The sequence below is a fragment of the Silene latifolia genome, chromosome X (assembly GCF_048544455.1).
Source record: "Silene latifolia isolate original U9 population chromosome X, ASM4854445v1, whole genome shotgun sequence".
Taxonomy (NCBI): Eukaryota; Viridiplantae; Streptophyta; class Magnoliopsida; order Caryophyllales; family Caryophyllaceae; genus Silene; species Silene latifolia.
The window spans coordinates 286,139,430-286,211,518 of NC_133537.1; the positions used below are offsets into that span (position 1 = coordinate 286,139,430).

At 40.3% G+C, this 72,089-nt stretch overlaps 2 protein-coding genes across 2 annotated transcripts; one reads left to right on the plus strand and one right to left on the minus strand.

The window, feature by feature from the left end:
• The first annotated feature begins 23,104 nt into the window (after window positions 1-23,104).
• LOC141620242 (protein FAR1-RELATED SEQUENCE 5-like) lies at window positions 23,105-27,013 on the plus strand. Its single transcript, XM_074437165.1, has 8 exons — window positions 23,105-23,143; window positions 24,255-24,311; window positions 24,477-24,525; window positions 25,016-25,366; window positions 25,417-25,988; window positions 26,086-26,262; window positions 26,353-26,536; window positions 26,703-27,013. Exons 1-8 carry the CDS (start codon window positions 23,105-23,107, stop codon window positions 27,011-27,013), a joined length of 1,740 nt encoding a protein of 579 aa, XP_074293266.1.
• Window positions 27,014-28,587: 1,574 nt separating this feature from the next.
• Window positions 28,588-29,692, minus strand: LOC141620244 (uncharacterized). The gene is made up of 2 exons (XM_074437166.1): window positions 29,567-29,692; window positions 28,588-29,460 (listed from the first exon to the last, which is right to left on the minus strand). The coding sequence occupies exons 1-2, from the start codon at window positions 29,690-29,692 to the stop codon at window positions 28,927-28,929; spliced, it is 660 nt and encodes a 219-aa protein (XP_074293267.1). The 3' UTR covers window positions 28,588-28,926.
• Window positions 29,693-72,089: the final 42,397 nt, after the last annotated feature.

Genomic DNA, 72,089 nt, shown 5'->3' on the forward strand with positions numbered 1-72,089 from the left:
TTCGTCCCGAACTCCGTTTCTGCCTTGACCTAGTTTAATTAGTTTACGTATTAACTAACTATTATCCGTGATATCGCGCTAATTCCTGTTCGTTAATTTATTTGATTCTTTCTTTTTTATTCTTTTTTTCTCAAATCATCCGTTTTAAAGGTATATTCGACATAAATCGCCCATTCCATTGTAATTATTGTAATTTTCATTATTGTAATTTATAATTATTGTATTTCTTTTATTGTTTGTATGTTTTCACATGCAATTGAATATAAATTCCTACTTCGACCCAATTGTTTGCTAAACTACGTGTCAACCGACTTAGTATTAATTCTCACATGCTAGGATTAAAACTTGGATGTTGCATTGCATGCATATAGCCGACGATATATCAAGTACGAATAACTTCCCTAATCATTAGTAGAGGCCGCTATCGAGGCGGGCGGGATTAGGTGTTCGATCAAAAGAGCTTCCTAATACGTACCCTCACCCCTTACTCCAGATATCTGTGAAAACCCGTGTTCATTGGCATCCACGAGAGTCATTCTAGACATAAAATGCTAAGGGTAACGATTGCTTAGTGTTCATGTCACTACTTTGTGTCTTGACATGACACGAGGTATTCGAACGGTTCCAATTTCCTATAAAAATTGGTGGCGACTCCATACAAAAATGCAAACGCTTGTTCACCAAGCGCCCCCGTGGCCCATTGTCCACAGTTTGGCGACTCCGCTGGGGATAATACACTTACGTGTAGCCAAGGGTGAAACTTGAACAAGGTTAGGGAATAGTTTGTATAAGACAATTGTCGGTTTTCATAACTCGGTCTTCCTAGACCGTTTTATTCGGACTTCCTAGGTCCAACCCAACCCATTCGACCAATCGTCCCGTCTAAACGGTCCTAATTCTTATTTGGGCCTTAGGATGGATAGCGATTGACGTCATCCATACCATGATGCTTACTCTTGTTTGTATCAAGGGCCTTCACTACTTGAGGAAATGGACTAGGAATCGGCCTTACTCTTGTTTGGTACGAGCCTCTCCACAGACTTCGGGTTTGATGGTTCGGTATGGCAACCCACCCTTTAAACCAAAACCCTTTTAAATGCACTCAGCATCCCGTTATAATGCTTGTATAAATGTGTATACCTTACGTGATCACCACTTCTAAACAAAACCATGACGATTTTTCAAAAATCAAGACCCATTTTTTAAAAAACAAAAATTTCGAAATAGGCTCTTAATTAGCGCAAAATCCGGTCAAAACTCTGTCCGTTTGTCATGTCAAAATTCGGGCCACAAACCCATTTCAAAACCTCACTTCGAGTCCACTCCTACAACTACACTATAGTTGACTAGGACACACATTTTCAAAAAACCTTGTCTTTCTTCAAAGCTCACTCAACACAAGTGGCACACACCCACTTCACGAGTCAAAACATTTCTTCTTTTAGCAAGTGTGTTAGAATGGTCGATCGTGTTTTGATTCGCCGCCGATCTCTTATCCAGTTTCCAAGATGCCCGGATCAAGTGATGAAACAAATCTCCACCAACTTCAAGATGGTAATGATCGAATCCTAGCCGCGCTAGCCCAAATGCAAGCTACCCAAGAACAAACCTATGATCGCCTTGAGCTCATCGAAGGCCGTATCTATGCCGTAGAGGGAAGGTTGCCTCCTCTTGAAAGTGAAGTACTACGTGACAACGAATCCAAGGATGAAAATCCTCTCACGGGGATGACTGTAGCTGAGAAAAGACTCCAATACCTAGAGGAGCAATTGATGTACCTTAAGGGGGATGACATTTATAGGGAGAACAATCGCAAGTATGAGGCCGTCAATTCAAAATTGCCAACTAACTTTAATATGACGGATATCCCTAAATTCAAGGGACACGAGAACCCTTTGAACCACATCCGTGACTTCAAGGATTACATGTCTATCAAAGGCATCAAACCCGAGATGTTCTTAAGGTCCTTCCTTCATCTCTTGATACCATCCCGAGGCAATGGTTCTACTCTTTAGATCACAAGAAGGTCGCTACTTGGGAAGATGCCGCAATCGAGTTCTCTAAACAATATGCGGATAATGCCGAGATCCAAGTCAACATGCGTACTCTAGAGGTTCTTACCCAAAATGACAAAGAAGGATTCACCGACTTCCTAAGTAGGTGAAGGAAAACTAGCACTCAACTAGTTGAACGCCCGGATGAGGCTACTCTTGTGGAGAAGTTTGTGGATAATCTCAAACCCATCTATGCCAATCATTTGAGATACCAAAACATCAAAACTTTCAAGGACTTGACCGTACTAGGGACAAGGATTGAAGATGACATCCGTAAAGGACTCTTGTCCAAAACAGTAGGCCGAGGATATCAAGGGTCCACAAGTCGTTCATACGGCTCCACTAGCAAGACCGATGAAGTTAACCTTCTCGAGCCATCCAAGAAAACTACCCCACCAAGGAAATTCACAAACCTTGGGGACATTTAATCCAACGCTCTAAAAAGGTTAATGAAGCAAGGTAAAATCCAACCCATTGGACCTACTCCCGAACCCGAAAGGAAGTCCAAGTTCTGGGACGAGAATTCGTACTGTGAATACCATAGGGGCAAGGGGCACGACACAGAAAAATGCTACAAGTTGAAAAACGTGCTTCAAGACATGATTGAAGATGGTCGACTACCAATACCACCGGGAGGTAAACCCAACAACACTCAGAATCCTCTTGGAGTTCTAGTGATCACAAGTGATGAATCTACCTTAGATTGCTCACACCTCATTTCTCCAATCGAAAATGAAATTCATGCAATCGAGAATGAAGGGTTCTACTCTACTATCTCCCCTACCATTTCCGACTTCATCACATGGGCAAGGAGTGTAGATAGGCAAGTTTGGGAATTAGAAAACGTGGTAACAACTTTACGCAATCCCAACGCAACACCCGAAGAACATGTGCCACTAATCTTCCCTCAAAACGCTACTATGCAAGAAATAATCACCGTGGTTGATAAACTAGTCGATCAAATCATACGACTAGAAGATGATATCATGAGAATGAGGGAATTAGCTGCAATCAATGGAGTTTGGGCCGACGATGATGAGGACGAGTATCTCATTGAAAACTCCCTAGTCAAAGAAATAGTCCAAAATGGTGAAGACCAAGATGTGGACCACCTAACTCGTTCGGGTCGTCCATATCAAAGCACTACTCAAATTGGTCCAACCAATGTCATCATACCAAACGACAACGAAGATGACTCCACTGATCATTTGCTCAAGCAATTACAGAAGACAAAGGCTGATTTTTCAGTCTGGCAATTAATAGCAAGCTCATTCCCACATCGCCAAGCTTTACTGCAAGCTTTGGCCAAGCTAAATGTAGCGCATAACTCCACTCCCGAAGATGTAGTCAACTTGGTCTTCCAAGAATCACCAAAGCTAAGTAATCCTATTACTTTCTCGGACGAAGATTTGCCACCTTTCGGCGCTAGTCACAACCTTGCTCTATACATCACTGTCATTTGTCTAAAGAAGAATGTGCCAATGACCTTGGTGGATGATGGCTCCGCGGTCAACGTCATACCCCTCAAAACGGCATACAAGCTAGGCATGAAAGAGTCAGATTGGACCCCTACCAATCAAGGTGTACGCGCGTATGACGGTACACGACGAAAAGTAGTAGGACTTGCTAACTTAACCATAGCCACAGGGCTAATTGAACGAAAGGTTAACTTCCAAATAGTGGACATTGAAGCTTCATTCAACATACTTCTGGGAAGGCGTTGGATTCACGCTTCCAAAGCGGTAACATACACCCTTCATCAAAAGATCAAGATCCCACTAAATGGCAAAGTAGTGACGATCACTTCGTCACCCATCAAGGCAATAATCGAAAAACAATCGAACAATCAAGTCCTTGCAGATCCTGTATACGAACTTGGGGGCTTCCAAAGTGTAAGTGTCATAGAAAGTGAGTTGGCACCCTTATACTATAATCCCTACTCTAACTTGGTGGTCAACCACATACTCAAATCCCAGGGATACTTCCCTGGAATGCCTTTGAATCCTATTCGGAAGAATACCTTCGCACCATACAAGGAAGGCAACTCAACGAGGATACCACTTGGATTAGGGTACAAACCCACGAAAGAGGAGGTTCTCGAAATGCTTGACCAAGTCCAAAACCGCAAGCACGTAGGAATCCAAATGCGACCCTATCTCCCTACTTTAAATGGGTACTTTGTTCAAGAGGGGAGTCTAGAGCTCTTTCACGGATTTCCCGAACCTTGGCATTATCTCGAGAGGAAGCTAGCCGGAATCGAGATCTTTCACGATTGCTACTTTATCCCTCCAGAAACGGTTCCTACCGTCAAAACCCGTCAAGCACCTTGCTTAGACGAATAAGCCGTTAGCCTATTGTTTGGAGAAGATCGATTCGTTAGGGCTGCGCAGGATGAGATCATTACCATGATACTACAAGACGATCACTTCAACCCCACCGCGTTAATCACAGAAACCGACGCAAGACAGCAGAAAGGATGGAGAAAATCAATCAAGTGGACCAACAATCAAGGAAGACTCTTCAAGCTCACCACTGGAGAAGGAGAGATGTTCAAAGGAGAACCAGAAGACGATGAGTTCGAGTCGGAGTCTAGAGATGTCATTAGAGAGTCTACTCCTGTCGTTATCCCCACTCCCTTTATTTCTCCTAGCTTAGTCTCGAGTAGTCACAGTAGTTCAATCACTGTCCCTTTGCCGCCACTGACCATGGATCAGTTGGTTTCTCTGTTTCAACTTTACTCAAATTTTAATATGAATAAATCAGGTTCTGCTTACTCTTCGTGTTATCTTGAGTGCAATTCTGTTTACGATGATACTGAGGATGACCAAGACCCAGACTCGATCGAAATACCTCCCTACGTAGCCAAAGAAATACTACAGGAAGGGGAAAGGGGACCAGTAATAGAGGACACCGAACCCATCAATGTAGGAACCGAACTAGAACCCCAAGAACTTAGGATAGGGACTACCTTGAGCTCCACCGAAAGGGCCGATTTCATAGACCTCCTAAATGAATTCAAAGACGTTTTCGCTTGGTCCTACAAAGACATGCCAGGGATCGACAGGGATATCGCTGAACATAGGATTCCGATTAAGCCAGGTTTCAAACCTGTGAAACAGAAGCTTCGACGAATGAGAACGGAATGGGCTCTAAAGATTAAGGAAGAAGTTGACAAGCAATTCAAAGCCGGGTTCATCAAAGTTTCCGAGTATTCTGACTGGGTAGCTAACATAGTACCCGTACCCAAAAAGGATGGGAGAATCCGTGTTTGTGTTGACTTTAGGGACTTAAACAAAGCAAGTCCAAAAGATGACTTCCCTCTACCTCACATCGACATATTGGTGGACAATACTGCAGACCACGCATTGCTATCCTTCATGGATGGGTATGAGGGTTGTAATCAAATCAAGATGGCCATGGAAGATATGCATAAGACCGCATTCGTCACCCAATGGGGAACCTATTGCTATACGGTAATGCCATTCGGATTGATCAACGCCGGAGCTACATATCAACGCACCACAACTACACTCCTACATGACATGATGCACAAAGAAGTTGAGGTATACGTAGATGACATGATTGTCAAATCCAAGGAAAGAGAAGGACATATTGCGAACCTTCGCAAGTTCTTCGCAAGGCTACGAAAATACAACATGAGGCTCAATCCTCAGAAATGCGCATTCGGGGTAACATCTGGCAAACTCCTGGGATACGTCGTTAGCCAACGAGGTATAGAAATAGATCCTTCCAAGATCAAAGCTCAGATCGAAATGCCACAACCTCAAACAGAAAAAGAAGTCGAGGATTCCGGGAAAGGTGCAGATATAAGTCGATTCATATCGAAACTTACGATGATTTGTGAGCCTATCTTCAAGAAACTCAAGAAAACAGACCACACCATGTGGGATGATGATTGTCAGAAGGCATTCGATCGAATCAAGGAGATATTGGCTAAACCACCAGTGCTCATGCCACCACAACGAGATCAACCTCTTGGTTTATATCTCACAGTAACCGAAACGGCCATGGGTGCCATGCTGGCTCAAACTGTAGGAAGTGAAGAAAGAGCTATCTACTATCTTAGTAAGAAGTTCTTGAGTACGAGTGCAAATACTCACAACTCGAAAAGACATGCCTCGCTCTTGTGTGGGCAACGAAGAAGCTACGCCATTACATGCTTAGCTACTCCGTCAAAATATACTCCAAAATGGATCCAGTCAAATACCTCTTCGAGAAACCCGTCCTCAACGGACGTCTAGCAAGATGGACCCTGATGCTCTCAGAATTCGACCTCAAATACGTGCCACTGAAAGTTATAAAAGGTCGCGCCGTCGCCGAATTTTTCGCAGAAAATCCTATCAATGACGCACAAACAATAGATACTTGGTCATTTCCAGACGAGGATATACTCCAAACTGATGTAGACTCCTGGGACCTATACTTTGATGGAGCATCGAACTTAAGAGGATTCGGAATAGGAGTGTTGCTCATTTCTCCTGAAGGCGAGCATACACCAATTGCTGTCAAACTCGACTTCGAGGTGACAAACAATGCTGCAGAGTATGAAGCTTGTCTCATTGGACTACAAGCGGCAGTAAGCCTAGGCATTAAAAACCTCCGAGTACATGGGGATTCATCACTGATCATCAACCAAGTTACATGATCTTAGAAAATCCGAAGCGAAAGCCTCGCACCTTACCAGGCTAGAATAGACCAAGTCGCTCAATTCTTTGATCACGTAACCTACCTACACCTACCTCGGGAAGAAAATCAATTTGCAGACGCCCTTGCGAAACTTGCATCTTTGATCAATATGCCAGATCACATGATGGAAATGCCTTTGTGCATCGAACGACGGTCAGAGCCGGCTTATGTCCACCAAATCACCGATGAAGAGGAAATCGCACAGGAACCCTGGTTCCAAGCAATCCTGAATTTTAAGCTTAGTGGTACATATCCACCAGATATGGACAAGAGGGGACAACGTGCTATACGCCTACTAGCTTCCCAATACATTCTCATGCAAGGAGAATTATATAAAAGAACACCTCTTGGTGTAATCCTACGTTGCCTTGATCATTCACAGGCACAAAAGGTGATGGAAGAAGTCCATGACGGAGAATGCGGTCCTCACATGAGTGGGCCTATGATGGCAAAGAAAATCACACGTTTGGGATATTATTGGACCACAATGGAGTCCTATTGCATCAAATACGTAAGACATTGCCACAATTGCCAAATCTTCGGGAATGTGCAACATGTCCCTCCTTCATTGCTCTATACAATGACATCCCCTTGGCCATTTTCTGCATGGGGAATTGACATAATCGGGGAGATAACCCCAGCCGGAACAGGAGGTCACTGTTTTATTCTAGTAGCGATTGACTATTTCACCAAATGGGTAGAAGCGGCTTCCTACACTGGTCTTACAGCTAAAAATGTGGCAAAGTTCATACAAAACAACATCATCTGTCGGTATGGTTGCCCACATGAGATCATTAGCAATAACGGATCACATTTCCAAGCTGAGACCGAGCAATTGCTAGCCAAATACAAGATTAAGCATCACCACTCTTCGCCCTATAGACCACAGACTAACGGCGCGGTAGAGGGCGGCAAACAAGAATGTTGTCACGATTCTCAAGAAAATGATTGACAACTATAGAGATTGGCCAAGCAAGATACCCTTTGCTTTATGGGGGTATCGTACATCTGTTAGGACGCCCACTGGGGCTACTCCTTTCTATTTGACCTACGGCATGGAAGCTGTACAACCAGTCGAGCTAGAAATACCATCCTTGCGTATTTTACTAGAAAGTCAAATCCCGGAAGCCGATTGGAAGAGGGATAGATATGAAGAACTCATCCTCCTGGATGAACGTAGGCTACACGCCTTGCATAATGTCCAAACATATCAAGCACGTATCAAACGAGCTTTCAACAAAAGGGTTAGGCCAAGAAACATCAAAGAAGGAGACTTAGTACTTAAATCGGTTAGAGCTCTTTTACCCGTTGACCCACGAGGAAAATTCAAACCTAATTGGGCCGGACCATTTCTAGTCAAATCCATACTTCCAGGGGGTGCGGTTAGAATCACAGACCTAGATGGGAATGAGTTCTCAAACCCAACAAACCTTGACCAACTAAAGCGGTACTATGCCTAGAATAGGAGTGAAAACGCGCCTCGCGTGACCCTACGTGTCGCTCTTGTGGCACTAAATAAACGGCCCCTGGCCGAGCTGAAATAAGCTAATGTCACTGTGCTCTCGCATTTTGACAAGTTCGTCATCCTCATATCATCAAATAAACTAAATTCGCACCTTCAGAGTAAGCAAAAGCTCATGCTTCTTTTCTAAAGTTCATTACAAGCTCTTGCTTCGAACAATTATTCTTTTACATTTACTCGAACTACGCGCAAGGGTTTGATTTCGCCTTTTAAGTGAATAGGTAGGCAATCCTTCACAGGATTCAACCCGTTATATCTAAAATGTAAATAGAAGGACATTTGCATTGCATTTAAAATTCGACAAGAATAATAAATAGAAAATCACGACGGTTTCATAACCATTTAACCTTTTTTATTTCATTCATTTTCTAATAATAATAGTACACTACATAATAAAAATAGAATAGGCTAGGATTCTAAAAACCCCACCTTTTTATTACAACAATAATAATAATAATCAAATAATAATAAAGACTCGGGCTATTCCTCCATCTTCCCCTTGCCCTTGTCATTCTTGTCATATTTCTTGTCACGACCTCGAGCCGGACGCTCTTGCGCCACTTCAGACCTAATCACCAACGGTCTTTCTCGAGGCGTAGCTTTTCCATTCTTGCCAATCACCATCTCTGCGACAGGAGTAGTCTTTGGTTTCTTCGAAGGATGAACAACTTGAAACCCGGCTTCTTCTTCTCCCTCTGTCAGTTGCTTCTCTTTCTCTTTCTCTCCCTCGCGCACCTTGTAGTCGATGGGCTCGCGCTTCCTCAATTTCTCGCGCTCTTCCGGAGTAGTAGCCTTTCTCCATCTCAGATAAGAATCCGACACCCATAAAGCATTGGCGGAGAAATTCAAGAACCACATGTTTCTTTGGGCCCATTTAATAGCCCACTCCCTTCGGCTTTCTGTAGTAAGTGCCATAGCAGTCTGCGGGACGGTATCAAGCCTCGGGATAGTCTGTTTCAGCCCAACTTGTCTCATCAGCCTTTCCGGGAAGATGCACACCATAAACTCCAATCCAGGAATGCACACGGACCTAGTGGGATCCAAAGAAGACACTCCAGTGACGGACTTGAGGTGCGACCACGGTACGACCCACCTGATCAACGGGCCATCATCACTCTTCAGCTTGTTCTTCCAGTAATCACAAACCCGCGTGAAGTCCACCATATACAACCTTGTCCTCATCGCAATCGAGCGGGCATGATAGGAAAGTGCATGAACTGGGGGCTCGATCAATCGGAGCCGTTCCATAAGCCAAACCTACCAAAAGCAGGTATTAGACACCAAAAAAAAAAGGTGTTTTTTACCTGCAAAATGACGGGACTCCCCAAGAACGGCAGATCACGGTTGGATTTCCTATTATCCAAACCCAAAATAATCTCTCCCAAGCATAAGCACGCTGGGCTCCTGCGCAGCTCCATCTGCTCAACAAGGCCCAGAAGACGGGGATCACCTCTCAAGTCTTCATCAACATGCCCTTGGAAGACATACACATGCAACAAGCAAAAGCCAAATGCCCTCCGCCTAGCAACATGAGAAACGGTGGGGTCGGCCCGGTTGATGAATTGATCTATGAAGTCCAACATTCTCACGCCTTTTGAGGTAACTAGACGGTCCACCTCAAGCCTAGTCAATCCAAGCAAATCCCTAAATTTGCTCTTGTACCCTTGCGAAGTAGAAGGAATGGCGGGCAAGTGTTCGGGGTCCCACCCACCAATAACAGCAATTTCTTCAGGAAAGGGGCAAATATCACCTCCAGGGAACGCAAAAACATGGTAGTTCGGGTCCCAATAGTCAAGGCAAGCATCCAAGAACGGTTTAACAACCTTGATGAGTTTCAAACTCAACAACGATCCAAAGTTATAAGAGCCCATATCATGCTTCTCCATATTTGAAAATTCGTTGGTCCATTCCTTCAAGCGGATCTCCAAAGTATTCATGATGAGAAAATTTATTTTTTGAAGAATTTTGTGTAATTAGACGAAGAAGAGACGGAAGATTTGTGTGAATAAAAGCTCCATCGACGGTTCTATTTATACTAATTGCTGTTTCCAAAAATCCGTCGAAAGCAGACCACCTTGGGAACAAAGCAAAGCACTGCGCCTCTTCAAAGGGACGCGACTCATGCTGCGCCTCTTCGACTTCACTTCTGTGATTTTCCGCGTTGGATCTTTCCTAATTCCATAACGAATAATTTCCTATTCTTACAGGTTATTATTTTGGTAAATACGGGAAGATTACCATGTTTCAGGTTTCCTAATTTCGCGGGCACGCATTTCAAGGCGACATCGACATTTCTGCCATTATATCACACTTGTATATTTTCATTTTACGAAATAAATTTCATTTTCATTTTAGGAAATAATTTTCATTTTAATTCATTTTTTTAACGAATTTCAACATGTATATATTGATTTCTATTCCTTAATTTCATTTCTACATTTCTAAACTTATAGATCTCTATTTTTTCCTTTTTTTAGGGGGTAACCCTCCCTACCGTCCGGTCATTTCCGGCAAAATTTTTGCATTTTTTGCATTTTTCGCGTTCTTTTGAGTCTCTCATTTCGCGCTAATTAAGGCCATATGTATATATAAATGTATGCTTTGCGTGTTTTCTATGTAAATTTCGGCAGCATGACGGCATAAACCGTCATCTACCAAACTTGTTCGAAACTAACCTGCAGATACAAGCAACACAACCCAGCAGCAAAGGCACTCAGGCCATCATATATATACCAAACGGAGGAAATGTACAAACTGGGGGCTCGAGCCCCAAGCAAAGTCCAAAAAATGTTCAAAATCAATGTCCAAATGTACAAATGTGCAAAATACGACAAAAAGCCACACAAAACTGCTGCTGGGCGCCCTCCAACTCTGCAACTCTCGCCACAAGAACGGCGATCTCGGCGTCCCGAACCTCGAGCTCCCTCAACAAGCGAGCTGTCTCCTCCCGACACTGGGTCAACTCTCGCTCCAGCCCGCGGTCACCCTGTAAACAATAAATTGGCTCATGTCAATTGTTTCAAGCAAAACTAGAAAAAATCAAAAATCAAAAAGGAAATAGGCGTAAGGTTCATACCTGACGACCTCGACCGCCGACAAGTGCCTCGACGGCAGTAGCTCGCAGCCGGTTGGCCACCCTCCACAATGCCACAAACCGAGACGACGCAACCTGCATTTTCAAAAAGAAATTCTCAACAATTGAACAAACTTAATCAAATGTGTTCTTACACAAAGGATATACAAGTCAGAGGCTCACCCTCCGAATCGATCTCGCGATCGTCCTGGCGGCAAAGATCCGTCACGACTACGTCAAAGTCACGCAGCTCGGAGATCGTCGTCCTCCCGGTCGCGTCAGTGTACTCAAGGGTCTCGGGGTACTCTGGGGGCTCGATGCCCGCCGCCTCGACCTCCTGCAAAGACAAATGGTTCTCATTAATCGATGATCTTTCATCATAAATCTTATAATCAAATCAAGAGGAAAGAATAAAAGATGCTCACCACTACCGGCCAGTACGCCAACTTCCCGTAAAGGAACGCCGAGTAGTCCTCGCTAGGAAGAAGAAGGGCGTCGCCACTGGCACCAGCCAAGTCCGCCTCCCTCTCAGCCTTAGAAGGCTCTATAAACATCGTCCTGGGAGGATCGACGGGAACCGTCAATACGTCCCGCGAGCACTAACGAGCCAAGCGCTCGCCCAAGTACCACACAGGACCCATCGACGTCCTCAGCAGCAGTCGGCTCGAGCTCCTAGGTCGAAGGACCTCAGCCACGAAAGGAGGCACTCCAGCGTACTCCGCCCAAGGTCTGGGCACCCACTGTGACAAGATAAAGCAAGGATCATTCCTATGATCAATTAAAAGCAAATATAAGAAGCAAGTGAATATAAGTGAGATACTCACGCTACTCAGCTGAAGAGCGTTCACGTCCCGCCGGTAGACGTTGTGAGAAGAACGCTTGCTCTTCGTCCGGCACATCACCCAATCCCTCCCCACGGGATAGGCCCTCTCCAGCGGTTCCGTCCTCTTGGGCGCGAGGCTCGGGAAGTAGGAGTACACCCACGCCTGAAAAGCAAAATAATCAAATGACGATCTTTCATGATTGGATAAAGAAAAGAATTTACTTTGGTCTAAAGGAAGGTTCATACCTCCAGCAGTAGTCCAGGCCCGACGGCACCAGGAGAAGTCCCCTTCTCCATCAGCTCTGGACGAACCATGGCCCTCATGAAGCGAATAATGACCGCAAAACCAGCAGTGACCCAGTCCTAACGTCCCAGGGAACTCAGGTCAGAAAGGAAGGAAGAAGCTTCGTCGAGTAATGACCTCTCGCCCTTGTCTCCGAGGTAAATCGAAGACATAAACCACCGAGCCACGGCACGAGCCCTCTGCTCACCGTGACAGGAGGAGGAGCCGTCTCCCTCCCGTCAATCGTCACCGGCGCCGGGTCTTCTCCACAAAGTAGTCTCGAACGTAAGAACGGGTATCAAACCCAAGATCAGAATGCGACCTTCGGCGACAAGTTTCAGCCGATCAATCTCCTCGCCTCGGCCGAGTCCGCCCTCATGGCAGTCTCCGGCCACTCCACCTCCTCGGTCCCACACGACAGACCAGAAATCATGCCGTAGTCCTCCAGAGTGACTCCCACCTCACCAAAAGGCATGTGAAACGTAGAAGTCGTATCCCAGAATCGGTCCAAGAAAGCGCGGACCAGGCTAAGGTTAGCCCGCAACTTCCTCTTCGCGATGTCCCTCCAGACCTGCACCAAAGGACCGAACGCTCCACGCTCGATCATGGCCCTCTCCTCCGCCAACAGCCGCTCGTAGTGCTCCATCGCTGTCGTGTAACCCGAGAACGACCTGATGTTCCCGGCCTCCTACTGTGATTTGAAACAAAGCTATATTTAGTTTTGAATGAAATTTGAAAGAAATTTGAACAAATGAATGAAAGAAGATGAGTAATGAGTAGTGAATTCCTATTTACCAAACTCTTCACCGTCCTGTAGGACAGGTGACCCTCTGCAGCCCACACCAGGTGCCTGCTCTCCCAAGTCTCAGCCCACGCAGGAGCCCCTCTCAGCTGACGGCCTCCTCGTCCGACATTGGCCCGTCTCGGGGCCTCCTCCTCCTCAACGGCTTCCTCCTCGTGAAACTCGTCCCTAGCAGCCATCACCGTGGCGGTGAAGGCCTGCTCTAAAGCCTCCTCGACAGTACCAGCGTCGATCTCTATGGGAGCTTTCCTAGAAGTAGAAACCTCATCACCTGCGACATTAAAGCAAATTTAGGCCGCGTCACGTGACGACAAGCCTTGGTTAAGGGATTTTCGAGCCTTCAAAGCCCTGAAACCTCTCTTTTCTCGCCATCCTTGGCCATATTCCCACCAACCCGACCACTCATGTGGTAATTTGGGTCAAGTCGAGCCAAATTTGAAGCGTAGTTCCGGGTTCGAGTCGAAATTTCGGCAGCATTTCGTTATAACGGCGATTATGCCCTAGAAAAGTGTCCTGAAAAAGCTGTCACAAACCAAAATTCCGAGATGGTAGAAAGTTTACCCATCATTCAAGGATCTCAAATATCAAGTTTCATCGCAAATGGGCAATCTTAAGGCTATTTTCGAAACGATTTACGGTTTAGCTGTAAAACCGTCTCAAATTCCACTCAAAGGCTCAAAACTTGACAAAAATCCGAGACAAATACATGGTTGTGTTCCTAACACTACCTACTATCCATTTCTAATGTCAATTTGACAAGGCAAATGCGTTTGGGGGAAAAGCCCCAAATTTTCGATCAAATGGGTCGCAAACCCTAGATATTTCGGCTCAAAATTGGACAAATATGGACGATTAATGCAAGATTGAGACACATACCTCGATTAGTCACGATTAATACAAGCTTTTGGATCAAACCTTGGCGGAAATGGTGAAGATTTGAGAGAGAAATCGTGTGAATTGTGTTTCGAACAAATGAAGCAATCCCTCTGATTCATCGCGTTTTTACGCAGAAAAACCAATTTTGGGGAATAGACGCAGCAGGCGCTGCGCCTCTTCCAAGAGACGCAGCTCTTGCTGCGCCTCTTCCCTTTGTTCCCTCCATACGGATTTTTCAAAAATTCGTTATGAATTCGTTATTTGTGGGCCCATCTTTGGTGCGCCTCTTCCCCGATGCTATTTTCATTCTTTTGGTCCGTTTGACGATTTTCTTTCGTTCCGGCCCGCATTTCCAAGCCAGCAGCGGACTGTCACACGTTTATCCCTTCACAGAATTCGACACACATTCATTAGGTCTCCAGCGAGAGTAAGCGGATATACTTTCCCTCTCAAGACAAGAAGAAAAACTCCCAATTATGTCTCTAGCGAGAGTAAGCGGACGTACTGTCCCTCTCAAGACGTGAGGATTGACATCTACCCAAGCAGATTTTCCCTCAGCAGTTCCCGCCTGTGTCCTGCTACTCGCAATTATGTCTCGAAGACTACCCAAGCAGTTTTCTCTCAGCAGTTCCCGCCTGTGTCCTGCTACTCACAATATTTCATGTTTCCCCGCGGAGTTCGACAAGGAGTCGTTCTCCAGAAGTTCCCAAACCAATAGAGTTCCTATACCCAAGCTTTAGCTATCCCTTAAGTTGAACTTACTTTAGGCCTCCTTCCCCTCAATGCTTTCCTTTAGGGTCCCACACCCTAGCACAAATCCTTATATATCTTTTAGGTCTTACCCTTAGCTCCCATGTTTAACCTTAGCTCCTATGCACCTCCGGAAGCATCTCGAGAAGAAGTCTCAGGTATGGTCTCTTCTTATGGCTGGCGAGCCTCCTTACGTAGTCTAATGGACTTTAAACGACCCTCCCCGGAAGTCGACAGACTCTAAAATGTTCCCGACGACAGGTCCTTGGTTCAGACCCCTTGAACCGCCTCGCGTCGCCATAGTCGTCAGGTTGTAATCTTCGATTGACCTGATGGCTATACTTTGACTTTCGCCTTGTCCAAGCCTCAGTCAAAGTGGGGGCTCTATAGATACCTCATTTCTGCACCTCTCGCAAACCACCCGGTGATGATTGGGCCGCATGTTTGGTACGCGGAACGATTTGTGACAATTCGTAAGATTATCGTCAAGTGATTGCTCAAATATTAATGTCTACCTCTTAGTTGTCATCTACGTCGCACGGTCGTTTTGACAATTAATTAGAGTACATTCGGTGTCGGGCCTAAAACCGTCTCCATTTTCTCGATAACCGTTAAATCCCGAGTCGAATGTTTCGGAATGTTAGGATATTTCTATTTCATATTTCATAAATTTTATCTTTTAGTAAACAATTTCCGTAATATTCACATAAGATATTAAGGAAAACCGAATTATTTCCGTCCTACCATAACTCAAACACGGAAATCTTTCTTCCGCAGAAGGAAACCACTTGGGAACAGACGAAGAAAGGGCCGCGCCTCTTCCAAGAGACGCAGTGGTCGTTGCACCTCTTCCCAGGCCCTTTTCTGCATGTTTCTCGTATATTTTTCATATCTTTCCGAGATTCACTTCCAAAGAGTCTCCGAAACCCTAATTCCTTCACGTGATTAGTATAAATAGGAGCCTTCGCTCCTCATATTTCTCACGCGAGTGTCCGCCCTTCTCTTCTCCCTTTGCATTCTAGACTTTGTTCTTACTTTTTGGCGTCTACGTGCTTGAACCTTCGACCACGTAAGCTCGGATCCTTCTGAGTACCAGCCTCCCCGTTTGCATGACCGACCAATTTGACCAACTACACCATAATCAACTTAATCGTTTTCCTCTTACGAGGGCACTTTCTTTGCATTCGCGTCGAGCATCACTAATCGATATCTTAGTCCTTCTCGTTTCGTCAACATGTAAGTCTGAGGGTGTATGATCTCTCTTTTATTTATTGTATTTTAGTTATTGTATCACAATTGTAAGGTTTATGTCGAAAATACCTCGTTAAAACCGATTTCTAAAACCATGCTTTAAAACCTCTTTTTACGGATTTCCGGTAGATAGTCACGAGAAAGGACGCAAAGAATCGCTGTGCCTCTTGAAGGAGAGAGCGATTTTCTTTGCGCCTCTTCATGAGGCCGCCGTGCATTCTCGCTTCCTTTCTTCTTCGTTCGTCCTCTGTTATTCGTCAAAGTTCTTTTATTTGTTTCGTTTGTTTGTTAATTCTTCATCATGATAGCATATAATTCACATGTATATTTAGTCATCATCATTAACATGTTTTAATCGTCACAAATCCGACTTGAATCCCTAATAATCCAATATTTGCGGGTTTTCGTCATTAAATTCAATCCCGGGTTGTAGAGATTCAATTCATCAATATTGGGTTTCTGGAATTCGTCTTTGATATAGTTTTCATCTGTCTTTCGTTGTGTTCATCGCATATTCGTCATTAATCCATCGTATCTAACTCAATTAATTGATTTAATTTGTTTAGTTTGTTAATATTTTTCACTTCTATCATTAATCCATCTTATGTTAATTCGTTCAATTCCGTCTCATTCATATTTTACTGTTTTCACGACCCATTCATATGTTAAATAACATGCTAATCACTTCCATCCGAGTAAATATCATCAATCGATCATTAAATTCACCAATTAACATTAACGGCTTGCAATTACGGCTTCACGACCAGACCGAGCCAGGAACAGACGGCCGTCGTCATGCGCGCTATTCCAAAGGACGCTTCTCATTGCGCTCGTTTCTGGCCGAAGTTTCGTCCCCGAACTCCGCTTTTCGCCTTGACCTAGTTTAATTAGTTTACGTATTAACTAACTATTATCCGTGATATCGCGCTAATTCCTGTTCGTTAGTTTATTTGATTCTTTCTTTTTTATTCTTTTTTTCTCAAATCATCCGTTTTAAAGGTATTTTCGACATAAATCGCCCATTCCATTGTAATTATTGTAATTTTCATTATTGTAATTTATAATTATTGTATTTCTTTTATTGTTTGTATGTTTTCACATGCAATTGAATATAAATTCCTACTTCGACCCAATTGTTTGCTAAACTACGTGTCAACCGACTTAGTATTAATTCTCACATGCTAGGATTAAAACTTGGATGTTGCATTGCATGCATATAGCCGACGATATATCAAGTACGAATAACTTCCCTAATCATTAGTAGAGGCCGCTATCGAGGCGGGCAGGATTAGGTGTTCGATCAAAAGAGCTTCCTAATACGTACCCTCACCCCTTACTCCAGATATCTGTGAACACCCGTGTTCATTGGCATCCACGAGAGTCATTCTAGACATAAAATGCTAAGGGTAACGATTGCTTAGTATTCATGTCACTACTTTGTGTCTTGACATGACACGAGGTATTCGAACGGTTCCAATTTCCCATAAAAATTGGTGGCGACTCCATACAAAAATGCAAACGCTTGTTCACCAAGCGCCCCCGTGGCCCATTGTCCACAGTTACCCAATCTTGTGGTGTAGTGAGTGGCACCTGTGGTGAGTATGAATTCGGTGGGAGGACATGAGTTATATGGGGTTGCGATAGATAGTGGAAAAAGAAAAGGAAGATCGTTATGGCTGAATTGAAACATAGAGCATGTTTTCCGAGATGAGATGAGATGAGTGATATGATTGTGTATTGAGTAACGTAAAAGTAAGTGAATATGGGCAAGGGATGATGTGAGTCTAAGGAACGTGAGAATGAAAGGATTGAGAGTAAGGATGTGGATAGTGGCAACTTGAGATGTGTAAAGAATTATGGAGGGAGATGGTTAGGAGTCGTGTGGGTTAAGAATATACATAGTGAAAGTTCGTTTTAAAGGGGTTGAGAAGAGTGGTATATAGTGAACTTTGTGGAGACATGTCGCGAGGTGGATTTGTAGACAGTGAGTGAGTTTGGGAGATTTGGTATATTAAGAGGTGAAACTATTGTGGGATTTCCTTGGACAATTAGCGGTATGAAAGGAATTTTGATTTCTAGAGATGTAAAAAGGGAGATGCAATTGTTGAACATTAAACGTTGATTTTATGGATAGATTAGTGGCAAGTGTGAGTGATAGCATTATAAGAGAAGATCCATGGTAAGAAAGAGTGAGATGATATCGATATAAAATAATGAGATGTGAGTCTTGGAGCAATGGGAAAGTAACCGGAACACTAAAGAGTTTGGTGGAAGTGATAAGGAGTTGAATAGTTAATTGATTTTGTCAAGTGTAAAAGAAAAGAATGAGGGGAGTAAAACTAGGAAAATGTTGACCGGAGTTATGTGACATAAAAGTAAGGAATCGTCGAGATGTATGATACTATCAAGAGTAAGTAAGTTAATGGTTATACAGAAGTTTCTTGACAACATGATTAATCATGAGTTTCGAGGAATTAAGGGAGTAAGAAGTTGGTAGAATATCTGCATGATATGAGACTTTGGTGGTGAGCCGGGTGACTATACAATTAAGGATAGTATTGGGAAGAATGTTGAGGTAATGTTGTTGATGGATTTGATGTTCGTTATTTGGGATGTTAACCACAGATAGGAAAGAAATCGTGATGTTTAGAGATGAGTGTAAGAGGTTTGATGCCCGGACAGTGGTAGTGTTATGGTTTGTGACTAGTGGTTAAGGGTGATGGTATATTAGAAAGGTAGCAATTCTAATGAGGTTGATTTTGTAGAGGCCGGATTGATATGTATGGTTGTTAGGAAGTATAAGATGTGGTCAGATGAAGCGGGTGCTAATAGTTGAATAGTAATGGTATGGTTATACTTGGCATGGGGTGATGGTTATGCGAATGGGGGAATATGTTATGAGAGGCATATGAGTTAAGCTCGGGCGACAGGTAACCTTTATCAAGTGGTAACTTACGTGATCAGGACTGACTAGGTGGATGTGATTACGGGTCTATGATGTGTATAAATGTTTGTGCGAGGTTCTGACCTCACGGGAAGTGGTATGGTGTGATAGTTATAAAGTTGTTATCTGAATGTTCTGTGATATATGTTGGACACGGTAATTTAATTGAATGATATTCAAAAAGGAATCATTTGATTGATCTGGCATGACTGGTTATACTTGTATGTATTCATGATATATGCTATTCCGTGATGTGATAAGGGGATGACGTTCATGAGGTTATTATCTGTTTAATTCATATAATATGTTGCTTTGTGATTTAGTAAAGTGGATTTGAGTAAGTTTTTCTTGTCCGAGAAGTTATGTTGAGTCAGTGCTTATGGGATAGTGTAAGTTGTGATGACTATCGATGTGGTTGTGGTGCCTCGGGTGGTGATCCGGGCACGGTATTTAGTGTTGTGATGCGGGTATTTTCAGACCGCCGTGTGTTGTTGGTGGCGGTGTTGCGATGCCGTCACCGGTTGTGGTGGAGTAGGCGAGATGTTTATGATTCGAGTTTCGAAAGTACATACCAGTTACACATAAATTGTTGTTTTGTCTGATGTGGCTTCCTGTGAGTTTCAGTTTGTACAGATAGACAATTGTTTTGTTTATTGATGTTTCTTACCAGTTAAGTTTTGGAATGAGGGTAAAATATGATATGAAAGAGAGTTGTATATGTTTTCGTTGTTGTCATGGTATAGTGACATTCTGTTGATGGGACATAGTTGTGAGAAGTTGTTACAGTAATTTTGATCTTGTTTTAAGATGAGGCATCGGTAGTCATAGTCATGGCAAGTGATTCGTGGAACATGTGTTGTAATGATCTGAAAGCGGCAGGTGGTTCATAATCTTTTGTTGAGATAGTGAGTGCAGGGTATTGGGATTTGGTGTCATGTTAAGTTATGTATGAGTTTTGTGGTAATGAAAGAAAAGAACTTGAGGAGCTAGTGTGAGTGTACGTAACAAGTGTGGATCGTGAGTTATGCTTTTGATGATGGGAGTTTTATATAGTTTATATAGAGAGGTATATCGTATTGCGGTAATGTGGAAAAGTTGAAGTTTTGGGTTAAGCTAAAGATTTTGAGGTACAGGTTAGGGGTGTGACGAGTGAATTGAAGTATGAGAATTGTTTAAGTAAGAGAGCCTTGGATATATGCATGGCGAGTGCTTAGAGTATAGGTGGTTATCTATGACATGTGATGGTGATGATAATAATGAGAAGATATAACTAAGGATATAGTATTAGTGAGTTACGAGGACGTAACATTTATCTTAAGAGGAGTAGGATGCGATAAAAGAGATTTTTATAGTTGTGCATATGGTAGTATATTCACAGTAGAGTGTTGGTGTAGCATAAAGAATGAAGTTGTATATTTTGTGGTTGATGTTGTTAAAAGGCCATGGCCGTGCTTGTAGTAGTGTGATGTTTAGGAGTGTGAGAATATTTCACTAGTGTTGACAATTGGATGATGAGGTTATGAGTGTGAGTAAACTTCGAGGACGAAGTTCCTTTTAAGGGTGGTAGAATGTAACATTCCGTTTGATGTCTATGAATGTCTTGATTTTGGATTTGGTAGTGGATGATATATTATGGAGCTAGCAGCGTTAGAGGATGGTAGTTGGTAGTGTATGGAGTTAGTGTCAGGAGAGTTTATGATGTAGTTGATACGACATCGTGAGCGATGTGGGGAGGTAGGAATAGTTGGTGGATTTGGTGTTAAGGGTTCATGGTTTCATGTTTTATAAGTTGGGGTTTTGTTTTGAGTTCTTAGTAGCTTTGTTGCGTCTTGACCAAGTTAGTATGTTTGTTTTTATGTATGGGTTGAACTTCGGGAACGAAGTTCTTTTTAAGGAGGGAAGGCGTAATACTACGTATTTATGAGTCTCGGGGTACTTTATCGAGTAGGCCTTACTCGCCGAGTAAGGGTGAGTTGCGATTTAAAATAGTTTCGACTGTTGGGTACTCGATCGAGTAACGTGGATACTCGATCGAGTAAGGGGCACTCGATCGAGTACCTTAGCTACTCGATCGAGTAGCGGTTTCTGAGGGCCTGATTTCTCGGGTTTTGTTAATAATGCGATTAAGTATATATTACTTCCGTCACTATTCTTTAAACACTTTTTAAAACCTAATTACTGTGAAAAGAGAAATCAAACTACGTCATTCGCTTTAATCGCATTGTTGGCAAATCCCGGAGCTTGGAAGGTCGGATTTTACCTTTCTTGATACCTTTGTGATCCTTGCGTCAAGGGTAAGATCTACATACCAATTTTATAGTATTTATTTAACTTTGTTTAAACCCTAATTTTGGGAATTGGGGATTTGTGTTAGTTTCGTGATTGTTAGTAATTATGTGATTATATGTTAGGAGGAGGATTAAGTAAAGAGGAATTTTGATACAAAATTTGTTGAGGAGACCGTCCGATTGTGTTCTTCATTCCGGGTAGGGTTTCCCTACTCGTATTAATTACATAATGTGTGGTGATTGTCTTGTAGTTAGTGATTGTTGATTGATTTGACGGTTGTTGATGTTGTATTGTGATTCCGATTGTTTGTCTCTGGTTCTCGAGATGCGTTCTCTACCGAGTGGAGTCACTTGCGGGAGTGGCTTCACGCCCTAGTTTCGCCCTTCGTGGAACCCGCCACGGAAGGGGATGTGCACATTAATGGGGACAGGGTTATCGCTCGGTATGATGAGCGGGGATTTGGTGGGTACATTCTTTGTCCCCCATTGGCGTGGTCGGGTCAGTGGACGATCGGTGACGGAGATTGATTGGTGTGGGTGATTGTGTGTGACTCTTTGAGCTGTGTTGTTTATTGTACTGTTGGTTATATAAATTGTGTGATTAGTACTGACCCCGTTTAATGTTTTAAAAACTGTGGTGATCCATTCGGGGGTGGTGAGCGAGTTATTGAGCGGTATGATATGACGCGTATGGGATAGCTGGGATGAGTCATCACGTGGCAGTTAGAAGTCTTCCGCTGTGTTAGACGGTGTTTTGTAGCTTTGATAGTTTTAGCAGTAGACCGTCTGAGAACCTTGTATTTCAGTTTATCAGTTTTGGTTTTGATCATGTAATCACTTAAACTATGTTTACTTTTAAAGTACGTTTCTTTATTGTCTTATGGTTATCATTGCCTCGGGTAATCGAGATGGTAGCACTTCCATGCCTTAAGTGGTCCTAGTAAGGCACTTGGAGTATGGGGGTGTTACACTCAGTGTAGTGGCTTGCCTTTCATAAAATTTCTACACTAGAGAATTTCAGCACTTATCTTTTCTTTATGATAAACTCCAGGTTTATGAAAACGGGTATATTATGAACCCGGATGGCCTTAATTGTCACATCTAATCATTTCATGTCGACTTTATCAGTTTGCCCAGAATCCGTGTCAATCTTTCATAAGCATTGGCCGTGTTTCGAAAACTTCATCACACGCCGCATTTGAAGTTGCTATAATATCTCATGCTAATCATCTAGTTAGCAATATTCGTATCATATAAACTCAAATAAAAATTTCATATCTGGCCAGATAAATGATGTGACATAGAACACAACAAGTGTCTCATATATGTAGGCAAGACTCATCAATATTCCTTCAGGGAACATGACTATATTACTCTTTGAGTATTTTTTTCGATATATAATTTTATCATAAGATCAACAATTATAATCATCAACATATAATGATGACATACACATTCATGTAAATTGATTATAATCCAACTTACGAATCAATTATTCCCTTCAGGGGTGATGCAATATTCAACAACTTTCAAATTAATTGTATTATTCCGCCAATTACTTCATAATATATCATAAGTTGATCAAATTATCACTTTTATTCCAAGAGTGAAGTAATATCCACTTCTGGTGGGAAAAAGCAGTGTTTTCAAATGAACACATAACTCATGAAAATATCTACATGCTCATACTTAACCACTGTCGTTGGTATATTTCGTCCAATCAAATCTATCATGCGTGCAATTTCATATTCACTTCAAGGAATAATGATGGTAACCAATAAGACAAGGCTCACGACTATATATTATCTCATTAGTTTGCCGAGCCACATGTGAAACAAGATTTCACAAATACTCTTTTAAGCCACTTACACCATATATAATGCGTCTATAGGACTACATTATTTTTATGAAAAATAATTTCATCCTCAAAAAATGATATCTCATTCGTTACAAGGAAAGATTTTGAATCGATTTGATATGATTTTCAAGTTTTAAGAGTATCTCATATTGCAAATATCCATGTATAATCCTGAGTTAATATTGCTCAAAATCTCTCTCTCTCTCTGTATATATATATATATATATATATATATATATATATATATATATATATATAGGAATGGGATCATGTGAGGATACACTATCTTTTTGAGGATTGAGGATTGTGTTACAATATCAGAAGTTCTTCAATACAATATCACAGGTTATTCGATAAAATATCACACACAAAAAACACCTGTGAAAAAAAAAAAAAATTCAAAAAAAAAATTTTTTTTTTTAACAAAGGTCTGATTTTTCGTGATATTTTATTGAAGAACTTGTGATATTGTATTCACAAATCCTCAATCCTCAAATATATATATATATATATATATATATATATATATATATATATATATATATATATATATATAGGAATGAGATCATGTGAGTATTACTTATATATTTGAGGATTGAGGATTAATACTATGATAGGTATTTAGGGTGAAAACAAGCAAAGGCAAATTTGTAATTTAACACCTGCCTATATAAACCACTTTTTACTGACCAAAACCGTTATTTCCTCCTTTTTCTTCTTCTCCCTTCCACTTTCTCTCTCTCTCGTAGCTTCTTCCTCCATTGTTGAGTGGAAAACCCTAGAATTTAGGCGTCATCTCCGTTTTTCGTCCTCATTCTTCACAATTATCATATTATTCCAATTAGTTCGTTTGCTCAGGTACGTAATTGGCGTTTTTCGTCCCTAAATTTCGAATTCGTTGTAACATTACTCTGTTTGTTCTTCTTTCGTTTGAATAATTTGAATTTCATCTTGCTTTTGTTTGTTATTTTCAATTTAATTTTGTGTTTCCTAAAATTCGGTACGTTTTTGTTTTATTTCCAGGTTTTGCTGCTCATTCTTCACAATTATCATATTATTCCAATTATTTCCTTTATTCAGGTACGTAATTGCCGTTTTTCGTCTCTATGTTTCGCCTTCGTTGTTATCTTACTCTGTTTGTTCTTATTTTCGTTTATATGCTTTGAATTTCATCTTGATTTATTTGTTATTTTCAATTTACTTTTGTGCTTCCTAAAATTCTGTACGTTTTTGTTTGATTTCCAGGTTTTCCTGCTCAAAATCTCTGCGTATTCAATCATCATTGCGATGTCTGGTATGTTATTCTTCTTAATTTTATACTTTCAGCGTATTCTCGAATCTCTGCGTATTCTCTCTTTATTTTGTACTTTCAGCTTTCAATCACATGTTCGTTATACTTTTGGTACATATTTTTTGTTCATTGACGTTCTTATTTTGCTCAATATGTGATATTGTTTTCTACACCTGGTGATATTGTTTATGTTGATATGTACCATTGTATATTCACCTTTGTGATATTGTTTTTCAACTTCATGTGTGATATTGTTCCAGAGTACGTGATATTGTTTTCCTGGACATGTGATATTTTTCAGCCACTTGTGTGTTATTGTTCCTGCAACATTCCTTGTGATATCGTTTTCCATCTTCATGTGTGATATTTTTCCCAAACAACGTGATATTGTTTTCATGGATATGTGATATTGTTCAGCCACTTGTGTGATTTTGATTTCGTCCATATCTTTAAGACTTTTTCTTGTTATTTTACATTTTACTTTTCTTGCCAGATCCTACAAGTAATGTAACTTCTTCTTCCTGTAATGATCTTCATGTCTCTGCTATTACCTCTAAAGATAGTAATGATATTGTTGAATCTTCAATTGCTTCTACTGTTCTCATTGAACCACCTGATGCATCTAGTTCTACTCCACATGTTGAACAACATTTTGTTCCTTCTCGTGTGCATCAACTACTTTTGGACTCCACACCTGGTGGTAGTGAATTGTGGACAAGGAATGTTGCACCTGAGTTTAAACCTTATATTGGCCAGTTGTTTGGGACGTTGGAGGAGCTATTAGTTTTTATGATGTGTATGCAGAAGCATGTGGTTTTGAACCTAGGAAGTCTTCTCAAAAAAGGTCTGTTTCTGGTGATGTGAAGTATAAATTTGTTGTTTGCAACCGTGAAGGTTTTAGAGATCGTAAGAGGAAGGCTACTGTTTTAGATAGTGGAAAGGAGCAGGCAACTCCCAGGCCTTTTGATATCAGGAACACTAAATTAACTAGGATTGGTTGTACTGCTATGATTGAGTTTCACTATAATGAGGATGGTTATGTTGTTTTTCAGTTTCGTGAGTGCCGTAATCACCGTCTTTGTTCACTTAGAAATCAACAGTTTCAAAAAAAACACAGGCACCTCCATCTTTACCATAAACAGACAATTATTGATCATTCAAGGGTTAATCAAGGGCCAACAAGGGCATTTAGAAATGTCAAGGAATATGTAGATGGCTATGAGAATGTTGGAGCTCAACTGGTTGATTTTAAGAATTTTGGAAGGGATATCAAATGTTTCATAGGAGACCGGGATGCTCAACTGTTTGTTAACTATTTTGAGGATAAACGTGATACCACTGAAGGTTTTTACTTTGCTTATGAGGTGGATTCTGGTAAATGCTTGGTTCGTGCATTTTGGTGTGATGCAGAGTCTCGTAGAAACTATGCTTTGTTGGTGATTACATCACTTACGATCCAACTTACGGTACATTTAATAAGTATTGTATGCTTTTCACTCCTTTTTTGGCGTAGACCACCACAAAAGGTCGATTACTTTTGCTTATGCCTTGCTATTTCATGAGGATGAAGATTCGTTCACGTGGGTCTTTCAAAAGTTCCTTGATGCTATGGGACAACGAGAGCCACACTGTATAATAACTGATCAGTGTGCTGGAAAAAAGCTGGGTTTGCGTGCTGTCTTCAAACATGCTAAGCGCAGATATTGCATGTGGCATATCATGCAAAAGCTTACCGATAAGGTTGGGCTGTAATATCGAAAGAGACCGATTTTGTCACCGTTTGAATGCTATTGTTTGGGATCTTTGAGTTAGAACCTCTTGAATTTGAAGAAAAGTGGTGTCAGTTGGTCAATGAGCATAACCTTGAAGGTAATTCCTGGTTGTCAGCCATGTTTAGAAAAAGGAGAAAATGGATCCCAGCTTATTTTCGTGATGTTCCTATGGGTTGTCTATTATGAACAACTCAACGTTCGAGAGTCGAATAATTTTTTCAAGCGTTTTGAAAATGCACATGGTACACTTGTTGAATTCTTGATGCGGTTTCAAAGCGCCATTGATGTACAACGCCATACTCAAAAATAACTTGATAGAGACGATGATTGTACTCTTCCACAATTAGCGACTTCTCTTAAGTTGGAAGCTCATGCTTCCAAGGTTTATACAAATCTTGCTTTCAGCAGATTTTCAAGTAGAAGCTTCTGCTTCTATTTGTTCCCTTAGTGTTGGTGGCTTCACACCACCTGCAAACGGTGTAGAATTAATTGGTATTGCTGATGCCAGAACGCAGAAGACCTACCAAGTCGTCTACAATTCTCTAACGAATGACGCTGAATGTTCTTGCAAGTTGTTCAACGGGAAGGGTATTATTTCTAGACACATTATCCGGGTTTACTCGGAAAACAAGTACACACTTTGCCCGATAAATACATTCTTATGCGGTGGACCAAGAATGCACATAAGATCCCTCTTTATGGTCCACATGGTGAGTTAATTGAGGATTTTGACGCCACTGATTTACGAAAGATGGAAATGTGCAAGTTATGGTCAGAGTTCTACGCGACCATCAGTGTGCTCAAGAATGTGTCTACGAAGGACATCACTGATCTTGTTGACACAATTAAACAATTCAGAGTGAAACTCAATCCACAATCAGAGTCAATGACCAAAGAGAAGGAGTTGGAGATGCTTCTTGGGTGCAGTTCCTCAACTGAGGTGAGGATTCTACCACCTCGTCAGGCAACGAACAAGGGTAGTGGGAAGAGAATGATCTCCAAAAAGCAACAATGCATAGCTAAAGCGGAGAAGCCTAAAAGGCTTTGTCGTAATTGCAAACAAATGGCTCACCATGATAAACGTAACTGTCCTAGTGCTTTTGTACCTGATGCCGACAATAAGGTATGTTCACCATGAAAAGTCTATGTATGAAACTTTTTATATATGCTGTATGGTCACGAGTCAGAAACAACACCACATGTTATTTAAAATAATATCACATGTTATACTAAACAGTATCACTATTTGACGATAACAGAATGTGATATTATTTGAGGATAACAGAATGTGTCAACACATCTGTCTCAACTTTCTTTTATATTTTCCTGGTAATTTTAGAAACAATACCACACCTTATTAGAAATAATATCACACTTTTGTAGTACACTGTATCATCACCGTTTGAGGATAATGAGAATGTGATATTGTTTGTAATTGTTCCGAGATAGAAACAATATCACACTTCATTTGAAATAATATCACTCCTTATATAAAATAATATCACTATTTCACCTTTTTGTATTTTCAGGGTAGTTCAGATGAGGATGATGCTGATGATGGTTGATCGGTCGAAGGAGTTTTTGTTGATGGCGCTCATTAATTATAGCAGCAGCAAATAGACGACATTCTTTATGACTATTATATTAATATAGACCACAACATTCATTAAAGTATAGATTATACTTTATTTTATATAGAAAATACTCGTACTCGGAGAATATTTGATTATTTTATTTGTCTCCGTTGTCTTGTTTTTGTATTTTGTGATACTGAGAAACAATATCACACCTTACATTTATATATTTCACATCTTACTCTAAAAAAAGATTATCACTACATCGAACTACTATATATGCCTTTTGCTTTAAGATTTTCACATCTTGTGTTTTGTGTGTTGTCAAAATATGGCAGTTCATAATATGCTTCTGCAGTTTTCTAACACAATATCAACTTGTGTACACAACAATATCATAACATTGTGAAAACAATATCAACGTAAGACTTAAACTTTCATATTCATAGTGTGATATTGTTTATTCATCTGTGTGATATTGTTTACCAAACTGTGTGATACTGAGAAGCAATATCAACCTGTGTACACAACAATATCACAACATTCTAAAAACAATATCAACGTGATATTTAACAATCCATATCCATAATGATATTTTAAAGTAAACAGTGTGGTATTTTTTAAGCCCTGTGTGATATTGAGAAGCAATATCATAGCAACTATTACACATTATCACACCAAACGTGAAATAATATCACACTTTAGCAAGAGTTAGATGAGATCCAAAATAGCCATCACTACTTTACCATTATAAAAAGTTACCATTAAATTCCTTTTTGTACTACCATTACATACCCTTTAGTTTAATTACAACTTCGTTCTAACAAATATAGTAGTCCTAATTCCTTCCTCTACCTCTACCGCGGTTCTTCGGATTTGCAACGGTCTTAATCCTACCACGTTTGTATGTTATTGCGGGCTCGTTCCTACGATCTTCACCATCTTTTCCGAATCGGCTCTCTCAGAAAGCATATCCATACCAACAGTCAGTTATTATTTCTGGACACCTTTGTCCTAATTACTATCTATCTTTTTGTATATACAATTGTAAATGGTTTTTACCTTTTCCTATGAGATTGCCGAAGAATTGGCAATTCTGTGTTAATAATCGGTTTCTTAGTACAATCCTCCTTTGCTGTTTCCGGAACATCTTCTTTATTTGTCTCCTCTACAACAACATCAGCATTCTCTTTTGTTTGAACTTCTGCCATTGGTACTTCCTCTTTCTGCTTCCCTTTCGCCTTTTCGTTGTTCTTCCTCTGTTGCTTCAATGTCTTCCATATTTCATCCTTCCCATCTGAAAATTCTTTTACTTTTTCGATCAAAGGTGTTCTGTTCTCATTTATGTCAGCTAAAAGCAATGCTGCTGTCATTTCTAGCCAGTAGTATCGCCTATACACTTTTTGGTTCAGGTTGGCTTCAAACATTACACCCTCATATTGAATCATGTGCATCATTAAGAAGTTTCCAGACTCAGTATTGTTCATCTCTGTCTTTTGCCAAGGGAAGTTGATGTTGACAACATCAAACGTTATTATATCATCTGCTCTTTCCACGTTCTTCTTTGCTAAGTAGTCACTCATGTGCTCCGCCTACAATATTACGGTTCACCATTAGTGATAATTTCACAAACACAGAAATCCATTATTTCAATGTTAATATACACCAATACTTTAAAGAACTATCAATTAATCATACCACCAAATCTGCAACTTTGTGTATTTGTGTTTGCTCCCAGTCCGCGTACTCTGTGTTGTCCAGCACTTCCACTGTCTCGGTTTTGAAATTTATACAAATATAGAAATAATGTTCTTTCCATACCATTGTAATAAAAACCAGATCTGCTTGCAGGTTACAGGGAACTGTGTTTCTTCTAATGAATTCGTCCCATTCTTCGAACATCTTTTCTTTAATCAATTCCCTGTCTCCAGCTCCTTCGGTTTTTATTTCCTGTTTTGAATATATATGTTACAAGTCCTATTTTTGTTTTAAAGAGTGATTATATTTAATCAAACTAAATGGACAGCTTACCATGTGTCGAATCCCAAAAAACATCAAACTTGTTTCACATTTTTCTGTGTGCTCAATATGGTTCAGAATGAGGGACCAACATTCAATCACATTGCTACTGACGTGCTCATTTGGAAGCAACGACAATATATCATTTCTGACAAGATATTGATCATTACTGAATTTGGCAACCACCTCACTGCTCCAAACATTAACACAAACCAAATTAAAATAGTGCAGACAATATCACACTTCTCTAAAAACAATATCACATCCCTTAAGAAACAGTATCACAAAAAATAGCAGTTATGATAAAATAAAAGTACCATCAAATTTAAATAGTGCAAACAATATCACACTACTCTGAAAACAATTTCACACTCTTTAAGAAACAAGATCATTTAAACATACTCTAATGGGAAATGTGGTCGTCCAATAGGCGAGAGTCAAGCACTTGTTTCCACATGGTCAACATCTTTGCACAAAGTGATTTGTTAGCCTTCATAAACCTTGAGACGACCTCCACGTTAGAATCGCCACACCACGCTTGTATGTGCTCCCAAGGCCATCCGATTTCCCCTCCATCGCTTCCCACCATCTTGTCGAGTAACCATCTTCTACCACAACTACAAAAATATTTATTTTTGTTATTTGAATATATAATGATTATATATAATGAAAATAAGTCAGTGTTGAAGAAAAATAACCTACTTTTTTGGATACAGGAGTTTGAATATTCTTGTTCCCACCTTTCCCTCTCTTTTTTTTGCTTGCTGCTTTCCTCTTTGCTAGTAATTTAGGAAACAATGTCCCTTTGATTGCATTAAGGTTTGTAACCTTCCTCGGGACCTGACTCCTACATTTATTTAAATCGCTCAACACAAGCGTTGCTGCAATCTCCCCCCGTAACCGCCTCTTGTTTTCATCATTCGGTTCACATTTAAAATCTTCACCCACAAAAAACATCATGTGGAACATCATGAATAATCCACAATCCAGGTTCAACTCTTTTGTTTGCCAATCAAAGGCGACATTTGTCAGCACATAGTCCTGTACTTTCGCCCCACTTTCATAACCTTTACTGTTGAGGTAGTGCCCGTAAACAGCTCCATGTTTATGTTTATAATAAATAACTATCAAATTTCAATCTTTAGCTAACAAAAGCATTATATCCTTAATTCTTATTTTTAAATATAGTAATTACAGTTAAATGAGCAAGGTGTACATGCTCCTCGTCCTCAAAATGATCATATTCTCGGTTGTCTAAGTAGAACATTTTTTCCCTCTTGGTGTCAATACAGACGCAAATGTAGTGGTGTTGATATAGCAAAGGTATGAACACCTATAGAAATATTTTATAGAAAATAACACTGTCATTCACAGACCATAGCATACAATATCACAAGTAATGAGTGACAATATCACAGAATATATAATACAATATCACAACTAAAATAGCTACCTGATTTAAGAAACAATATCAATACTTACTTCTGACAATATCAGATAATTAACTTAACAAAGAGGATAATTAACTTAATAAAGATCAAAACTAAAAGTACTTTTAAATTCTTACCATATCTGAATTCAAATTCAGTGGCTGTTTATATTGATTTGACCACATATCCCATGTCCTCCATACGTCTTCCTTCACTCTTGTCAGTTCATCAACATCTTCTTCATCTACAAGTAAGCTTTTCTCCATACCACCCTGTTTGTTTATAACAGAATTGATTAGTCGTGTTGACACATTTTTACACGTAATTTAAAACACAAGGAACACATTAAGTTTATGTTTTCCATACCGAGTGGGCAAGGCCATAGAAAATCCTTGTCGGTTTGTTGTTGTCTTTTGGCGCCATTTCAAACTGATTAAGCAATATTGCCTAAGCCTCAATAACCACTGCTTCTATTTTAGTGTCAGGCAACAAAGACTCAATATTGCTCATTGGTATGGAATGGTAAATACCAAAGTCACAGACAATCTCTCTGTACCACTACTACAAATACAGGCAACCACAACGGCCCTTTAACAACGCTTATTCACGAAAATCATCAAAACACGTTGTAGAATTTATTCCGCGAATTTTACCAAACTTAATTACAACGGTTATGTGTTGTTAACCGTTGTTATTGGTTTTAACAATGGGTCATACTTAAACAACCGTTGTTAATGAAAAAACTAATAACAACGGTTAAATTTTAACCGTTGTTAATGGTTTGGCGCCAAATTAGTGAAAAGTAATCACAACGGTTATATTAGAACCCGTTTTTAATACGTTTTAACAACGGTTGTAGACTCAATAACCGTTGTTATTAATATTATGAAAATCTTAAGAACAACATATTGCTTTATTCTGCTATACGCTACAAACACAAACACAAGCTAATACTGCTACTATATCATCCTCCATTCCTCCCTGATCGTCTCTCTGTCTTCATCTCCGTCACTATTGTCACGTCTTCTCTCCCTCATCGTGTTTATCAATCAGGTATATATATGTTTCTTAGCAACGCTTATAACTAGATATAGGATTTTTTGGGTTATTATCTAATTTGTTGATAATTTAGCTTAATTGATTTCCTGAATTTCGTTTATTTGTTTGCCTATTATTGTATTTTCTGAATTAGTTGCCTATTATTACGAATGTAGAATAATGACTCGAACTTGGATGATTGATGCAAATATGAGTGACCGCACCTACAAGGATGGTTTAGCTGAATTTTATGAATTCGTTTCGAACAATTTGAAAGGTTCTTCTAGTATTGCATGTCCTTGTGAAAGATGTGGTAATATTAGCTATATGGCTTTTTCGGACGTTAAAATACACCTAGAAAAGTGGAGATTTAGTCGATCCTATACACTTTGGATTTTTCATGGGGAATCATTAGAGGAAGAGAATAACTCTAAAGAAGATGATGTTGAGGTACACGAAAGGCTAAGCGATGATCCCGAGTTTGCCGAGTTTTTGAGTTGGAAGAGTTGGAAGTAGAGAAGTTGAATGTTGGGTCTATATATAATGAAGAGAATGATGATGAGTCCATTGCTTTTGAAGATGTAGGTGATGACACTAGTAATTGGGATGACCTTAACAACATGTATGAGAAGTTGTGTGAGTCCTAAGCACCTCTCGTATCCTGGTTGTAAGTTCACAAAAATGTCTACTGTGGTGAAGTTGTATAATATCAAGGGGGCAAATGGGGTGAGTGACACGTGTTTCACTAGTTTTTTAGCCTTGATAAAGGAGTTGCTTCCTGATGGTAATGTTCTACCTGTTAAGACATATGAGGCGAAAAAACTAATAAGAGGAGTGGGTATGAAATATGAGAAAATACATGCATGTCCAAATGATTTCATATTGTATCGGAAATTATATCAAAACTTAACCAATTGCCCTAAATGTTTGGAGTGGCGTTATAAGGATAAGGAAGGGATCCCGGCTAAGGTGTTGTGGTATTTTCCATTGATACCAAGAGTCATAAGGATTTATGCGAATCCCGATGATGCAAAAATGTTAACTTGGCATGAAACAGGAAGAATAAATGATGGAAAGCTAAGACACCCGTCAGATGGTAAGCAATGGAAATCGTTCGACGCTAAGTATCCCGAGTTCGGCAATGAACCTAGAAACTTACGTCTTGCGCTGTCCACTGATGGAATGAACCCACACGGAAACATGAGTAGCCAACATAGTACTTGGCCAGTAGTGTTGGCTATTTATAACTTACCTCCATATGTGTGCATGAAAAGAAAGTATTTGATGTTGTCGTTGTTAATTTCCGGCCCTAAACAACCTGGAAATGATATAAATGTATATTTGGAACCTCTTCTAGATGATTTGCGATTGTTGTGGGATAGTGGGATAGAAGTATTTGATGCATATAAGAACGAAACTTTTAATTTGAGAGCGATGTTATTGTGTACAATAACTGACTATCCGGCTTATGGCGACCTTTCTGGGCACACAGTTCATGGGAAAGAGGCTTGTCCATTGTGTGGGGAGGATATCGAGTCTGAATACTTGAAGTCTTCTCATAAGTATGTGTATATGGGAAATAGGAGGTTCTTGTCTCATGACCATTGTTATCGCAAGATGCAGAAAGCATTCAATGGAAGACAAGAACTTCGTCAACCTCCTAGAATTTTGAGTGGGCATGAAGTTTATCAGAAATTAAAGCATATTGAGATAGATTATGGGAAGAAGAGCGGCTCTAAATTGTCTACTCGTGGGTATAAGAAATGATCCATATTTTTTGATAAACTTCCATATTGGCCTGACCTGGAGGTCAGGCATTGCCTCGATTTCATGCACATTGAGAAAAATGTCTGTGATAATATCATCAATACCCTTCTGAATGTTCCTAGTAAAACAAAGGATAACGCCGCAGCTAGGGAAGATATGAAAATGATGGGTATTAGGCTAGAGTTGGCACCACAGAAGAGAGGTAATCGTACATTTTTACCGCACAGACTTTTACCCTTTCACGGAATGAGAGAAAAGAGTTCGTGCATGCTTGAATGGAATTAAAGTGCCACATGGTTATTCGTCGAACATCAAAAGCCTAGTGTCGATGCAAGACCTAAAACTCACCGGGTTAAAGTCACATGATTGTCACACTTTGATGCAACAATTACTACCTGTGGCTATTCGTTCCATTTTACCTGAAAAGGTAAGATATGCTATAACTAGATTCTGTCTCTTCTTCCAGTCCATATGCGAGAAAGTCATCGATCCCGATGACGCGGATTCATTGCGGGACCTCGTTGTAACCTCTCTTTGTCGATTGGAAATGTATTTTCCACCCTCTTTCTTCACTATCATGATTCATCCGACCATTCACTTGGTTAGGGAGATTTTGTACCTTGGGCCCGTGTACTTGAGATACCAGTATCCTTTCGAAAGATTGATGAAAGTCTACAAGGACTATACATCTAATCGGTATCGTCAGGAAGGTTGTATTGTTGAACGCGCTATTTTAGACGAAGCTCTTTCATATTGTTACGCTCATCTCTCCCCCGAGGAGTTGATTGGCGTTCCTAAGAATCGTCATAGTGATTGGATGACCGGAAAAGGTATTAGGGGCCGGGTTGAAAAAATTGTGACACGTGAAATGTTGCATTTAGCACACATGTATGTGCTAAACAACGAAGATGAGGTGCAACCTTATATTCAACAACACAAAGATGAGCTCAAATACGATCACCAAAACAAGACCGAGAAGTGGATTGCGAATGAGCATACGAAGACGTTTCCAGAGTGGTTTAGGAATATTGTCTTACGATTACTTGATCAAACTGGTGATGACATCTCTCCTAGGTTACTACGTCTTGGTTTAGGTCCAAATGCCAGGGTCACCTTTTACAACAGTTTTGCCATTAATGGATATACTTTTTACACCGGCGAGCAAGATGAGTTGAGCACAATGCAAAATAGTGGTGTGAGTTCGGAATTTGAGGCAATGCACTTTGCTACTTCAAAAGATAAAAAGCCTATTTGGGGAAAATGCCTTTATTATGGTGTTATTCAAGAAATATTGGTACTAGATTACATTGATTTCACAATGCCTTTGTTTCGATGTAATCGGGTTGATAGCAACATCCATTGTGTCCGAAAGGATAAGATGGGATTTACGTTGGTCAATCTGGGTAAGGTTGGCAATAATAAGGATGATCCTTTCATAATGGCATCCCAAGCTAAACAAGTGTTCTATGTCACTGATCCTATGGATAAGAAGTGGTCTACATTGTCTTGTCTATAAGGAGTAGAAGGAGTAGTCCATCCGATAATGGTGATGATGATCAGGATGTCGTTTTTGAGGGAATGGATCAGTCTACCACTGTATCTTATTTCGACGATGTTGACACTGATCATGAGGACACTGAAAGTATCTATATGCGTGATGACCATGGTGAAGGTATTTGGGTTAACGAAGAAACTATGACATCCAAGAAACGTCCCCGATCCTGAGATAGTTCATCAGGACAAGAGTATGCATGCATCTTTGGTGTTGTCTTATTTTCTTGATCTTATTATTAGATGTGGATCTTTGGTGTTGAAATTGTGAATAATGTATTGTTACAGTTTGGACCTGTAATGGAATTACTGATAATTTTAAAAAAAAAAAGAGGTTCAACAATAACAACGGTTATATTTAAATTACCCGTTGTTAATACTTTCAACAACGGGTGTAGTACCTCTAACCGTTGTCAATGATTTTTTTGACATATTTCATTTTGGCGCAAATTTGGTGAAAATATATTACAACGGGTATATTTTAACCGTTGTAATAAACTTTTGACAACGGTTGACTTTTATTGACCCGTTGTTATTAACATATAACAACGGTTCTTCTTTGAGCACCCGTTGTCAATAGTTTGTCTTAATAAAAAACTAATATAGAAACCCATACAGCATGCCATACACAAACACACACAACATTATTAGTTCAACCGTTGGTATCTTGTGTTAATTCTTCTCTCTTCCTCGCTTTTTACATTCTCGTCGCCGGCCGTCGCCCAGTTTTCGACGCCCAGATTCCGTTGCCTTCCCTTATCATCCCGCTCGTTCTCTTTATCATCATCATCAACAGGTATGTTCACTTTAATTTTGTGTTTCGTCATTAGGGTTTTAAGACGATCATCTTGTTTCTTTTTCATGCATCTGTTTGTTTTTCGTCTTCTTTGTTATCTTTATCATCCCGCATCATCTAATTCACTCCTCTTATTAGGGTTTAGGATTTTAGAAGCTCAATCTGTTGTTTTAAATTTTCATTCCTATTAGGGTTTAGGGTTTTAGATAATACTCTGCATGTACGTTGTTAAGTTGTTCATTTCCAGCTATATCATTCATATTTGGGTTTTAGGATTATCATGGGTGAAAAACGTAAAAGAAGTCAAAAGAATAATGAGCCTGGTGATAATAAGCCTGGTGAGAGGGGTGCTACGAAGTGCCAGAAAGTCCTTGCAGCTATAGCCGCTAAGCAGTAGTTCCAAATAACATGGAGTGAGATGGGTTTCCCCTCTTGGTCCAAATGCGGGTCTTTTCTCCAGTTGGATTGGTACTTGAACAAGACAGTTTGTGCCTATCCATTTAGATGATTTTAGAACTTTGAATCCAAAATTGGCGGAGTTATACTTGGCTCGTGTAAAGGAAGGCTTTATTATACCCGATAAAAGCCATGATGAGTATTTAATGCATAAGGCAGCGGATGTCCACAGGCAGTGGAGGTGTGGCGTTGCTAGGGATTGGTTGTATGTGGACAAGGCAACGGGGGAGATGCGTAAGAGCCCACCGGAAAACAAGTGTCCCACCATCAAGCAGGAACAATGGGATCTTTTCAAAAAGATGAGAACTACTGAGAAGTTTCAGGTTAAATATCCTCGCCTTTTAACGATTTACCTATCATTTTTTTAATTAATGAGTCCTTTATATAATCTTTTTATTATCTCATCTACTTGCGCTTTTATATAATTATTTGAAGGCCGTTAGCAGAAGAAATCGTGCTAACATTTCATGCAAGAAGGGGAAATTCTATGGTTCTCGAGGCGGTTACAGAAAGATAGAAGAGGACCTCGTAAGTAGCATGCATTATTCCCCTGTGAGACTTTATTTTTTTAATCACACTTGGACTTGCATTGATACACATTTACGTGTATAAATGTTACCATGTTAATGTGTAGGTGGCAAAGGGAGTGAAAGAGGTGGATCGGCATGTAACTTATAAAGAAGGGCACACGCCTAAAGGATCCCTGTCGCGTGACAAATATGATGAGGAAGTGTTGGCCAACATAGTAAGCATTATTTTATTAAGACGAGTTCATTACAAACTTTATTATTTTAGTCACAAATATAATTTGAAGTTTATTTAATATATTATAGGACAACGTATTGAAAGAGGTAGAAGAAGGGAAATTCACTCCCAGTGGTCGTAATGACGTTCTTGCTAGAGCGATCGGCCGACCCGAACATCCATGTCGTTTGAGGGGCGTCCCGTTACAGGTTGGAGTAACGAAATATTATGGGAAAACTGCCCAGATAAAGAAGAAAAGGAAGACTAAGTCTGAGAAGGCTGACATGGTAACATTTATTCTATTATTTTCATTTAAGTTCAATTCACATGTTATTGTTGGGATAAAAATTACTGACACATTACATTCTTGGCAAGCGACTTGATTAATGGCATCCGTACTACTAAAGCCGAATGTCGGAGGTAAGCTTTCCGAAGAAGAAGTGAAGATGATGGAGGATGTCATTTCTAAAAGGGGTAATAATAAGGTACAACAAATTGGTCAAGAGGCCGCTACTACCTTGGCAATACATGAGAAGGAAGTATCGGTCAACGAGATTCGAGAAAGATCGGTACCCTACCTAATAATGCTTCAAGTTGTAACAACTAAAGCCGATCGTGTACCTAATACTTCCTTATTTTTCTTTTGTTTTTTTTGGGTAAGATCAGGGGGTGTGTTCACCGCCACTCTAATGCTATAACTTCGACATGGTGCCATTGAATTGGTTAATTTTATTAGGTAAATAATGGGTCCGAAAAGGAGATGCAACTTGAGAAGACGGCTGATGGAAAACAAAGATACATCCCCTTCAAGTCGGTTCCCTGTTTTGAGAAGGTATGCATGAAGTGTTTAATTAGTTAAATTTATATGAATGCTGAAGTTTGTGCAAAAAATCGCCCGAGACAGAAAGCGTTTTGCAAAATCTTTGAATCTTTGAAGCGTTTTTGCAAAGATATAATAATGTATGTGTATATTCTTCAACCCGTAAACAAGAGGCCGATTATTCTTGTCGACCCTAAAACCGAAAAGCCACATGTGCGTGTTGGCCGGGGTCTCGTAGAAACCAAATCTGCAGCAGCGGAAACTGTAGTTCATGGCGAAAAACTTTTGCCGAATCATAGAATAGTAGAGATAACTACAGTCTTTCCAGGCCATGAAAACTTTCAACTGCCTGTCCCAGTTCGTGACGACATTACCATTCTGGGAGATGCGCTTGGAAGTTTCATCCAATGGCCTGAAACTCACATCTACTTGGCGAAGATATCTCCGCCGCCTCAAAGAAGCTGAAAGCAGTTGGGGTTAGAAGAAATACCTTTATATATATGTTACATTTTTAATTGTTGAATGTTTTTATATGTTAAATTTATATGTTTTTTTTTTGTAGGGAACAAAAAAGACGGCTTTGGCGGATAAGCCTAAGTCCACAGACATGCCAACGACCTCGTCGAGACAACAACTTGATGAGGTATTTAATTAACTTCTCCATTTTTTTAAAAATTAACCTCGCTCCCTTTATTTATATTTTGTCTGTATTTATAAAAAGCATGGTAATTTTGTGTAGGGGACAAAAAAGACTGATAAGCCTAAGTCCCCACCGTCTTACTCGCTACTACTTCCTCATCATTGAAAGAGCAGTTGACGAGGTATTTAATTAAGTACGCTTTTATTTTTATTACTCCAACTAGGATATGTTACCTTTGGATTTTTTATTATTTTAATTATCTACTACATGTGTAGGCTGGTGGTAGTAGCACAAAATCAAAGACTCATTCTTTCCCGGACCTGAAAGTTAGGAGTTTAAACTCCACACAATATAAAGGGAAGGATTACATGCAAAAAGTAAGAACGGTGACGATGATGAGATCGCATGAGGAGGTCTGGCTATCGCATAGCCACCGAGCAATTAATAGTTATTCCGCTCGAGGAGGATATTCTAGGGGCTGAGCGCCAAGCGCTTATATCATGGGATCCGCTAGCCGTATGGGCCGGCCTAGACCGATTGATATAGCACACATATTTATTTGGATGAAGTAAGTTTCTTAATAAATAATTTCATAGTCTAATATTCCGACTACTAGATAGTGTTTTAAATAAGATTAATTAATACCGTAATAATGTAGGATATTGAAATTGAGAGTGATCCCCGAGAAGAATATTCCATCTGATCAATACAGATTCCTGTGCCCCTATGTTTTATCTTTATTTATTCCGGATTTCTCGTTCGAACAACGGGTAGATTATATTGCTCAAAGAATTGGCGACAACCAAGAAGCGATTTTTGGCGCTTATAATGAAAAAGGGTAATAAACAAATTAATATTACGTTTCCCCCTACAATTTCATTTTCATAACTAATATATGTACTTGTTAATAATGATGATGTCTCTTGATGTAGGACTCATTGGGTGCTAGCAAACAAAGATGCCGACAAGGAATAAAGTTTTTCGGTTGGACTCTTTACATCATCAACCAAGCGAGACTTTTAAGCACTTGATTAATATGTAAGTTTATAATACCAATTTATTTATAATAACATTTTCATTTTTTATTTATAGAAAAAAGCTCTTTCATATTTTTGCCCTTAAAAATTAGTTTTCGCCTCCTTTTTTATTTTTAAAAAAAGGGCCTTTAAGAAGAAAAGAGCAAACGAGGGGATCAACCCACGAAAGATTCTCGATGTTGGCCCCGATTTTATTACGATAACAGTGGTACGTGCTCAAATACAATAACATTAAGTGCAAAATCTGTGTTTAATACTAATACAATACCTAAAGTTCAAGATTCTGATGTGAGCCTTCTCTCGTCTCTTTGTTTTTATGTAATAATAGGTCCCTCGCCAGCCGGATAGCATACAATGTGGATACTACGCTTGTCGGTTCATGTTGGAGATTATTAGGCGAAGATATCTCGTTATTCCAGAAAAGGTTAGTAATAATTTAAACATGTGTTTATTACTTTTTTTAAATTAGAGCTAATGTTGTCTTGCTTGTTGCTATATATACCATGATGTTGCTAATGTTGTCTTGCTTGTTGCTATATATACCATAATGTCTTCTCTTTGTTTTTTCCGCAATATGCAATCAACCCGTCAAATGATTGAGCAAGTACTCAAGTGTAGATATAGACGAGGTAAGAGATATGTGGGGCAACTACGTCTTAGAATATATTAGAAATGCATGATACTCATAGTTTAGATCAACTTATTAGTAAATTTTTTGTTGAAGTTAGGGAATGATTAGTTCATGTAAATTCAACTCCTTGTAAGTATATATATATATATGATGCAAATTTCTTGTTGTGGTTGAATTGAATCTATTGAGTTCGATGAACCCAGTGTGATTTATCTTTGGTCTTTGGTATATGGTGTCACGACATATGCAGGTTTTTGAATGGCATGAAACAAATTTAATTTTTCAAAACATTAGGAGTTCGTAATAAAAACGGTTACTAAAAAAAACCGTTGTGAATACCTTTCACAACGGTTAATAAAAATAACACCGTTGTGAATGACATTCACAAATACCCGCGCATAATATTCAACAACAGGTTTTAATCGAAGAACCGTTGTTAAAAGTCTTCACAATTTTGGAGGTAAACTTACAACAACGGGTATTAAACAAAGAACCGTTGTTACTAACAATTTCAACAACGGGTATGTACCATAAATCCGTTGTCAAAAGACTTCACAATTTTGGAGGGAAAGTTACAACAACGGTTATAAATACGACAACCGTTGTTATATAATTCCCTCCAAAATTTTGAAACACTTTCCACAACGGAGAACACCCAACAACAACGGCTTTTAACCGTGGTGAATACTTTAGACAACGGTTTCATTAAATAACCAAACCGTTGTAAATACCTTCTACAACGGCCGCTTTAACAACGTCCGCCTTTTGTTTTTACAACGGTTTTTACCCGTTGTTATAGCCTATATCTGTAGTAGTGTACCATTTTCCAAAAAAATTAGCATATTAGTTTTTTAATTATTTTTATGTAGTAGATTAATTAATGTCTTACATTCAAAAAATAAACTTACGTCTTCTTAATCGCATGATCTGTAAGGAAGCAATAATCCATGACTTCCTTCCGACGCTTCAGGACAGTCTCAAATAAATGGTCCTGTCTGACCATTAAATCTGAGACAAGTGCAGCATCCCTGTCTGGCAAACCACAGTCCATAGTACACCCCAAATTATGAGGTACCATATATGCCGATTCAGGTATTTTGTTCATGCTGTCTGCGTGCAACAAATAGTCATTGATGCTCCACGTTCTCTCTGTTTCCAACTGAACATTTGGAACAACCTCCTTCATATGAGACCCCACACTTTTATCATCATTCTTCTCCCCGGCCTCTTTTCCACTGTCTTCTGTGCATGGGTTCTTAGTATTCAGGTCCTCAACAGTTGGTACATTGTTAACATTTTCCTCAACATCTTTTCCAATTCCCTCCTCAACATTTGTTACGTTCTCAACATTTGCTGTATTCCCATCCCTTTTTACAGACCTCCTCATTCATTTCCTGAACCTCTTTTTCAATGCCCTCATTTGGTTTATCTGTGTTAACCTCCTCAACAGTCTTGGTCCCTCCTAAACCAACATTGATTACACCTTCATCAAGCTGTGTCAACACATCTGTCTCCTCATTTATTTTTCCACACTCTTTTTCAACGCCTTCTTGATTAAGTGTATCACGATTCAACTCTTCATTGAATTCCGCTGCAACGGGACTTCCTACTCCTACACCAATACTGGATATAACATCATTCAATTTTGAATTCATGTCATTATCCAGTCCATCATCTTGGTCTTCATCATCACCACTGTCCAAGTTAGTAACATCATTAATATCATCATCCTGTTGTTTGTCATCACATGCCAAGTCATCATCACTGCTCAAGATCTTTATCCGTACATCCACCGTATTTTTTGTTCAATTCCTTGTACTGCACTTTCAACATTTCAGTCCAAACATCAAATGATGGCATCCCTTCTTTTGCTTTCTTCATTTCATATGACCTCGCTATCAACATGTCCATCAAGTTATGATATCCAAGATCTTTCATGAAAGGCAGCGTTTGAGTCTCCGTTGTACTGTTTTCAGGATTCTCAACCTCTTCTTCAGCAGCAGCATGTTCTTTAGGATCAACATCTTCCGCACCATCTACCTTCGCACCAGATTGTGTAGATTTAGTTGCTTCACCCATTGAACTTTTTGCTTTCATAGTGATCAGTTTTCTCATGTTACGTACATACCTACCTATGAACAATTCATTGTCCCTCTTCATACGTAGATAAATTTCATGAGCACGCTGCCAAATTACAAAATAAATATATTAAACACTAAAATAGACTCTTTGATAATAAGAAGATATGACACAATAATAAGGTTATTTAATATCAACTTTCATAACAATATCACAGCCTACTACAAAAAATATCACAATAGTGCAAAACAATATCATAACAATTTTTAAATCAATATCACAACAATCTGTTATTCAATATCATTTGCTTTTCTAAACTATATCACAATTATCAATTAACAATATCACAATATCATACAATATATCAAACAATATCATATCTAAAATAATTATCAGATAGCAAATGCTTTTATTCAATATCAATATCATAATAATATCACAGCAGACTCAAAACAATATCACACTAGTTCAAAAACAATATCACAATAATATTTTAATATCATAGCTAAAATAATTATCAGATAGGAATTTATTTCATTAGTGCTTATATCCATTGCCCTTGCTCTGATTTGTTCATCAGTTTCAACACCACTAGCCAACTTCACCATCATATACCCCTCTTTTGTTTCCACTTCAGCTTCATGATCAGACGTCTGAGTCAGTAATATCTCTGGAGCTGCTGAAGAATATGGTGTTTTTTTAGGGACTTCTTGTTGCTGATAGATGGGGTACTGAATCTTTGATGTTGGAGCATTCCCCAAAGATCCTGTTTTTTTCTCATCATCCACTCTCTTTGACAATTTTTTATCGTCCCAATGTTGGATGAGTGGTAAAGTTTGTTCCAAAACATCGCCCTTGAAATCGAACCTATGCATATATGCTAGCATAAGAACTATTACGCATCCACTGACAGTTGACTTTCCCCCTTCTTTGAACACCCTAACACTTCTAACCATTTCCTCAAATACGTATTCACACCAATCAAATTGGCTTATCCTTGTCACATACTCAACAGCCTTTACCAGTTTCAAGTCCAGAGATTTATTGGAAGACGGTGCTAGGAAAATAGACATGCTGTAAATTACAAACATTCTTTTAAATTCATCTCCAGCATCATTACATTTCATCAGTCTTTCATGAACATCTTTGACCATAATTTGAGCGGAAGTACTCTCCAATCCAAACTTTGCCCTCCATGCATTTTTCAGCTTTGTGTCTGTCACAGCAGTGGTGTTTCCCATGTGAGCGACGTCCACTTTCCGACCTTGTCGAGGAAGTTGAAATATGTCATGCACATCGTCTTTCGTCAACAGAAAATCAATTTTTTTTGTTTTGAACATGTTGCTTGTGTGATCAAATGCCTTCAGCAACAATTTCAGAATTCCATGTGGAATTTTTGTTAGTTTCAACTCTAACAATCCACCAAAGCCAACATCAGAAATAGCCTTCTTTTGTTCTTCATTTAAGTTGGCAATCAACTCAACCAATTTCAGTGGCCTACATTTAGTTTGAAATGGTTGCACCTTCTTCTTTTTGATCTCAGGCTGCTCTATCTCTCCATCCTGTACCACCAATTCGGCATCTTTGTTTCTATCAGTCTTTGATTTCTTTGTTGATGGTTGGCCCTTTTTTTTGTTGACGGCAGGATGCTCTTCAACTTCATCCTGTAACACCATTTCGTCAGCTTTACTTTTATTTTCATTACCATTTTTTGACCTCTTGGTTGGTTGTTCAACCTCATCATTTTTTGATTTCCTCTTTCTCCTGTATGTTTTTTCAGGTTGTTTAGAAGTTGTCAAGTCCATTTCTTTGAATCAATGTCACACTTCATTAGAAATAATTTCACACCTTATTCAAAACAACATCACTATTGTATGTCACTGGTAATAACTATTTTTAAAGGAGTATACGAGTTTAGCATTTTAAACACTATCAATAATAGAACTACACAAAATTCATGAAGATTGAGTACCACTAATATTGATTCAATATCGACCATACAAGTAATGAGATTACAAGTTTGTCTTTCTCATTGCCAACACATATATCAACGTTACTCATTTATCTTTGAAGAAACTTTCAATTCATGGACCTCATTGTCAAACAAATTCAATTCAGTGTTATGAAACTGTACTCGTTCACATTTAACCAAACGTTTAACCCTAATTTTCGCGATTCAAACAATTTGCAACCGTTATTTTGACAAATACACAATTTTGAACTTTCAATTTCACAATCGAACAGTGTTCAAACGAATAATTAAACGGTTTAATATATTAAACAGTTTTTTAACCAGTTTTAACCCTAATTTTTCACAAATAAACAATGTTGAACTTTGAATATCATAATGGAACAGTGTTTAAACATAAATTTCTTCATTGAATAGGTTAAAACCTATTCTTAATTGATAAAAACAATACGAAATACTAATTTTGCACTTCGAACAATGTCAAACCCTAATTTTTCGCAGCCGCACAATATTCAACGCTAATTTAGCAGATTTAAAGAGGAAAATATGTAATTTCAACTGTAACAGAAAAACATTCAATTAACAACTACGAAGTTGTACAATTATATGAAAATTATTGGAAATTAACAAAGTTTATCAATAATTTTGATACTTAAACTAACAAATACTCGATTTTAACAATGATTTCACTAAAATTGAAGTCCTCGAGAGAATTAAGACAGAAATTGTACCTGATTTGCAGTCAAAATGCAATTGAATTGAACAATAATTAGTATTTCTTCGTAAATTGTTGTTGATTCGCTTTAATAATCGGGAATTTTTGTGGTTTTTTGAGTTTTTAGAGAGAGAAAGTGAGAAGTCGAAAAAACTGACGCGCGGTTATGAATTTCAAAAGGCGTGCGTGTTTGTTTTCTTACCTTTTTTTTAAGTGATATTGTTTAGTTTATTGCGCGATATTGTATCCGTTACTCAATCCTCAAATATTTATGGGTTCTCACCGGATCCCGACTCTCTCTCTCTCTCTCTCTCTATATATATACATATATATACATATATATATACATATATATACATATATATATATATATATATACATATATATATATATATATATATATATATATATATATATATATATATATATATATATATAAGAGTTTTTTCGAGCGATTCTAGAGCGTCCACATCATCAATAAATAATTTAGGAAAGTTTCATAAATAATATTTTTCACATAAAAAATAAAGTGGAGAATCTTTTTATTATTATAATATCTATATTTCCTATTTTATATTCATGAGTAGTTTCTAATTTTTATATAAAAACTTTGACATTTCATTTGGCAAAAAAATATTATAAAAATTATGAAGATAATATAATTAGATTCGTGGTAAAAAAATGCTTTCATTAGAGTATATATTTCATATGATTTGCACACACGAGTATTAAAGATGGTGTACTTCTTTTAATATATTATATGTCCCACATTGAAAAACAATGTTATTGTGGTGATTATAATACGTATAAATTATAGAATTGTCCCACATCGAAAGATTAACATAAGGTGGGTGATCCTATGATTATAAATAGGAATCATCATTGGAACCTATATATCAACCGAAAAACTTTTGAGTCTCTTAAGTACTGTTTTGGAGAGCTCTTAAGAGTTTATATCATTATCTTCACAGTATGATTTATACATATTTTTTCTATATTATGTATTATATTCAAGTGATGTTTATAATCTTTATATAAAAACTTATACATCTCATTTGCTAAAAAAAAACGTACGAAAAATATTAAATAGTACTCCCTCCATTCAAGACCAAATACAACATTTTCATTTACACACTTGCCAAGACACAAATTACAACGTAAATATCTTTAAGTTTACATTATAAAAAATTTTAAAATTTGATATTCTCATTGTACTTTATAGATGAGTCAAATAAGATTCCACATGACCATATTTTGTCTTACATATTGCAAGGAATCGTAAAGATTCTATTCGTTCATGAATAGTGTAAAAAAAGGAATGTTGTATTTGGTCTTGAATCGAGGGAGTACAGTATTTGCTCATTATATTATTAACCCGGGTCAGATTATGTGCAAAAAAGATGGTGTATTTCTAAGTATGTTATTTATCCCACATTGAAAATATGTTGGTGTGGTGAATATATTATGTATAAATAATAGAATTGTCCCACATCGAACGTTTAGCATAAGGTGGGTGATCATATGGTTATAAATAGAAGACATACTTAGAACCTAAATACCAACCCAAAATCTTCTGAATCTCTTAAGCATTGTCTTGGAGAGCTCATAAGAGTTTATATCATTATCTCCACGATATGATATTTATATTTTTTATATTATGTCCAAGTGATGTTTATAATTTTTATATAAAAACTTATACATCATTTAGCAAAAAAGTAACATAATTTTTTTTTTTGAAAAATTATATAATTAGATTCGTGATAAATAAATGCTACCATTAGAATATAGTATCATATTATTTGCACATATTTTAATTATGATAAGAAGTTAAAAATATGTACTATACGAATATTAATAAATAGTATAGTATTTGCTTATTATTATTAAACTAGGTTAGATGTCGAATTAGGTGCGAAAATGATGGTGTATTTCTAATTATATTGTTTGTCGCACATTGAAAAATAATATAGGTATGGTAAATATACTACATATAAATAGTTGAATTATCCCACATTAGAAGATTATCATGAAGTGAGATATCACATGATTATAAATATGAGTCATATTTGAAACTTAGGGGTATCAACCCAAAATCTTTTGAATCGCTTAAAACTTATCTCAGAGAGTTCATATAAGAGTTTGTATTAACGACAAACCTTAGTTACAACAATACCATACAAATATTAATCACGTAGATATTTATAAAAGCGATTATATATTACTATATTAGTGATATTATAATGTTTATTTTAAAACAATCGATAGTATAATAACTTTATTTAAGACAAAATCATAATTAAAAAATAAAATGGGTGCTAAATATACATAAATTAGTTATTAATGTGTCATATAATGATAATCTTTGCATTAAAATAGAAAATTTACGAATTATAATACAATCAAGTGTTGCATAAAAAGATCTTTATCCACAAACAAATCAATAATGAGCTTTTTTACTTTGATAAACAGTACTATTAAATCTTTTTAACTTTCAAATATAGGTAATTATTATGCCTCATTACATTTGAGTAACTAAAACACATCATAATTTTTAACCATTAATCAAAATCGCCCCAGAAAAAGAAAATATTTTGCATTTGTTTGTACATTTATTGCTTCCTCGATTACATCTTAAAAGTCGTGTTTGGAAAAAAAATCTAATTTAAATCATATAATTTGTACATATTTTAATTATGACAAAAAATGAAAAAAAAAACGTACGAATATAAATAGATAGTATAATATTTTCTCATTTTTTACCCGGTTGGATATCAAAATAGGTGCAAAAAAGATGATGTACTTTTTCGTGTATTATTTGTCACACATTGAAAAATAATGTAGGTGTGGTGAATATACTACATATAAATAGTTGAATTGTCCAACATCAGAAAATTATCATAAGGTGGGGTGATCTTAAAAATTAATTTAGGAAAGTATCATAAATAATAATTTTTTATGTAAAAAATAAAGTGGAGAATCTTTTAATTATTATAATATGTATTATCTATATTGATGGGGCATATTCTGCACCCGCTGACCGAGTCAACATATTGAGCAAGGTCAAGGATATCCACAAGCAAGTCAACGACTTAGATAGCCTAACCGACGCAGCCCGTCGGCCTGTCTCTTGGGTCTCGGCTGGTACAACTAGCCAGCCGGGGCACATATCTGCGAACTCATATCCTGGACCCCTCGGCGGCGAGTCAACAGGGCCCGTCGGCCTGCCATGGGTCCCTCGGCCGAGGGTGGATCAGTCTTTCCACCTGCTAGCCACTTGGCCACTTGGCCACTACGTGACAAAAGGTGAAAGTCTATAAATACTCCTCAACCCTCATTGAGGAAAGGATCCGAAAAATAACCTAAACACCTCATAATCTGGTAATATCCTCCTTATCTCTCTACAATACATACTTCGCCAAGTAACACATAACTTAATCCTTTTAAGTTTACTGACTTGAGCGTCGGAGTGAGTTCGCTCGGTACAAAGCCGAGCCCTCAGTTTGTTCATTGTTTCAGGAGACCGAAAGGAGGATTCAATCAAAGACGTCATTCTACAAGCACGTGTGGTAACAAATAACTGCTCTGGAATTACACCCGGAACAATTGGCGCCGTCTGTGGGGAAAGATACTAGAAGCTAGTCACATTCATTCCCAAACAAAAAAAAAAAAACAAAACAAAAACCCACCCAAAAAGCCAAGAAGATGTCGAAACAACAAGAAGTATTTGTGACTGACGAAACCGATTCTCGCCAAGATGACACCGTCCACAGTGCAGGGTTGTGCACCCCCCACCGGCCGAGTGACTCAACCGGAGTACGGGATGCCAATAATACAGATACGCCACGCTGCCCGCCGACCAAGTCACCATCATGGGACATGTGGTTGATGCAGACTAAAGCGAAGCTACTCCTGGACCTAATAGGTAGCACGCCGACTCACACTATCACTCCGACAAGAGCGGCGGCACCCGTCCAGAGACCAGGGCCTGAATGTGACCCCGAGAGACTTGAACGGAGCATTGGAGGAAGGCGGCCCTGTCAAGACGGGGAGCCCAGAGTGCTAGTGGTAGACCGAGTCCTTCCCGCACTCGCGGGAGGACGGCGTCGCCGCAGCACCGACGAGGCATGCTCCAGAGGAGTGAAAGAAGTCCGACTCACCAGAGTCGAAGAAGGAGCCCGACTCACCAGAGTCAGAGAAGAAGCCCTTCCCGCCATGGGGAGAGGAGCCGGACTAGGGATGCGAGGAGCCGATCGCCGCGTGTCATTCGACACGTGGTCAGACAGCCCCTCAACCCCTACGTCCTAGAGGTCCCGGTGCCGACTAAGCTAAAGTTTCCACCCATATCATACAAAGGAGAAAGCGACCCAACCGACCACGCCGAAGCTTTCGAGTCTTACATGTCGGTATGGGACCAGCCCGATGAGGTTTGGTGCCGAGTCTTCCCAACGACCCTGCATGGGATGGCACAAAGCTGGTACAAGGGGCTGCCCAATGGGTCGATATACTGTTATGGCGACCTAAGGGACATATTTTTGGCCCAGTACTCTTGCAATAAGAGAAGGGCCGTCGAGACATCGGATCTCGACTATCAGCGGGGAGGGAGGCGAGTCTCTCCGAAGTTATGTGAAGAGGTTCGACGCCAAGGTTCAGCCAGATTCGTGAGTGAGCCGAGCAATGAAATGGGCGACTTTCAGATCGATGAAAGGCCTCCCAAGAGGAGACTTAAAAAACGAGCTCATCAAGTGCGGAGGCCTGAATTTAGACTCCGCCAGGAAGATGGCCAACCAAGCCATAAAGGTGGAGGACTACCACAAAACCTGGGTAGGCCCCAGCGAGGCCGGGCACTCAGAGAGTAAAAGCCGCGGAGAGGACAACCCAGATGAAAGACGCCGTGACAATAATAGGTCACGGTCTGACAGGTCCGCCAGGAAACAGAACTCGGCGGGCGCCGGGGGGAGTTCGGGACCGTACTACCAGAAGCGGTACAATGATCACACCCCCCTGGTTGTATCTGCTGCCGAGGTCTTCGCCCGAGCAAGAACGAGGGTCGAAGTGGGAAAGGCCCCAGTGCCGAGGGGGACGGTGACACGAGCCGATCGTGAGTACCACGCCACACCGGTCACTTAATCGACAACCGCCGCATCTGAAGAATGCCATCGAAGAGCTGATCCGGTAGGGGAGTCTCGGCAAATATGTTGCCAAAGGCCAAAAGACTGATGCCGGCGGTTCAAATAAGAAATCCGTCTTTGAACGGATAGGAGTGATCCATGTTGTCATCGGGGGCAACGAGAACGGTGGGTCCGCTCATGGGCACAAACGGCACCTGAACGAACTGTATCAGGCCATCAACTTTGTGCCCAAAATAGCGGTCCCCGCTTCCAGCATCCCCGATATGACTATTGGAAAGAGGGACTACGAGGGAGTCATCGCCCCTCACAGCGACCCACTTGTAGTCCACCTGGACATAGCCAACCACCTGGTCAAGAGGTGCCGATTGACACGGCGCCTACACGAACATCATGTTCGGGGAGTGCTTTCTCAACCTCGATCCGAAAGTCGAGGACTTGAGCCCCGCAACCAACTGTGCTTTTTTTCCGGCCGCCTGGTACCCCTGGGGTCAATCAGACTGTCGGTGATGTTCGACGAGGGGAATGCGGCTAAGAATGTCCTAGCTGAGTTCGTGGTCATTGACGGCTCATCCGCCTATAACGTTCTCATAGGCCGAGTCACTCTGAGCGAGGCCGACGCGGTGATGTCCATCCGGGCCCTGACACTGGTGTATGTCTCGGACCGGGGGGAAGCGCATAAGCTCGTCTCAAAGGACGAGAAGGACGAGGTGGTCAACATCCAGATATCTGCCAGAGGGTGCAACATGCAATCCCTCAAAGTGGCAAAGAAGTCCGAGAAAGGGAAGAGCCCATCCTTACAACAGGAGGGCGACCACATGGATGCAACTGTCGGCATGGTCGAGGGAGCCGAGACTGAAGAGGTGGAAATTGACCCAGGGCGCACCGTAACTATCGGTGTCAACCTGGAACCAAAATTCAGGGCCGCTCTCCTAGACCTGCTGAGGAAGAACAAAGACGTCTTCGCCTACTCAGCGGCCGAGATGCCAGGCGTGAGCCGGGAGGTAATTGTTCACAAGCTGAACGTGCTCTCCACCGCTCGCCCTGTCAAGCAGAAGATGAGGAACTCCTCAGCCGAGAAGGATGAGGCCATTAAGGCCGAGGTAGATAAATTACTAGCGGCGGGCTTTATCATGCCTTGTACTTATCCTGAGTGGTTAGCTAATGTTGTAATGGTGAGGAAGTCATCGGGGGCGTGGAGGATGTGTGTAGATTTTACCAATCTTAATAAAGCGTGCCCCAAAGATTGCTATCCCTTGCCTTGATTAGATAGTTTAATCGACGCCACGGCAGGCTACACTATGCTGAGCTTGCTGGACGCCTTCTCAGGGGATCATCAGGTATTCATGGCCGAGGAAGACATGCCTAAATGCGCATTCATCACTGCTAACGGCACATACATGTATAAAATGATGCCGTTTGGTTTGAAGAACGCCGGCGCAACTTACACAAGACTGGTGGACAAAGTGTTCCAAAATCAAAAGGGCGAAACATTGAGGCTTACGTCGACGATGCTATTGTAAAAAGCAAGTCCGACAAATGAGCACTTAGCCGATTTACACGAGACATTTTGTTCACTAAGGAAATACAAGATGAAGCTCAACCCAATGAAATGCAACTTCGGTGTCCGGGCAGGTAAGTTCCTCGGCGTGCTTGTCGGCGAGGAATTGATGCCAATCCGGACAAAGTCCAAGCAATCCTGGACTGCCGGAGCCGAGGAATCGAAAAGAGGTTATGATGTCGACCGAGAGGATGGCGGCTCTAGCCCGTTTCATCTCTCGGTCAGCCGACAAGAGCACCCCATTCTTCAAAGTGTTGAAGGGGAATAAGGACTTGGTGGGGGGAGGAACAGAGCACGGCTTTCAAGCAATCGAAAGCTCATCTTCGGACTCTCCCAACCCCGTCCGGCCGATCTTTGGGGAGACGCTATATCTGTACATAGCAGATTACCTCGGCCACGGTCGGTGTCGTGATCATCAGGGAAGAAGACAAACAAAGAACACCCAATCTACTTTGTCGGCCATACGTTGTTGCCCGCCGAGAGAAATTACCCGCCGATTGAAAAAGGCCTTTCTTTGTCGTCGTCACCGCAAGGAAAGCGAAACCCTACTTCGACGCACATCCCGTGACGGTCTTAACCGACCAACCATTGGAGAAAGCATTGGAAAAATTTGAGAAATCCGGCGGAGCTCATCAAATGGGCGGAGAGCTATCCGGCTTCGGCATTCAATACAAGCCGAGGCCCTCGATAAAGGGGAGGCACTTGCGGACTTCCTTGCCGAGTGCACTTACCAAGAAGAATCACACCCCGGGGTATGGGAAGTATACACCGACGGGTCCTCCACGGCGAATAGCTCAGGAGCCGGCATCCTTATCATCAGCCCAAACGGGGACGAGTTTGAGTATGCCTTGAAATTTACCTTCTCGACCTCAAACAACGAATCCAAATACGAGGCAGTGATAACCGGAGTCGAGCTAGCTAGGGCTGCCGGGGCGGAGCACATCATTTTGAAAACAGATTCACTTTTAGTGGCTAATCAAATCGAGGAGAGTACGAGACTCGAGACGACGGGATGGTAAGATACCGGAAAGGGTAAAGGCGACACTTCAAAGTTGAAATCTTTTCGAGATACAATGCATTCCTGTGTCCGAGAACAACCGAGCCGACGCTCTCTCAAAGCTTGCGGTTCGACCATCAAGAATGTCACCGAACCGTCTTTGGTGGACATCGGGAATGCCAAGAGCATCACTGAGGCCGTCGGCATGGTGGGCAACATAAAGACCGAGACGACGTGGATGACTCCGATAATGAAATACAAATTGACAAATGAATTACCGGAGGACCGCAGTCTCTCGCAGAAGATAAAGAGGATCGCAGCAAGGTACTTGGTATTTGAAGGGGAATTGTACAGGAGGTCCGTGATAAGGCCACTCCTGAAATGTGTCGGCCCAGCCGACGCGGAGCTAATTCTGACAGAAATTCACGAAGGCATCTGCAGCCATCACATGGGGGCAAGAACACTAGCCCACAAAGCTCTCCGAGCCGGCTACTTATGGCCCACCATGCTTGCGGATTCCAGAGCCAAAACCAAAAAGTGCAACAACTGTCAAATGCATGCTCCGGTGATACATGCACCTTCCCGAGACTGCGCAGTAGGTACTTAGTCCCCTTCCTTTTGCACAGTGGGGGATGGATCTACTAGGGCCATTTCCAACGGCATCCGGAGGAAGAAAGTACTTGATTGTCGCCATTGACTACTTCACCAAATGGATTGAAGCTGTAGCGGTACCTGCGAAGACAACGGCGGCCGTAAGAAAGGTAATCTGGGAAAATGTCATAACTCGTTTTGGGTTACCCCAAGTCATGGTATTTGATTTGACGGCCAAGAGTTTTGGAGCGACACAATAATGAGTCGCTTGGAAGAATTTGGTATCAAATTTGCATACTCCTCCGTCTGCCACCCACCGAGCAACGGACAAAGTGAGGCGAGGCGGCCAATAAAACAATCCTCAACGGTTTGAAGAAGAAAGTTGAAGACCTAAAGGGAAGATGGGCCGATGAACTACCGGCGTCCGTGGTCCCTTCGAACCACGGAGAAAGAAGCAACGGGTACAGATCCATTCCACTTAGTCTACGGGTCCGGCGATCCGCCAATTGAAGCAACGGTGCCCACATTTAGAACGGCCACCTTTAACCTTGATTGAAAATGAGGAAGGTCTGAGAACCTCCCTAGACCTGGTCGAAGAAAGCCGAGATACAGCACGCCTCAACTTGGCAGTATATCAAAACCGAATGAGAAGAGCCTACAACCGAAGAGTCCACAAAAGGGACTTAAAAGTAGGAGATCTAGTCCTAAGAAAGTCGGCCGCCACCAACAAAGGAAACATTCATGGTAAATTGACGGCCAACTGGGAGGGTCCCTACAAAGTGGTTGAAGAAATGAGGCCGGGTACATACCGGTGCCGACGGACATGGAGGGTATGCCTTTGATGAGCCATTGGAACACTGACAATCTCAGGAAATACTTTGTATAGCGGCGGAGGTGTCCAAAACAATTGTTGGCACCCCAACGCGTTTATTTCTAATTAAGAATCATCCAAGTTTTCCATCAAAGTGTGTATCCCCCTTCATAGTCATATCGAGGTAGACGCCACGGCCCAAGCCGGGCAGTCACCCCAAGAAGTAGACGCCACGGCTAGATCACTACCGGTATAGATTGGTACTGCAAAAGCGACCAACATGCCATAGGAACGTATAAGTACAGTTGAGACGCAAATCTAGCCGCCTCGGCCAACCGAAGGCCTGGCAGAGGAAGCGATCAATATGTCTATAGATACGAACGCTGTCGCGCCGTAACCTCTAGCCGCCTCGGCCAACCGAAGGCTGGCAGAGGAGGACACGGTCGATACACTAACATGTTCACAGCGGCGGTTGGGAAGCGCAATTCCGACGCCTCGGCTAGACCGAGAGTGAAAGAGGAAGCGACCAACATGCCAACATGTTTAAAAAGACGTTAAACACAGTTGAGTTATGCATTATAACTGCCTCGGCCAGGCCGAAGTTAAGAACGAAAAAGCGCTCAATTAATAACGCAAGAAGACAAGTGAAGGATTGTGATCAAAGCCCCGGCCAAAGCCGAGGGCCCAAAAAGATAACAAGTTTTATTAAAAATGATTACAAGTGAGGAGAATACATACGACGGCCGTCCCCAGAGGGATAAGCCAAAACACAACCTACCAAAGTTTACAAAAACAAGGAAACGAAGCAAGAGTTAAGTGAAAGAAATAAATCAAAATTCAAAAAACAGAAACATTGAGAGCAGAGATGGGCCTCACACCGACCCCACTCACCCTGTGCTAGGGCCGGTATGAGGCCGACATGGCAGAGCAGCTCATCCTGAAGAATGATCTGCGTCGGGGGAATCCATCTCTTCGGCACCCCATTCTTCTCCGCCTCAAAAAGCCTCATCGCCAGCTTCTCATCCGCATTAAGAGGGACCTTGCTGGCGTCCATCTTAAGCTTACTCCGGGTGACCCATTTGTCATGCTCTGCCTTACTCTCGCACCGCAAATTAACTTGGTGCTGGAAGGACTGGGGCAGCGGATAGTCATCTGGCACCCTAACGTACACCCACCGCTCTTTCCAGTCCTTGCGGGAGAAAAGCTTATCAACGGAGACGTAACCCGGCTCCGTCTGCACGCTATACCACCCAACGCGACCAGGAAACGACGGCCGAAGGTGATGAAGCCGACGGAATAAATTAACCGTCGGGACCTCCCCCTTGAAGAGGCAGAGCCACACAAAGCCGACTATAGTCCTAATGGCCAACGGGTGCAGTTGGGCCACGGCGACGTTCATGGCTCTAATGATGGCTATAACGTATTCATTCAGCGGAAACCGGAGCCCGTACTCCAGGTGCCGGATGTATACGCCGGTGCAACCCGGGGGAGGGCAACAGACGGCCTGACCCTCCTCAGGGATAACAATTTTGTATCCCCTGCCGAAGTAGAAATGGCCCTCGAAAAGTGTTTCGCCGGAACAACTGGCGAACTTATGGGTCCAAGCACGGTCAGGGCAGACCTTACAGGCGTCGCCGTGATCCATGATGTACTGCCTCCCCTCATTAGGACGAGTCCTTCCAACATCATCACCGCCATCATCAACATCATCGTCCTCCTCCTCCCATTCCTCCAAAACTCTTGGATCTACCTCAGGAGAAGGAGACCTAGGGCCCCTGGACCTCAGCGGGATGGCGGTTAGTGCCTCCTCTTCATCAAAACGCGACGGGGATCCCCCCGGCGCAGGGTTACTAGGACCGACATCAGCAGAAGACATGTTAACAACAAAAACTTAAAAGTTAAAAGTTGAAAAATTTGTTTGTTTACCTTGAAGAAAAGTGCTGCGCCGAAGTAACAATTCTGATAACTAGAGAGAAGTTTTCGTCAAAGAGGGCTAGAAAGAAGAAATTTTTTGAGAAAATGAATTTGGAAGGCCAAATTCAAGGGCTAACTCTCCTATTTATAGGGCAAAGCCCACTCAATCCGACCAATCAGGGCAAAGCCCATGAAGCGTCAACCAATCGAACGGGACACACATGTCAAGCATGCGGCCATGGAATGTCAATCGACAAACGATTTACAAAGCTTCTTCAACACGCTCCTTGATGAATGCCAATCGACGTATCTTTTTCAAAAACGCTCCTTGGTATCTACTTGCCCAACGGCTCCCGATTTAAACCGAGAAGGCAAAGACCGGTACCGGGGCAATCAAAAGCACACGGCACTCACAACCTCGGTCTCGGCCGAGCGCCACTTTCTTTTCCACATCGATGTCCATTATACATCCATCCGGAGGGGGATATGATACGGTACGGCCTAAGCGAGAACCAAGCCGAGGTAGAAGAAGCCGGCGTAAATTTTTACAAAACTTGCGCGAGAATACGCTCAACACTCATCGAAGGTCCATACCACGGCATAGACTACGCTGGGGGCAAATTGATGGGGCATATTCTGCAACCGCTGACCGAGTCAACATATTGAGCAAGGTCAAGGATATCCACAAGCAAGTCAACGACTTAGATAGCCTAACCGACGCAGCCCGTCGGCCTGTCTCTTGGGTCTCGACTGGTACAACTAGCCAGCCGGGGCACATATCTGCGAACTCATATCCTGGACCCCTCGGCGGCGAGTCAACCGGGCCCGCCGGCCTGCCATGGGTCCCTCGGCCGAGGGTAGATCAGTCTTTCCACCTGCTAGCCACTTGGCCACTACGTGACAAAAGGTGAAAGTCTATAAATACTCCTCAACCCTCATTGAGGAAAGGATCCGAAAAATAACCTAAACACCTCATAATCTGGTAATATCCTCCTTATCTCTCTACAATACATACTTCGCCAAGTAATACATAACTTAATCCTTTTAAGTTTACTGACTTGAGCGTCGGAGTGAGTTCGCTCGGTACAAAGCCGAGCCCTCAGTTTGTTCATTGTTTCAGGAGACCAAAAGGAGGATTCAATCAAAGACGTCATTCTACAAGCACGTGTGGTAACAAATAACTGCTCTGGAATTACACTCGGAACATATATTATATTCAATTGATGTTTCTAATTTTTATATAAAAAAATTAACATTTCATTTAGCAAAAAAATATCATTAAGAAAATTATGAAAATAACATAATTTGATTTGTGGTAAAAATGATATCATTAGCGTATAGATTTCATATAATTTATACATATATAAAATTGTGTACTTCTTAGTATGTTATATGTCCCACATTGAAAAATAATGTAGGATTATATAAAAATAGTAGAATTGTCTCACATCGAAAGATTAACATAAGATGTAGTGGTCTTATGATTTTAAATATGAGTCATCCTTGGAAATTAGGTATCAACCTAACATCTTTTGCGTCTGTCAAATAAGATGTTTTGACTTTTGATCATGTATATAGTATTTATCAAACCAAACTTCTAGCGTATATGAGTCTCACATGACTTTTCATGAGATATTTACTTTCATGAGATATTTTCTTTCAATGGTGGACGAAATTAGCTCAATAAATGCCGCAGCATTAGGCTCAATTAAGGCTTTCTTATTTGGCTCACCAAAGGCCACAATATTAGGCGCAATTAAGGCCGCATCATTAATTAGGCTCATTCTTAGCCACATCTTCTATCTCTACTTCAGGTAGAGTCTCTATGAGATATCACATTCACTATTGGGAATGAATCAGATTTAGTTGGACATGATTTATGACTCAGATTTCATTGGTTTGTTCAACTAAAGGCGAACAAAAACTCAATTCCGAAATAAATTTTCTTTAACAAAGACCACTTTAGCCATTTTAAACTTAAATATAGTTCATATAATCACAGTTGTGAACTTCTGGCCACTATCATTTATATGTGAACTTCTGACTACTTACAATTAACCAAAATTCATATAACGTAATCAAAATGTGTAGTCATAATTTCCAAAGTAAATTGCATAGAAATCAACTAGATATAAACTTCAACGCACAATATACCACGAACACCAAGGAGGCGTGTCACATAAAAGTTTACGAAGAAATCATGTTGTTACTAATATAACAAACTGCAAGTCACATAATTAATTCTGATCATTAATGATTAAAGCCTTCTATCAAACAAATGCAATATGTTACACGAACACAATTAGCAAAGAAGAGGATAAATATGTCGCATCGATCGAATCATGTGAAAGCAATTACTAATTTACTTACACAAACCGCATTATAATTTAACATGTGAACCAAGTGGACAAATGATTTGGTCAATATAACAAGTCATTAATAAAGATATATAAGAGCAATTTCAGCAATGTATTAATAAAAACCGTAGGAATATATAAAATAATTAAAGATTGAGAAATAGTGACCAATATTTATTATCAAAACCCAAATTGTCGTTGGACAAATAAAAACTGATACGGTCGTTATGTACCAAAAATAAATACCTAAATATAACTAACAGAAGCTAGTGATAAGTAGGGTCGATCTCCACAGGGAGGCAAGGTATCTATCTGTAAGTCCGTCTATCTAAGTCACAAATGGGGGGGGGGGGTTGTATTTTGTTTTCTAAACTACTAGAGATTAAGGGCAAAAGCAGTAAAGATAAGAGCAATAAAGTAGGAAAATAAAATTAAGTGATCAGATAAAAGAGGTATGTCAGGATTTCGGTTCACCATGGCAGTTCATCGACTCAGTCATAAATAGCCTAGACAATCTACTGTGAGAAGGGCAAAGGAAAGGTCCTTTCGGTCCGCTATCCATCCTAGACAACTACTAACTTAACTTTCGTCCTCATTAGGGTAGTCTACTTTTCATACCAGGTCTGTTCTCCCCAATCTTTCGATCCAGGGGCGAATTTAACCATATTAAAGTTATTTTGAAGCGTGCACTCAACTAAACATGTTACAGTTATATTGCTATGGTCACAGATTCTCACAAATAAATCGTCTAGTCTATTCACAACATCGTCACATCACTACCATGGCTCCCCTAATCCTAACATAAAGAAATTAGCCACTCATGTTTTTAATGCAGTCAACAATAATAACGATAAGCATACTAATAATAGACATAATAAAGGAATGATAATAAAGCATAAACTAAAATAAGAGAACAATTAATGAGAGCAAACAAAGAATTAAGATTAAAGAGAAAGGAGCGATTACAAAGTTTGAATCCGGAGAGAAAAGAGGCAGAGAAAAGTTTCAGCAGTAATTCGAGTAAAGTAGAATGTATCCAAAACGTAATTAAGAGTCTAAGACATAGTTATGACCTAATCACGACTCCCTTATATAGGGAGGTGAAAATTAACTAAAATAAACCTAAACACGAATTGATTAACCCGTGTAATCTAGCAAACCACTCGACCGAGTCCTTTTAGACAACTCGATCGAGGACTTCTCCAGCAAAACTGTTCGATCGAGCACTTGAGGCTCTCGATCGAACTCTTCCAATTCAGCACATTTCGATCGAGTATAAAAACCACTCGATCGACTTCCAGCATCTGCCAAAACACTCGATCGGACTCCAGAAGCTCTCGATCAAGTACTTCCCACTGAGATCAGCCTTGACTTCGTCTTGGCAGCTTCCTAAGACCCTCTTCACGCTTCCTGAGGTATGACTTCTGCTCTAGTATCTCCGCCTCCTTAAAATGTATGCAAAGTGGGACGACTAAGGCACGATTCCACTACTTTTAGGTCCATTCCTGCAATTAAGACAGAACAAACCAAAGTAGCCAATTCGAGGCATTTTGCAATATAAAGCGATACAAATGGCATAGAAATGCGTGCAATAAGAGGCTAAAAATTCTATATAAATTGCACGTGTCAAATCTCCCCAAACCGAACCTTTACTCGTCCTCGAGTAAACTAAATGCAAACTAATGTAACGGATATGAAAACTCAGAGCTAGCTGTAACTTGTCCACTTAAACCATTTAATGCAATAAAAAAATTAACAGCTATAGCTACAACAGTCAATACGCAAACGAGTTGTATGATGTCTATAAATAAGCTGACCTGTCGACCTTGCAAGACAATTAAAATCGGACTCTCACGGGTCACTCTTCTCACATGAAGCAAATGGTGAATATATATATATATATATATGTGTGTAAGAGAGAATGAGAAAAACAGTCACTCACCTAAACTGCGACCTACATAACATGCATGCAACAAAAATGATATACTATTCAAGTACCATACACACATTCCAACCAACAATGTCCGTCACAGCCGAGAGCTTACAAAAGATATGGGAGAGTGAGGTTACAGGTAAGAAAAGGCAAAACAGATTATGGCAATGTGGAGGTAAAGCGTCAAGCTAGCACCTAACAGGACCATTTAAGACTATCCAATTCTCAGCTGACTAAAAATCAAGCACAAGTGCCCTTCTTTGGCACAAAACTCACTACCCAATACACAATCTCCTCAAAAAGATATAAATAAGAAAGGAGGAGCAAGACCGTAACAAACTTCCCTTTTTTAATACGGTCTCTTTTTCATCAAATTCTCTTTTTTTTCTTTCTTTCCCATCTAACTTCACGTTTTTTTTTCTTTTTTTTTCGTTTTTTTTTTCAATTTTTTTTTGTATTTTTCATCCTTTTCCATGCTTTTCTCATTTTCCTGCCCGCATTTCTTTCTTTTCTACCAACTCCATATAAAAGAGAACAAACCAACTCGCAACAATAAATATATACCACAAAAATTACACTAAACTAGCTTGACTTACAGGCTTAATTTGGGTGTAGCTAATGGGTCAAAAGGCTATTTTTGGTTAATGTGGAGCTAAATGGGTGAAAGTGAAAGAAAGGGGGAAATTATAAGCACCTCCATGCATGTGACACCAACCACAAACCCGAATGTACGCAAGCAACAAGCAATCGAATTTCATAAAAGTGCAAAAGTGATGAACATGTTATGCAAGGAGTACTACTCTCAATTCCTACATGAACTGGTCATGAATGACACCAGTTATGTGGCTCTAATATCTCAGAAATTGTAAAGTAGTATGCCAATTTTATCATGTCAAGTCTACACAGTCAGCTATATTTTCAAAATTAACTCGTAGATATGCACATGACTAAACTAATATCTGCCAATTAGATGCAAGGCTTAAGTGATATGACAAGTTAAAGTGCAATTTCATCATGGAAATCTACCGTTCCGACTCAACCAATATGCAAAATGAAACGTGAATATTTTTTTGAATTTTTGAAATTTTCTAATTTTTTTGGATTTTTGATGATTTTTTTTTTTAAATAAAATGCAAATGCAAGTAGAAAAGTAAACGTGAATGCAAAAACAAATGCAAAATGCAGACTCAAAGGATGCAATACCCTCCCCAAACCAAAACGGACAATGCCCTCCTTGTCCTCCAGTATATATAATGGGAAAGGGATAAATACAACCAATAAATGAATAAAAAACAATAAAGAAAAAGGAGACGAAATAAAGAAAAGAACAAAAAGTACATACAAAATGACGAATTTCCCCAAACCAGCCAGAAAACTGAGGAAGTGAGTAGACCAGCGGCTACTCGTCACCGGGCTCCTCCTCCTCCTCTCCCACCATGAAGTCAGGATCTCGCTCCTGCTCCCTCCTCCTCCCCTCCTCAGCTCGGGTTCTCTCCTCATATGATACTCGTACAGAGGGAACAAAGTAAGTGCAATGTTCCGCTCCATACGAGCCTACCTGGTAAGCAACTCGAGAAGCAAACTATCACGACGTCCTTGGTCAATGACCTCGGACGCCTCAAAGGGTGTAGGAGGAATAAAATTAGCCGGGTAGACCGGTTGTGTAACAGAAGGAGTGAGAATAGGGATCGGTGTAGGCGTGGGCGTGGAAGACTGCCCAGCTTCAGTCGGTGTGGATCCCTGTCCAGTGTCTGGTCTCTTCCGCTTTTTAGAAACAGAAGTAGTGGTAGGTGGAGCGAGTGGAAGGTGGTAGAAAGGCAAAGGTGGAGGCAACCTACCCCTAACAGTGGTCAAAGGTACAAGAGGGGGTAGGTCGGTATAAGGTAAGGTCACAGACAAGGAACCACAAATCTTCCAAGTCCACTGGTCAGAAGCTAGCCAAAACATTGCCAACATGGCAGAAACATCTAGGTACCTGTCCCTATCTACATGTGCCAGGTCACGAGGGAAGTCAGGGAAGATAGAGCGGGCGAGGTAGGTGGCTATGCCACCACAGACAATGGTGCCCGACTTCTTCTTCCCAACAACATTAAAATACTGAGCAGTCAGATAGGCAATGTTAAGAACAAAGGGGCCCTCGCTATCAATGTTTAGATAGCCCCCAAGAATAGACAACTCAACATTATTAATGTTGTTGGGCTTTTTACGGCCAAAAATCGTCCCTCCAATGAGACGTAAAAAGTAACGGGCCGGGGGGAGGTGAACATGAGTGAGTCTGCGCTCCTCAAAGGGTGTCTGTGCTAAGGTCCGCCAAAGTATACGTAGGACCTTCCTAGGAGGGTCCGACTCACCGTGGGAAGACAGACCTAACCTACTACCAAACTTAGCTAAGGTCCAGGTCGTAGTCCGGTTAAACAACCGAAATGAGACACACGAGCTGTCTGGGTCAGTGGCGTAGGCAGCAGCAGAAAAAGTGAAGGAGCTGAAAAACTCGAGGGACAGCTCCTTATAGGTCAAGGCACTCTTAGTGGTCAACCCAGCCATCCCCGCCCCGTTCAAAATCTCGGCTACAGGCTCGTAAATTCCCAACTTCTCAAGGGAGTTCCGACACAAAAATTTTGTGGAAGAAAAGTCACAGCGCTCTAAATCATAAAAACGGGTACGATGAATTGAGTTAACGAAACGTACCTCTGGATATTCAGGATGCGGGTCCAAGGATTTATCGGCACGGAACGTGGCACGTCCAGCAGCAGGCGTACCTCGTCCTCGACCCCGTCCACGCCCTCCAGTACCCGAAGAAGAAGCCAGTCCAGTAGCTGGGCGGGGTACTAGGGCGGACCTGTAAGCAGCTGTGACAGCCGGTGACAACGCAGCAGAGGTCATCACCATAGAGGGTACAGTACCAGCAGTAGTAACGGTAGTGACAGCGCCAGTAGAAACAACAGAAACGACGGTGACAGCAGCAGGGACCACCGTCTCAGTCAGGGATGGGGTAACAGTAGAACTAGTCGAAGGCATTGTGTTACCATCCAACCTAATCAATCAAATAAGTGTATAAATCAATCAAACAAACAATTAAACACGATTTCCCAAATTTTTTCGAAAAATTCGAAACCCTAATCCCTCAAAAAGGGTCGAAAACACCAATTAATCAACAATAATAGGGTGGAAATCACTTACTTGATTGAAGACCCACAAAAGATTGCAAAGAAATCGACAAAATCGCAAAAAAAAAACAGTTGGATTTCAACTAAACCCGAACAAACCCCAATTTCCCGATTAGAAAGCAACAAAGACGAAATTGAAGATGGGAATATGGGGCAAATGTCAAAATAAGAACAAGAAATAAAATGTGGGTGGTTAATTGGTAAAAGGGAAAGAACAAATGGAGTAATTTGGAGGTTTTTCAGAGATGTTATCGCAGCAATAAGGAAGGCAATAAGCTAGAATGAAAATAGAAGAGGAAAAGAGGGCTTTCCTGCGTATTATAAGCACAGTCACTCGATTGAGTGATTTGAAACCACTCGATCGAGGACTTTATCATCCATTTAGCTCGATCGAACAGAATTCTTCTCGATCGAGAACTCCTCTATTTGGGCATTTCGATCGAGTGACTGAAACAGCTCGATCGAACACTTTTCCTGAGCAATCCTCTCGATCGAGTACAAAAAGTACTCGATCGAGGTGTTTTCCTATGGCACACGCCCCAATGCGAAATATCTTCCCCAAACCTGCATAGAAACACGTAAAAACACTTCCCGCAAATACCAAATCACAAAAGTATACAGTCTATACTCGGTTTTCGCTAAAACTAACTATGCTACTGTCTAAAAGTCTACAAATGCAACTAAAATGTCTAACGGAAATTCAAAATTACAAATTAATACAACGGGGCATTCCCCGCTCATCGTCCAAAACACTGTAGTAGCCCAAAAGAGGGCTTCTGACTGGAGGAGGTCCATTCAGCATCTCGGACCGTCCTCTTTGATCGCCACGAGCTTGTACTCGAACTGATGGAAGGAGAATAATTTGCGTCCACGCACGCCCTAACTTTCTTCTTCCCTTTGATATTCATATCTGCGTTGGCGGCATTCCCATCACTTGAATTGACTTTCACTGTACCATGACCGTCATCTCCAGTATCCACTTTGTCTATACATGCAGCAAGGAAAACAGCAGAATGGTCCTCCTTTTCGCTCTCAGTCTGAGGCGTAGGTGTCACTATAGCAGCACAATATTCAATATTCTCAGCTGGAGTGTCTAAGTCCGGGTCAATAGAGGGTAAGGCATTGCAAGGTTGAACTTGCATGGGAGCCCTACGAGACTTGGATTGATGAAATGTTAGCTCCTCATCTCCTACCTGGAAGGTAAGGGTCTTCCCCCCGACGTCAATTACTGCGCGTGCAGTAAACAAAAATAGTCGCCCTAAAATAATAGGGGTATGAGTGTCCTCGGGTATGTCTAAGACCACAAAGTCTACGGGAATAAAGAATCTCCCGATCTTCACAGGTATGTCCTCTATTACTCCTAGTGGCCGTGATAAACTACGGTCGGCCATCTGAACGGTCATATTGGTACAATTAAACTTGGTCAAACCGAGTCTCTTAGCGAGAGACAAAGGTAAGACACTCACGCTAGCTCCTAAGTCGCATAGAGCGTTATCAATTAAGTGGGTCCCTATATGACAAGGAATTGAAAAGCTACCCGGGTCTGATTGTTTGGGTGGTGTCTTATTCTGAACTAAGGCGGTCCCTACTTCAGTCAAAGCCACCGTTTTGTGGTCATTTATATGTCCCTTACGCGATAAAATTTCTTTCATGAACTTCATGTAAGAGGGTACCTGGGTAAGCAGTTCGGCGAAAGGAACATTGACATGAAGGCTCTTCAGGATCTCAGCAAATTTCCCGAACTGTTGGTTAGCCTTATTGTTCTGCAATCACCTTGGAAAGGGGATTGTGATCGGAATTTCTAACCCCTTATTCCTTTCTTCCAATGTCTCGACAGGATTGAACTCATTTATACTTGATCAGTCTCTTTTACCTCTCGATCGAGGTCTTTCAGCAGCTTTTTCATTCAATCGAGCATTATCAGCTACTCGATCGAAATCCTCTTTATCAGTGTTACTCGATCGAGGTGTGATTTCACTCGATCGAGTGGTTTTCTCAGCATTTTTATTCGATCGAGGCATTTCACCCTCTCGATCGAATCCTTCATTAATAGCTTTACTCGATCGATCCACAATTCCACTCGATCGAGTATTATACTCAGCAATTCCTCTCGATCGACTACCAGAAATAAGTCGATCGAGTACTTTCTTCGGATGCAGTACTGTTTCGTCTATGGACGACTGTTCACCATCAACAACAATACTCTTCGGGTCTGATATGTCCTCAACAGTTGACATTTTGGGTCCTTCATAAGAAAGACCACTTCGCAAGTTTATCAGATTTACCGTCTCGTGTGGATTTTATTCAGATTGAAACGATAGATGACCCGGCTTCCTCGTTGATTGGTTAGTGGCAAGTTGAGCAATTTGGGTCTCGAGTGACTTTATCGACGCTTCTTTCCGTTGGTTACTCATCTGCAACTGTTTAGTCAATGATTGGATCATCGACTTCAACTCAACCAATTCACTTACTCCACTAGAAGAAGCTCCTTGATGCGGCGGTGGAAAGGATGAAGTCTTTTGAAAGCCTTGTTGGGCTTTGTGAGGAGGAACATAAGCTTGTTGCTGCTGCGGAGGAGGGGTAGGATTAAGTATATTCTAACTAGTTCATCTCAAGTTAGGATGGACTCCACTCTGATTATTATAATAGGAGCCGCCATGCCTATATTGCTGAAAGGCAAGGACTTGCTCCTTCTCAGTTAGACATTCAACAATAGTGTGACCGTCATTAATCCCACATCTCTCACAAGTAAAGACTTCTTATCTAGTCAACAAGTGAACCGTTTGTTGATCACCAGCACTCTGCAATTCTAGCTTATCAAAACGGGCATTCATGGCTTCCAGCTGAGCCACAACTTCACTATCTACTGAAGAGACAGTACGAATACCTCATCTTGGGTTCCCATACTCAGCACAATGGGTAGCCATTTCTTCTATGATACGTCATCCCTTGTCATCGTCATTGTTCTTCTAAAATCGCCCATTAGATGAGGCGTCCAATATAGCACGGTGGTAATCATACAACCCATTGTAGAATTGCTTGCATAAAAACCACTAATCGAAACCATGATGAGGAAGAGACCTCAACAACCTTTTGAAGCGGCACCAAGCTTCATACAAGTTCTCATCAGGTGTATGCTTAAAACTTGTAATTTTCCCTCTCAGCTAATTAGTTCTTTGTGGAAGAAAATACCTTATATAAAAAGCAAGGGCCAGAGTCTCCCAGTCAGTAATACCGGCTGCAGTACGATCAAGATCAATGAGCCATTCACGGGCGCCATCGGTCAAAGAGAAAGCAAACAAGACTTCCTTAATCTTATCTTGGGTCACTCCCTTAGTGGCGGGAATGGTAGAGCAATAGTCAGTGAAGACTTCCATATGTTTTCGCGGATCTTCACCCGCCACGCCTCGGTACAGGTTTAGTTCGACCAAATTAATGTAAGATGGTCGGATGTCAAAAGTATTGCCATCCTCGGTCGCAAGACTGAAACCTTTAGGGATCGAGGTAGCTGTGGGCTCTGAGTGACTCGCAATATTAGGCATCTTCACTGGCTTTATAGCAGAAATAGAGTTGTCTTCTTCACAAGATGGATTTTCTGCAAACAGAAAATGTTCTAGCACGGGTTCAAAAGTACTCAAGACTTACTTTTGAATCTTCCTTTGCAGTCTTAGTCTATGATGAAAAGATTTTTCTGGCTCAGGATCAGCATGAATAATTCTGACCTATTAAACCTGGGCATATACAACACTGAAGGAAATAAGTGAGAACTGTCTCAAGGAATAAAAATTCCCTCAGACCAAGAGAATAAACGAAACAACAATAGACAGATAAGGCTATCGCCTTCTCGGCAACGGCGCCAAAATTTGATACGGTCGTTATGTACCAAAATTAAATACCTAAATATAACTAACAGAAGCTAGTGATAAGTAAGGTCGATCTCCACAGGGAGGCAAGGTATCTATCTGTAAGTCCGTCTATCTAAGTCACAAATGGGGGGTTTGTATTTTGTTTTCTAAACTACTAGAGATTAAGGGCAAAAGCAGTAAAGATAAGAGCAATAAAGTAGGAAAATAAAGTTAAGTGATCAGATAAAAGAGGTATGTCAGGATTTCGGTTCACCATAGCAGTTCATCGACTCAGTCATAAATAGCCTAGACAATCTACTGTGAGAAGGGCAAGGGAAAGGTCCTTTCGGTCCGCTATCCACCCTAGACTACTACTAACTTAACTTTCGTCCTCATTAGGGTAGTCTACTGTTCATAGCAGGTCTGTTCTCCCCAATCTTTCGATCCAGGGGCGAATTTAACCAAATTAAAGTTATTTAGAAGCGTGCATCAACTAAACATGTTACAGTTATATTGCTATGGTCACAGATTCTCACAAATAAATCGTCTAGTCTATTCACAACATCGTCACATCACTACCATGGCTCCCTTAATCCTAACATAAGGAAATTAGCTACTCATGTTTTTAATGCAGTCAACAATAATAACGATAAGCATACTAATAATAGACATAATAAAGGAATGATAATAAAGCATAAACTAAAATAAGAGAACAATTAATGAGAGCAAACAAAGAATTAAGATTAAAGAGAAAGGAGCGATTACAAAGTTTGAATCCGGAGAGAAAAGAGGCAGAGAAAAGTTTCAGCAGTAATTCGAGTAAAGTAGAATGTATCCAAAACGTAATTAAGAGTCTAAGAGATAGTTATGACCTAATCACGACTCCCTTATATAGGGAGGTGAAAATTAACTAAAATAAACCTAAACACGGATTGATTAACCCGTGTAATCTAGCAAACCACTCGATCGAGTCCTTTCAGACAACTCGATCGAGGACTTCTCCAGGAAAACTGTTCGATCGAGCACTTGAGGCTCTCGATCGAACTCTTCCAATTCAGCACATTTCGATCGAGTATAAAAACCACTCGATCGACTTCCAGCATCTGCCAAAACACTTGATCGGGCTCCAGAAGCTCTCGATCGAGTACTTCCCACTAAGATAAGCCTTGACTTCGTCTTGGCAGCTTCCTAAGACCCTATTCAGGCTTCCCGAGGTATGACTTCTGCTCTAATATCTCCGCCTCCTTAAAATGTATGCAAAGTGGGACGACTAAGGCACGATTCCACTACTTTTAGGTCCATTCCTGTAATTAAGACAGAACAAACCAAAGTAGCCGATTCGGGGCATTTTGCAATATAAAGTGATACAAATGGCATAGAAATGCGTGCAATAAGAGGCTAAACAGTCTATATAAATTGCACGTATCAAAAACCCATCAATGAATTAACAATGTTAATGCGAAAAACATGCTAACATGATCCCATATATGAATTAACTTGCAAATTTATAAAAATCATTAATAATTATACCGAAATATGAAAAAATCAAAGATTGTCGAATTACTAACATTTTGAATATAGATTCAAAGATGCAAATGAATAATATCACTGGGACTTGATCTTAAAATATCGTACACGTTATAATTCACACATGACAAATATATATAGAGGTTCTAATATTCTCCAAACAAATACAACAACCACATAGTGCTCCTATGCATTCGATCATCAACAATCTTGGGGCAATAATATATTGACTCATGCATAAGCAAAGTATACATACCTTGCGCATCTACTATAGAAATATAAAAATGATTAACTACGTTTAAAACTTATGATTATGTGAAAACATGAATTCAAATATACAAATGAATGTATACAACAACAAAAAATTGTATCATAATCATAATAATATAAATTTAATATAGATAGAAATACTTACAAATTAATTTGGTAGAATTGTTAAGTATGAATCGAAATCAAAGTTGAATAAATATAAGTTTACAACAAACCTAAATTTGCTGATTCTCCCAAATTTGTTATCGATCTTGAATAGAAAATCGTGCTTATAACGTGTTATAAATCTATATGAGAAGAGAAGAAATAATGTAAGAGAATGTAATAATGTATTCTTATTATTTTCCATGTACAATGTGTGTGAATATATCTATTGAAGTGTTAAGAACGATTAACACCTAAGAGGGGGAGGGGGTGAATTAGGTGTACCTTTTAAAAATTTTATCCTTAACTTAGTTAATTAACTACTGTAAGCTAAGAATAAAGAAGTACAAGACTTGAGAAACTTAATTGAATGTAAGTTCATAAGAAGGTACAGCAGTTCTATGTCACAGTATAGGTGACTGTGACACAGAACTTGATTAGGTACATGCGAGAGATAGCAAAGTGGAAGAACGTAAAAGTAAATGAACAAACAAACGACATTTTTAAAAATTGGTTCAGCCTCTACTCCGAGGCCTACGTCCAACCGTTATTTTATTGCTTGTTTAGAAATTTACTCAAACTTACTAAACCCCTTAGAATGAAAATAACTCGCCAACCTACTCCGGTTGCACTCAAACTTAAAGCTACTCCGCTTCAAGAGTTTATGGGTTCTATCTCAAGGTGTTACAGAATCTTGAATCTCAAGAGTTCACTTAAATGAACATGGAGATTACAATGAAGATCTAACACGAGAATCATGGAACAAACTCATCATGTCACAGTACAGCGAACTGATACTTGGAGGTTTTACAGCTTTTTTTCGAAAACAATTTTGAAGACTTAAATCAGAAAAACATTTTGCAAATCCTTGAAGAACAAAGCTTTAAATTCACAAATGATTTGCAAGGTTTTACAATAAATGCTTTGGAAGTCTTAAGAAATAAATGTGACTAAGACACTCTATTTATAGAGGATTTAGTCTTAGGTAAGTACACTTTGAAAAATTAAATCCAATATTAAAATGATAGCTTTGAGTGATGGTAAGTGTTAGACTTATAGGCTTGGGGCTTAAGAAATCAGAAAACTTAAGCTTCTACACTCAACATGTGACAATTTACCAAAATGGCAAAAAGCTTTTCTTACTTTAGAAGTTTGACAAGTCTTTTTTTTTGCCATTTTAGTAAAAGGTGTTTGCACAAATCTAGAGGCTTAGACAAGTGGGCTTGTGACTCCAAAATTTCAGATTATTTTCAAGCTTTTGAAAATTCAAATGTTTAAGGTTTAAAGTTTGCAAAGTTTTGACACTTAAAAACATTTGGTCGAAAATTCCTCCTCCGTATGATAGTACGAAACCACGAAGACAACTGCACCGTTGCATGGTTCTGCCATTACTTGACTTAAATGAGAATGTTACACTTACTCTTACATATGTCGACTAAGGCTTGGAAAATATCATTGTCTTGACTTCCTTGATTAGCTTGATCATCTTGAATCATTGTTGAAAGTCCATTTGATTGCTTCATTCACTAATTATTCCAACTAAGAGCAAACAGTCAAATAACAAAGGGACTTGGCATCATCAATCCAATGTGTTCTAACAAATTCCCCCTTTGATGATGACAAGTCCAAACATGTGTGATATTCCCTCTTAGCCCATGGTTAGTCGGTCTTTGGTCAATTTCAACATAAACATAATTAATAAACATGATCAAGGTAGTCGAAAGGTGCAACATGCTTGGCCAAAGTAAAACATCTAATCATGGAAGCTAAGACATAATTAAGGTGGACGTTAGCCTAAGAGTTAGAAGATCACACATAGCATAATTAAACTACTTCCCCCTCTTGACATCGTCAAAGGAGGATAAAACATGTCCAAAAGTCAAGCAACACGATTTAAACACACACAAATAGTTCAAGCAAGATAAAAACAAACATCCGAAAATGCAAGAGAGTGTCTTTTAAAAAACAACAAAGAGCCAAAGTTCATAAGGGGAGATGGGTTAAAGAGGCATTAGCTTAGGAGGCATTCTGAAGACGTTCAAGTAGATCTTCATTCATAGTGCGAAGATCACCTACTTCATCCCTTAACTTGGCCTGTTCTTTGACCAACCGATTCACAATTCCAAGGAGTTCATCCAACTTTGCTAGCACCACACCCATTTCAACGGTAGAACCTGCTGTAGAACCCGACTAATTCTTCCTTTCCAATTTTCCATTCTTAATCTCCAAGCTCATCCGAGAAAGAAGGCCCGGTGTCATTTCATCACTCAATTTCTCAATTGCAGG

Coding starts and splice junctions, on each gene's coding strand:
- LOC141620242 (XM_074437165.1), top strand. CDS start 23,105: ATGCGTGCAATTTCATATTCACTTCAAGGAATAATGATG. Junction 24,526..25,015: donor AATCATCATTGCGATGTCTG/GTATGTTATTCT, acceptor TTTTCTTGCCAG/ATCCTACAAGTAATGTAACT. Junction 25,367..25,416: donor AGGAAGTCTTCTCAAAAAAG/GTCTGTTTCTGG, acceptor GCAACCGTGAAG/GTTTTAGAGATCGTAAGAGG.
- LOC141620244 (XM_074437166.1), bottom strand. CDS start 29,692: ATGGTATGGAAAGAACATTATTTCTATATTTGTATAAATTTCAAAACC. Junction 29,461..29,566: donor ACAAAGTTGCAGATTTGGTG/GTATGATTAATT, acceptor GTAATATTGTAG/GCGGAGCACATGAGTGACTA.